The sequence below is a fragment of the Quercus suber genome, unplaced genomic scaffold (genome assembly GCF_002906115.3).
Source record: "Quercus suber isolate HL8 unplaced genomic scaffold, Cork oak 2.0 scaffold_66, whole genome shotgun sequence".
Lineage (NCBI taxonomy): Eukaryota > Viridiplantae > Streptophyta > Magnoliopsida > Fagales > Fagaceae > Quercus > Quercus suber.
The window spans coordinates 1,485,786-1,557,874 of record NW_027069531.1 but is presented as its reverse complement, the minus strand read 5'-3'; the positions used below and the strand labels follow the sequence as shown (position 1 = coordinate 1,557,874).

The 72,089-nt window shown below is 34.4% G+C and overlaps 4 protein-coding genes across 7 annotated transcripts; 1 reads left to right on the top strand and 3 right to left on the bottom strand.

Moving 5' to 3' along the window:
• Window positions 1-3,698: 3,698 nt before the first annotated feature.
• Window positions 3,699-12,012, top strand: LOC112016319 (uncharacterized). 2 transcript variants are annotated; one of them, XM_024048864.2, is made up of 8 exons: window positions 3,699-3,897; window positions 4,511-5,587; window positions 7,315-7,433; window positions 8,954-9,829; window positions 9,944-10,259; window positions 10,567-10,732; window positions 11,451-11,556; window positions 11,679-12,012. In XM_024048864.2, the coding sequence occupies exons 2-8, from the start codon at window positions 4,772-4,774 to the stop codon at window positions 11,794-11,796; spliced, it is 2,517 nt and encodes an 838-aa protein (XP_023904632.2). In that variant the 5' UTR covers window positions 3,699-3,897; window positions 4,511-4,771; the 3' UTR covers window positions 11,797-12,012. The 2 variants fall into 2 exon arrangements, with proteins under 2 accessions (XP_023904632.2, XP_065628990.1); XM_065772918.1 differs by lacking the exon at window positions 3,699-3,897 and adding an exon at window positions 4,039-4,419.
• Window positions 12,013-14,102: 2,090 nt separating this feature from the next.
• On the bottom strand, window positions 14,103-14,690 carry LOC112016352 (RING-H2 finger protein ATL57). Its single transcript, XM_024048904.2, has one exon. The coding sequence runs from the start codon at window positions 14,688-14,690 to the stop codon at window positions 14,103-14,105; it is 588 nt and encodes a 195-aa protein (XP_023904672.2).
• Window positions 14,691-30,996: 16,306 nt separating this feature from the next.
• On the bottom strand, window positions 30,997-50,193 carry LOC111985095 (transcriptional corepressor SEUSS). Of its 3 annotated transcripts, XM_065772917.1 has the most exons (11): window positions 49,971-50,193; window positions 49,809-49,854; window positions 47,645-48,701; window positions 47,430-47,549; window positions 46,820-46,877; window positions 45,587-45,801; window positions 45,432-45,500; window positions 44,028-44,125; window positions 39,390-39,483; window positions 32,878-32,947; window positions 30,997-32,316 (listed from the first exon to the last, which is right to left on the bottom strand). In XM_065772917.1, the coding sequence occupies exons 3-11, from the start codon at window positions 48,677-48,679 to the stop codon at window positions 31,379-31,381; spliced, it is 2,697 nt and encodes an 898-aa protein (XP_065628989.1). In that variant the 5' UTR covers window positions 48,680-48,701; window positions 49,809-49,854; window positions 49,971-50,193; the 3' UTR covers window positions 30,997-31,378. The 3 variants fall into 3 exon arrangements, with proteins under 3 accessions (XP_065628989.1, XP_065628988.1, XP_023872498.1); XM_065772916.1 differs by lacking the exon at window positions 49,809-49,854; XM_024016730.2 differs by lacking the exon at window positions 49,809-49,854 and having other exon boundaries at window positions 46,820-46,868.
• Window positions 50,194-66,886: 16,693 nt separating this feature from the next.
• Window positions 66,887-69,355, bottom strand: LOC111996582 (uncharacterized). Its single transcript, XM_065772935.1, has one exon. The coding sequence runs from the start codon at window positions 69,353-69,355 to the stop codon at window positions 66,887-66,889; it is 2,469 nt and encodes an 822-aa protein (XP_065629007.1).
• Between the last annotated feature and the right edge of the window lie 2,734 nt (window positions 69,356-72,089).

Below are 72,089 nucleotides of genomic sequence, written 5' to 3'. Positions count from 1 at the left end.
CCAAAATTGAAGGCTTAGACACTTCACCCCATGGCCTGACATTCTTCTTACACGCAAGAAGATATTCTTCTTGTATTTTGGCAAGGCCAAATGCTGCATTTAAATTCTGAGGATTCAACATCCTAATTGGTAATCTAATTTCATCCCTCAATTCACTCAAGAAACAGCTGAGTATGTGCTTCTCAGATAGTTCCTTAATTCGATTGGACAAAGCTTCAAACTGTCCTTTGTACGCAGATACAGATCCCACTTGTTTCAATTTGGTTAGAGTTTCCATAGGATCATCATAGGAAGAAGACCCAAACCTTACGTATAATGCTCTAACAAAAGCCTCCCAACTAGTGAAGAGACCCGCTTCCTCTGCATCTTGGAACCAAATCAGGGCCTCATCCTCCATATGATATGATGCTAATAATATCTTTTGGTTGATTGGGGTATTATACAAATGGAAAAATTGGTTGGCCTTGTACACCCAACCTGATGGATTCTCTCCCTTAAACCTCGGAAATTCCTGTCTCACAGCTTTAGGAATCATTGTAGAATCTTGTTGTTGATTGGCCACCATTGGAGGTGAGAAATATAGACATCGCCTAAGAAATTCCTTTTTTTTTTAGGTGGCAAAACAATGTAGAGAAGGGCAACAAGAGCAAAATATAAAATTAGTACTCTGTTTGTTTTGGTGAAAAAATTTTTACTTGAAAAACATTTTTCAAAAATTGATTTGTTTTCTTATGTTTGGTTTTGACTCAAAAAAATGATCCCAAAAACAATTTGTGTCATTTGGTTTGCATGGAGAATAAATAATATTTCCTGGACATGTGATGCTCATGTATGTGGTGGCAAAGGTGGTGACAATGTCAAAGGTGGTGTGGTGATAATAGAAGCGATAATGTTAGTGGTATGTTGGTGTAATGACAATTAAGGCAATGGTGAATGGTGGCATCAATGTTGATGAAGATTGTGGACAGTGGTAGAAATGACAAGTGATTGTAGCGGTGACAGGGTGAAGGTGGTGGTGTGGTGATAGAAGCAATGATTGTGGTAGTGGCAACAAAAAGGAATTGAAGATTTGAGGACACAAGGAAATGGTGAAAACCATTTTCTACCTTTTTTTTTAACCTTGTTAAATATTAAAAAAAAGCAAAAAAAAAAAAAAATTTAAATAGAGAAGATGGTAAAGAAAAAAAATTGAAGTATAAAAAAAAAAAATTGAAGAATGATATTTTATCATGAGGGCATATAGGTAATATCAAGAGCAAAGGAAATGGTTTTGGAGTTGTAAGTTGCATAATAGTAAATTTGGTTGGGGGCTTCTGCATTAAGAGAAGAGGCTGGTAAGACTTCAAGATTAAAAAATGCACTAATTAAACCAAGGGCGTGGGGGCAGAGAGAGAGAGAGAGAGAGAGAGAGAGAGAGGGTAGTTGAAAAGGGGTTGCAACCTTCAAGCCAACCAAAATTGTTTTCAGGTTGCTTTAGGATTAAGAGGCCTTTACCAAGGACTAAGTATAAAGTAGGCAAGTAGCAAAGTTGGTTCCAAAAAGGTTTGAATCACTCATTATTAATATTATGAGCTAATTTTCTATGCTATGTTGCAAGGAAACAATGATAAGGTTGAAGTCACTTTTAGACACGCCCATTAATTTTTGGATAACTTCTATTCCATACTTTAGATTTTTTTTTGAGAAGGATTCCATACTTTAGTTTAGATTGAATCATTAAGAATTATATATATATATATATATCTATAAAGAATCATTAAGATAATAAGATGTCCTTCGAGTCATAGAGTTCATCAGCTAAATGCACTGGTTAAAAGGATGGATTCAATGGTCACACCATTGTCATTTCCTCCAAAAGAACCATAATGTCTTTTCTTTCTTGCTGACTTCAAGGAAAATAATCCTAAATAAAAATTCCATCAGTTTTATTCCTTTTAGTTTTCTTTAATAAGTTGTAATTGTTGGATTATATAAACTGCTAACAACTTGAACAAAACTGATAATCATTAATTAAGCAATGAAAATGCAATGAAGGAAAATTAAGGTAATCTATCTTTTGTAACTTGGGTTTCTGACAGATGATCTTTTTTCCCTAGTCATGATTGAAACATGATAAGAAGATGCTAGTCAGATTTTCACATTCATTTTCTTCAAAAAAAAAAAGATTTTCACATTCATTGTTATCATGATGTAGGGGTTTTTGGCTTTTTGTTTTTGTTGTTGAATCCATACGCAATTGTAAGGTTGAATCTTGAACATATATACTTCTCTCTTTCACATATCAATATATATATATATATATATTTATATATCATGTCATGTCTATTTAACTAGAGTTCTTTGTGACTCACTTTTTGGTCTCCCCATAAGGAAAATTTGAGTTTAAATCTTTTTATCTCCCCATTTATTGGAACCCAAAAAATAGGGAAAAAAAACCATTTTAAATGGATGGTTACTTGAAAATTGAATTACATATCATTATGTTAACTAGTAAGGCTTATCTTTTTTCTTTTTTAAAAAAGTAAGATTTATCTTTTAATCTCAACTAATCATAATCCAAAATAAGAAAATTACTTTGGGAAAATGCTATGATACTAAATCTCTATTTAAAAATAATCTACTTTGCATTTACAAATAGGTTACATTTGGATTGGTTTTGACTTTTAATGAAAGGAAATAAAAAAGAAAAAAAGGAATTGAGTCTATGCTTGTTAATCCTTCCATTAGTATAACGGTAGGTATATATTTAAAAGTCTTTTTCAAAGTGCCCTATCTACTTATTATGTGATTGACATCAGACTACATTAATGCAAAAAGTTATTGGCATTTATATACCTAAATAACTTCGATTAAAAGTTAAAACAATTGACATAAATTATCCAATTTTTTACTTTTATTAAAAAAAAAAAAAACAATTGACATAAGGATCTCATAGGCATCCCTTTCCCAAAATCCATTTATAATTCATTGAAGTGGCAACTTATATTTGATTCATGAAAAATAATGTTGTATTTATTTAATTTATTTACATGTTTTAATCTTCAAATATCTATTATAATTACGAATATAAAAAGACCCATTAAAATATGTGAAACAAATAATTCTAATCATGTCAAGAAACTTCTAAGCATGTAAGGGACATAAAATAATCTACTCTCCTCTTTTTTAGGAGAATTTATTAACTTTCGAATTCCTTCTTTTCTTATTATCATTATCCAATTATATTTAAAAAAAAAACTGAAAAAAAAAACCATTGAATGACCATAGATTCGTGTTGTGTGTGTATATATATATATATATTTAGCATGCCAAAAAATGTGGAGTGTATTGTCGCCAAGCAATGGTGTCCACAAAGAGTCAAAAACTAGTATATAGGCAATACCGCAAAAGAAGGAGCCGAAATGATTAGGTACCCAAAAAAGAAAAAGAAAAAGAAATTCACGGTTGCAGTAAAACTTGTAAAAGTGTAAAAGAGACTATATTATAATAAGACAACGACGTCGTTTTGCAAGAGTGTAGACTTCTCCGCCACTTACCGTTCAATTCAAGATTTGAGAAAATCGCAGTGATGTGATTGTGACAGAAGACAGAGACATCCGCCACGTGTCACCGCTTCCCAGTTCAAATTTTTTGTTTTTTTTTTTTTTTTAAAAGACGTTAGCGTTACGGCAATAAATATTTATAGGAGGGAAGTAGAGCAAGTCTCCGAAACGGTGACGTGTCTTCATTTATTATTCGTAAATCACCGCTCTTCCCTCCTTCTCTCCCCCCTCTCTCTCTCTCTCTCTGACTTCCCCATTTTCTCTTTCTAGAACTCTCTCCCTCTCTCTGTAACTTGCTTCACAGCTAGGGTTTCGTTTCCTTTACTTCTAAACCAAAAGCCACAGAGCTTCACCGGTACGTTTTTTTCTTTGTTCCTTCCTTTCTTTAATTTTCAGAATCGATTCCATCACTTTAAACTCTGTGTGTTTCACGTTCTTCTTCTTTTTTTTTGTTTTGAAGGAGATTTGTTTTGTGTACGAGATTTTTGTTTTTTGCTTTTGTTTTGAGTTGATTTGATGAATGAGTTCTTGATGCAGATTTAGTATGTTGTTTCTGTTTGGTTGCCGGGAATGGTGAAAAAAATAGTAATGGAAAAAACGAGTTTGAATCTCATTTTGGGGATTCTAAAAATTGGAATGTCACAGTTGAGTAGGGTAAATAGTTGCGTCAGGCTTAATTTGGTGGAGGTTTTTCTGTCTGGGATTCCTATTTGTGGAAAATCTGATGCTGAAGATTTTGTTTTGTTTTATTTTATTATATTTTTCATTTTCTTGTCTACCAAACAGAGGCATTGAGGAATTGAATAGGTTTTTTGGTAGTAGTGCTTTTCAGGCATTGAAAATTAGGTAGCTGCTTGGTAAAATCTTTGTTTTTAAGGTAGTGACATTGGAAATTATTTGTGATTTTGACTTGACGTGTTAGTTGGGGTTAGAATATAGTAAAAATGACTGTTTCCTAATTGATGCAGAAAACTCACGGGCAGAGTTAATCACTCCTGCGATTCATGTTAGCGGGTCAGTTTGATGATTGTAATTCGTTGCCATCGTGTGGCTAAGATCCACAATGGTGATAGTAATTGTGGTGATGATGATGATGACCACGAGGATGATGCAGATGTGATGAGCTGATTATAGAAGGAATCATCTGATTGTAGTTCCTGTGTGTGAATGTGCCTATTTTGCATTTTTAAGTGAATGGGTTGAAAGATTTTTAGTTTTAGTTTAGACAAATGGCTATTGCTGGTCTGCACAATGTTTCTGTACTCGATTCCCCCTTCCTTAGGGACTCTCCTTCTCAGGTGTCAGGACGGCAAGCTGATGAAGCGAGGGTCAGAACACGGGCATCCTCGCTCCTGCAGATGTGGCGGGAGCTTGAGGATGAGCATGTGGTGAGTCGTACCCATCAAGAACGAATGGTCCAACAAAGGAGTGATGTTTTGATTTCTGACCTCTCAAGGGAGCAGATTTCTGATAGTGATGAACATAGCAGTGGTTGGGAGGACATGAGTGTGAGTGAGAGTGTGTGTGGAACATGGCCTCAAACTCAAATTGGCTCACAGAATGAACACGTTGATTCTGGAAATTTTAACTGTGAACATTCTTCTGATTTTGGGGAAATTGAAAGGGAGAGGGTGAGGCAGATTTTCCAGGAATGGATGAACAGTGGGGCGAGAGAACAAGCACCAAATGTTTCCCATATGAACAACAGCCCTAGGGCTGAGTGGCTTGGTGAAACTGAGCAGGAGAGGGTGAGGATCATAAGGGAGTGGGCACAAATGAATAGCCAGCAGAGAGTTGCTTCTGATGACAATAGAGAAGAACAATCTGCTGATATTGGTACTCAGATTGAACAGATTCGTGATCGATTGCTTGTTAACCAGAATGGAGGCCGAAATGAGCATATCCGGAGGGGCATTCGTCGATTATGTGGCAGACAGGCTCTGCTTGATATGCTGAAGAAGGCTGAGAGGGAAAGGCTAAGTGAGCTTCAAGGTTTGTTGGAGCATCGGGCTGTATCACAATTTGCTCATCGGAACCGCATTCAGGTTAATTGATGCAAAGCTTATATATATATATATATATTTATTTATTTTGCAATGTCTTGTTTTCTTTTCTCTATCTCTTCCTTGGTTCATCACTGTTCTCACTGATCCTATTTTTCTGTATAGACTTTGTTACCCATTGTTTTGTGAAATTGGTATATATGGGAGTTGGGACTTGAATAGTATCATACATAACTATTTTATGATGGGGAAATGTTCTTTTATCATGATATCAGAAAGCCCTTGGGCAGATGACCATGCTCTAGCATAAACGTATCACATATGGACTAGACAGCCTATAAGATGCTCCTGTGGGAGTGTCCACCTTGGCCGCAAAGATCAATTTGTGAATGCCTCTGAAAAATGAATGACTATGAGGGATATGGAAGTTTTCAATTTATTGAATTACTAGATTTCCATTCGTAATAAACTTCTGTTTAATTTAAATGTTTTGAGTTCATGTGTAAGTGTTGAGTACTTGAGTTCCACATTGAGAAAAACTGAATAGAGTAGTTATTTTATTGATATTAATAATTGGGCATAGATCCATTGGTTTAAGATTTTAGGACATAGTGGTTTCCTAATATGTATATCATGGGGCTCTTGGTGGCTTCCTAGGTGTTCTCTTGCCTAAAAAACTAGTATCATAGCTGATGGTTTTGCTTCCACTTGAATATGTGTTGTGCTCTTGATGTGACTGGTATGGCTTTGTTGATAGTGTGGGTGACTCTTGGGTGGGTGACTCTTGGAGTGAGCTGCATTTGTTGGCTCCGCATTTGGTGCAACTCTTGTATGTGTGATATTCTTGGATTTGTGAAGTAGTCACACTTGAGAGAGATGGATCAATATGATAGAGATTCACACATAATGGGGAGATTAGTTGTGCATGTTGTGTACATTAGTGTTGAGTCTCTCATTGAGGAAAAGTAAAGAAAGTGAGTAGTTGATATACATATTTGGCCATTGAGCCAAGCCCCTTACACATCAACACACACACACACACACACACACACACACACACACATATTTGGCCCCAAATCCCTTTGGCACAAGTTTTTGGGTTGGAGTGTGAACCAACATGATTATCAACAGGCTCTTGGTGGAACTCTTCCTCAACAATAAGTATTTTGATTCTTGCGCAATAGGAAGATCATGTTTTTAACTACCGCAGAGAATTATATAATTTTCTTACTGGATGCACATGTTTTGTTGCCATTAAAAACAGAGAAGGTTGCATGTTTGGATACTAATTCATGTTATGGATAGTTCTTTTTGATGTAAGAAATTTCATATGTCATGGGCATGCCAGAGTTGAGAGTATTATCTTTCTTTGACTAGTATTAATGTAACAAAAAAGTCTTTTTGAAATAAACTTTAAGCTAATATATTTTAGATTTAGCAGACACATAACATTATCTTAGTAATTAAGAGATTGCTAATAATTGCTATTTTTAGGTCGTTTGTTATTTGTTAGTTTTTCTAGTGCATTGACTTGATGTATCAATATATGGAATTATTTTTCTGAAATTTGAGAAGTTTATGCTTGGAAAAGGTTAGTTTGCTCTGAGGTTTGCTCATTATTATGGATTTGTGGTTTTTTTTTTGGTTCGGATTATTTGCTAGATTATAGTGCGCTTTTGTTATTTTTCCTTTGTGATGTTTGCAAATGAAGCATGGGATCATGATTGTGCACTTTGTTATAACATGACCATCTAATACATTTTTTGCAGTCATTACTTAGAGGCAGGTTTTTGCGAAATGACCGATTGGTTGATAATGAGCGACCTGCTTCCCTGGCAGAAAGTGAACTAGGTTTATTGAGGCAGAGACCTTCTGTATCTGGTTTGAGGTATTATTTCTTTCTATGATATTCATAACAAAAAGAGCTCTGTAATTTGTTTCCATGCAAAGCTTCTGGTCTAATTTCTCTAATATATTCTGTTATATCCTATTTTTTTTTTCCCCTAATACATGCTTTTATTATCAAGGGTTGCTTTAGAGAACATTTTGTATTAAGAACTTGTACTGTCAATAAAAATCAGATTAAAGTTTGCTGTTGATTCTCTTCTCTTCACATGTGAATCATATCTTCTTTGGAAACTTAGAAGATGAGATTAGATTGCTACATTAAAGGATGTGAAATTTTTATGCTGGTAATGGCTTCTGAAATTTGTTGATATTTTGGATGTAGAAAATAGATCTTCATGCTAACTAGACTGCTTCCTAATTTTTCCCTTGAGAGCCTGGCTAAAGCCCATCCATTCTCTTTTTTCTACAAACCTTGGAACAGAAACTATGGTAGCTTCTTTCCTAACTCTCTCTTAAAACCAAACATTGAGTGTATGATGCTTCACTGGTGTGGCGAAGTAAGGGCTTGACTGGCTGAGTGTTCCTTCTATTCTAATAATAAAATTGGTATTACGTACTACAAACATATCTTAGGGTTACATTATCTTATATTTTGAGTTTTATGTTGGAGATCATTGAGAAAATAGTCAGCATATTGCAGCTTGTGTGAAGTAAAGCTTTGAATTAGGTCTTGTCCCTTTTTGTAATATTTTAGCAACCTTTTTGCCAATATGAGCCTGAATGTGGTTGCCTAGGCAGGCACAATTTCACCAGGGTGTTGATATACAGCTGTTTCTGATAATTTTCTATTTGTATAAAGATACAATGAGTGGAAATATTATGTGAGGGATTATGTCAAGAGCTTTCATGTGTACTGTGAATTGATGGTTTCCTGTAGGGCTTGCATTCTTCCGCAGTGCAATTCATCTTTCTAGGTGAAAATTTTCTATCAAGAATAGATTCAAATTGTAGCTAAGCATTGGACTTCTGTCATGCTTTCACAATTGATAGCAAGATTCTCTTACCCGGACTCCATGTATTTAAGCATTAATCAATAGTTAAGAAACTCTTAAACGTCAAGCAGTAAAAAAGGAAAAAGAAAAAGAGATAGTTGGTAGGAACTAATCACCTAATATTGCTTAGGATTGAACTGGGGACCTTTAGTGCAAGACTAACATGGAATAAGGTTTCTTCATTGGTACATAATATATCATTCAGTTTCTGGATGCTACATGGATAATGTCAAGTGTTACTGGGGTCACTGTTCTAATACTAAATGTTTCTTGGTTTATGTCCTTTCCCATTTTGATTTTGGGCATTTTAAGTTCAGCTTTGATCTTATATTGAGTTATTGCATTAATTTATATCTTATGACTTTGGCCTTTTTTGGCTCATATTGTTTCTATTGGACTCTTGTCAAATTTTGCTCTTAATTTTTTTTGCCTATTATGTATGTGCAAGTAAAGGTGGTTATTTTCACTTTTTGGCAATAACACCATGGAACCCATTTCTTTAAAGCAGGGAAGGATTTTGCTCCAGATTGGACACTTCTGTATGGAGTCAAGTAAGCAGCAACCATTCCGATACCTCATCTAATTGTGACATTAATGTTAACAGCAATTATCAAACTCAAGCAAACAATGCACAGGGTGTCTTAGATCTTAGTGAACAATTTGATCCTAATAATGTGGTGAGTAATAGCGACAGGTTATTGGATGTTAGGACTGATTTAGAGGATGATGTTGTTGAAGATATTGGATGGCATAGATCTAGTGCTCATGAAGAAGAGTGGCAGGTACAGCTTTCAGAGAATGATGTGTTCATTGAAAGTAGGGATGGTACAGGGCAAAGCTTGAACAGAAGCTCACAGGAAATTGCTGCTAGTGAGTGGTCTGAAACTTTGCTCACTGAACCAGGAGAAAGTTACTTAATTCAAGAAGCTGGTGAAGAAATTACCAGACATTCTGAGCCAATTATTGAGGAAAGTTCTAATCCTGGCTTACCAGATCATGTCTATAACATGGATATAAATTGGGAAGAAGCTGCTGCTCAGGTAGAACAATGGCCAGAACAAGTTATGGAAACTGATCACAGAGACTCACAACAAGATAATATGGAATTTAGTGAATGGAGGGATGGCATTAGAGAAGATATGGATGAAAACCAGGTGGGAAGTACTTCTACCCACCGAGAGTTGGGGAATGAAGATATGGAACAGCCTCATCTGCAAGGAGCCCCAGAAGTTTGGGACGATGATAATGGTTTTCAAGAGGCTGTGCAGCATTGGTTGGATGGGCCTTCCGATCAGGAAGCTGATCCAGTTCAAGTAGTAGATACATATTATTTTCCTGAGGATGATAATGAGCACAATGTGGAAATCAGAGAACTCCTAAACAGGTATTAACTACATATCCAAGTGAAGTATATGAGATCTGCCACAGAAGGGCTTATGCACTAAGCCCTTTTAGATGATCAAGTTTTTTATTCATAGAGATTTTATTCATTTTGCAGGAGACGAGTATCTAATCTTCTTCACAGTGGTTTCCGTGAGAGTCTTGACCAATTGATACAATCATATCTGCAAAGACGGGAAAATAATGCTCCCACTGACTGGGAACTACCTGGAACATCACATTCTCGTGAATCAGAAGAACAAGATCTTGAGCGTCAGAGTGGAGATCAGAATGACAGTCAGAGGGATGCTGTTGAGAGTCCTTCACTTGCTCTACCTTCATCACTACCACCACCACCTTCTCAGCCACTCTATTATCCAGAGATACACCATGATAACTGGCCACAGCACGACATGCATCAGCGTCTGGGAATTGTGCGTTTGTCTCTTCATGATTATTCTTTGAACTTGATTCCTTTTTTAATCAATATGTTTAAAAGTGAAAAGTTGTTTAATGCACAAACCTCAGTTTTTGAAATTTTCATTTCTTTTGAAGCTTGAAGTTATTATTATTTTGTCATTCCTGTTAGTCACTAAAGTAATTGTCTAGCATGCACAAGTAAAGGGACACAGTATTTGGCTAATTATAGCAGCAAATTATCTACTATGGGTTGGAAACTGTTACCTTTATTCAATTTGTAGTTATAAGTTTAAACTGAATCATGTCTTGCACTTGGCACAGGAGTGGGACATCATAAATGATTTGCGGATTGACATGGCTAGGCTACAGCAGAGGATGAATAACATGCAGAGGATGCTGGAGGCCTGCATGGATATGCAACTTGAGTTGCAACGCTCAATAAGACAAGAAGTCTCCGCTGCCCTGAATCGTCCTTCTGATATTCTAGGTCTGTGTAGAATCCTTGATGGATTCTTTTTTTCTTCTTCTTCCTTTTTATCTTTTGTTCAATTCTCTTTTTTCTGTGCCCCATTTTCCTTCCCACTATTTCTTCACTTACTTCAAGTGGTGATATTTCATGTAAATTTTTCTACCTGCAATTTATCTCCTTGTATGTTTTACCTTGGTATTGAATTTCATTTTTGATGTCTCTTAGTTACCTTAAATATTCATGTGGATGATCATGTTATCTCCATTTATCTTCCTTTTCTTTTTGTTTAAAGATAGGGGTAGTCTCTATTGATGAAAAGATGAGAGAGAGCCACTTGAGATGGTTTGGTCATATGATATGACCAAACTAGAGAAGAGTGATTAATTGCACCAATGAGTTAGAGAAATTTGATTCAAGTTGAGTGAATGAAAAAAGGTAGGAAAAGACTTAAAATAATATTTAGTAGAAATAGTAAAACATGACATGTCAATCAAGTAGGTGACACACAGTATGATTTTGGATATGATAGAATGGCGAAATAGAATACATATGATTTACTCTAATTAGTCTGTTGAGAATCCATAACCAACCTCATAATTTTGGGACTAAGGTTGGGTGGTGACTGTTCTATCTTCCTTATCTTTGAATATTAGCTAAGTTTTTAGGAATTATTTAATGCCAGCAGCTGGTTGCAGCAGTTATCTTGACTGTATTTTGTGCCATGGGTTTGTCGCAGGAGCATGTAGGGACAGTTTGCTGAAAGATGAATCTAAATGGGATTATGTGAGGAAAGGAATCTGCTGTGTATGTTGTGAAAGCAATATTAATTCTTTACTGTACAGGTAATGGTAAATTTGTGTACCATTCTGGTGTGGAATTGAAGTATAGAATGGCAGGATAGCACTAAGTTTTGCTGCTAATATATCCAATCTTACAATTTTCTTTTAATATATCCTTGTTGCAGATGCGGGCACATGTGTACATGTACAAAATGTGCAAATGAATTGGTCCAAAGTAGAGGAAAATGCCCAATGTGTTGGGCACCAGTTGTTGAGATGATCCGTGCTTACTCCATTTTATGATGGGAAGAATAATTAAGAAAGGAAAGTTGGATTAACAAAATATATAATCTCCAGTTCAGTTCGTGTACCCGGACCATTCTGGGTACTTTTTCTTTTTGATAGAGAAAATTCTGTTTTCTGGGGTGGGTTGTTGCCATATATGTCGAGTGTATGTTTGAAACAATTGGCATCTTTGATTAATTTATTCTGACCTGAATAAATTTGTTGAGTGAAAAATTTTTCTACCATAGAATTTTATTCAAAGGTAAAAACTCCAGTTGATGGTGGACCAAATTACCAAATAGACAAAAAAAAAAAAAAATAGTGGCTACAGGAAGACGATTTTTCATTAAAGGTTAACTCCTATTCCTGTCTCTAAAAAGCTTAAAGAAAAAACAGGACGAACCAAGGCACTGTTTCACCTTTGGGAGTACTGCCTTTTGTGGTATTCAACTATTCATAATTCATAAAACAATTTACTTGTATTATTTAAAGTGTGTGCCCTAAGTAAAATCCTTATTTAAAAACACGGAAATTGTTTTATCAATTGTCACATGTAGGATAGAAGGAATTTTCTTCCAAAATGATCTGAAGTTAAACCTTGTTCGGAGCTTTTGTCGTGGAGCGGCATTAAATTGGTCATTGGTCAATCCTTGTTCAAAGAATCAAAGTCTATTGGGATCATTTGGTGCGTAAGTAACTCTAGTATCAAATTAACTTGAACCCAATCCAAACCAAGCTTTTAAAGTAAGTTGAGAACCTAACCCAGCCAATCAATCAACCCATCAGAAATGATCTAAGACATCGAAGTGGAGTGCGTTGGGTTTGTTTCGTTGGATTGGCGTGTTGGATTATTGCACAATCAACACGCATGGTTTGTCGTTCCTCTTGGTTATTTCCAAGACTTGCTAATCAAAGTAAAGTCGTGCACAATTGGTGCACTTATTAGTACATTGAATGAAGGCAGATTTCTTTCTCGGGATTGTTTGTCTCGTGATTCTATTTTTATTTTTTGAGAATCTCTCATGCTTTTATTTTGGTTGAAGCTTGCACTGATCAATTTGTATATTTTATATTTTTGCTAAATGGAAGAACTTGTATTTCCAACAAACAAGAAGTCAAGAATTAAGCAATACAAATACAGACAAAGAGAAAGCCCAAAACAAATGGTTAAAAAAAGAAAAAAAAAGGCAGACCAGTCTGATTTGAGACCTGTCAGAACACTCTCGGGCAGATCTGGCATTTATCTTAAAATTCTTATAGCTTCACTGGGACAGAGTACTGTATAAGAACATGTTTGGTAATGGTACCCCATTTGTAAAACAGTTCATTCAACTTAAAAAAGAAAAAAAGAAAAAAAAAGAAGTAAGTCCCACTAATCTATCACTTGTTTGGCCATTATTTCCTGAAAATCGTTTTCAGAGAAAACTGTTCTCATTAGTACCCTATTGTTGTTTTCTGGTCCTTTGGACCACGTTGAAAGCAAATCTGAATTTCAGCCTTGCTAGTCGCTTCTAAATCACTTTGCGTGCAAGATTGAAGCAACAGCACTTACTATCTTACATTCCTTTAGAAAGACGTAAATTAAAAAAAAAAAAAAAAAAATCCCCACTGTTATTTATTATTTATGCACTCATCCTTCTCATATAATAAGACCCAAGTAAGACTCATCACATGAGAAAGCCAGAAAGGTGATGCCACAAATTAGCAAATAGTGATATTGAAAATAGCACCATCTTAAAATGTTTTGAGTCTTTATCAGCCGAATTTGCAATTTACCATCTTGATCAACAAATTTAATGGTCAAGTTCATACATGTTCATACGTGACTTAGAGATCACCAAAAAAAAAAAAAAAAAAAAAAAAAATATATATATATATAATTATAATTTAGCTTCCAACTTAATTGGGATTACTATTACCCACAAAAATAAATAAATTTGAGCCTAACTAATGATTTAACCAAAACAAAAAATAAGAGAAAAATAATAAAATTGAAAGAGACAAAATTAAAGAAATATTTTCAAATAACTTCTAATTCTTTTCAACTTTTTATTTTTAGAGAAACAAACACACACATACAAGAAAAAGAGAGACAAATGAGTTTTAATATAAAGACACACACTATTACTCTACTCAAAAATTATGGTAATTTTTAAAGGAAGGTAAGACAAGTTATCCCCTCAAAAATCATGATAACTTTTAAGGGAATGTCACAAGCTATCTCCAAAGTAGTCTAAAAAAAATATAACCTTGACGTGAAAATAGGGTAAAAAAAAAAATTAATTAGGAATGACTATATTATTGATATACAAAGCTTACACGTCTCAAAAACTCAAAGTTCTTTGCAACATAGCTCGATCTGCTAAGTTCGAACAACTACTATTCCTCCTCACATTACATGACCCCACAACCACCATCACCTCAATACACACGTCATGGTGGTTCCCCACCGTTGATCTTCTTTCATCAGACCCACTCACACCCTGATCACACTTCTCCTCCTTCACACCCAAACCTTCCTCCCCTTCAAATAACCTGCTCGACCGGCAAACCGGGCAGGTCACGTGACCCGAAAGCCACGCGTCGACGCACTCGGGATGAAACACGTGCTTGCAAAAAGGTATCATCTTGACAGCCTCGTTTTCCTCGAACTCGCTCAGACAAATCGCACAATCTATCTGGTACTTCTCGTCCCCACGGTAAGAGTACACCGGCAATGCCCGAACGGTCTCGGGGTCCACTCCTACGCTCTGATTATTCGTCCTACTTGGAAGATCAGACGGCTGAGAAGAATTCCTCGCCCCCCAATGATCATCAGACGAGGAAAAATCGCCTGAGACGCGGCGTAGGTAGAAAGAGTAGAGCCCCATACACAAAAGCCCGACTATAAACACGGCCAAAGTGAAAGCCATAGAGCTATACAGTGGGTGATGAATAGGTGGCAATGTGGGTGGCGATGAGGATGACGTGGCGAGGTTTGATTGGTTGGGTAAGGATTCATAGTTTGGTAGTTGGAGTAGTTTTCGGTTCAGGGTTTTCATTGTTTAGAAGAAAGACTACTGAAAAAGAGTTGAAACTTGAAACTTCTGAAAGGAGTTAAAGACTGAGAGGCTTTGTTTAGAGGCAGGGAGACAGAAATGTAGGATTTATTTATATATGCGTTTCTGCGGGTTTAGGTTTTTATTTTTTTTATTTTTATAATGACGGTTTCAACTTTCGAGTGTGTTTTTGGGGGATTGAGCCCTTTATATCTTTATTTTATACAGGTCTGGTTTTGGATAAGGTGAGAGTGAGAGAGTTCGTGACCGAGCAGGAGAAGGTGACGTGGCAAGTGATATGGGGTCGGCTTTGGTGGGTCCCAACACAGTCAATGAAGCTTGTTGATTAACGTGTGAAGTTGGGTTGTTGTCCTTTTATTTATTTATTTATGTTGTGGACAAGGCCAATGTCTAGAAGTGCATGTGAACGGTGGTCTAAAGCAGTATTGAGTTTTGTATTAGGAAACTAATTACTTTTGCCGAAGATGACCAAGAAAAGTATTAACTCAACGTTAAAGAGCAATGTTATGGTTGTCATCCAAATTAGTAATACTTGTTTTACAAATTAAACACGTGTATTGGTGGTCCAATTAGCAGCTTTTACAGCTAATATTTCTAGTTTATTTTGGGTATTTTGTTTTATATAAAAAATTATAGAAATTGATAGACCTTAAATGTTAGCATGTGATAGATTTAACTAGATAACAATTATGGCCCATTGGGCTAATTTGTTTCTTTCAAATCAAAATCTTTACCTTATGCATTCAGCAAATCTTTTATCTTATGCTCTTAATCAATCAATCAAAATTTTATCTCACAAATGGACAAGATACCGATATTCTTTTGGAGGATGATGTCCAACATTCACAAGTTATATTGCTGTTTCTTAAAAAAAAAAAAAAAAAAAAAAAATAAAAAAAAAAAGAAAAAAAAAAAGAGTTATATTACCGGTACCTAGTGTTGGATATGTTTAAAACTTTTAAACCCTTTTCTTAGAAGCCCAAGTATGTGTTTAGCTAGCCCGAGCCCATGATGAAGCAAGTCAGCCAGCACATGGAGAATTAGCAGAAACAAATCCCTAATATCATCTATTCCCTTTCATAAAACCTCTGATTTGGGCAGCTCCGGTGTCAAGGGAATGAAATCCCTCAAATCACTCCTTTATTGGTAGAATTTCTTAAGTCCACCGTCCTCTTTCTTTCCTTATTCACTCTTGCAAAATTCGTTACTTTCAACATCCAAAAAATACTCGCCGCAATTAGGGAATTCTCTATGGAAAGTAAATTGCAAATGAAGCCAGCCAATTGTGTAAGTTTGGTTAATTTTTTATTAGCTCTTCTATACAACCAAAAAGGTCGCTCCTCTTTTCAAATGGGCGAGAAGCAGGAAAACAAAATTAGAGTTCATCAAATATACTATTTCCTATATTTTTCTTCACTCTTTATATTGGGTATCTAAGGACAAGTTCAAAGTTCTGTTTATGAGTGCACATTAATAGAACTGTCGTTGTTTCCTGGAGAGCGACTGCCTGAGCCATATGCATCGATGGAGTCATTCCAGTGGGGGCAAAATCGCTTCTTTAGGACAGCGGATTAAGTTCCGTGCCTCAGCTTAAATCGATAAGTTTATATCTCTCTACACTCTCATCTTATATCTCTAATCTGCTTTGTATTTGTTAATTAATTTGGGCAATTTTCAAACTTTATTTCCAACACCTAGTACCTACCGTATTGATATGATGTATGGTATTGATCACTAACCAATATTGATATTATCTTAAAACACTCGAAGTATCGAATTATATTGGTTATACTTGGGTTTTTCAACTGTTTTGGTCCTTACAAGAAAAATAATAAAAAGTATTATAAAGCATTAAGTTGAATTAATAATTTAATAACTTGGGAATATATAAGAGCCTAAAATTAACCGGTATGAAAATATTTCGTTTCTTTGACTAAACTGAAATGACTTTTGGTATGATATTCACTAACTTGCACACAACTTAGATGAAACGGTTCTTTGGAAACTCCGCTTTGGGTTAGGTTTGAACTTTAATTAAAGCTATTCCATTCATATTGTGTAGCACAATCGGTTTTGAGAATATGAAAAAATAATTCAAGTAGGTGAATTAATTTTTAATGAATTGAAAAAAAAGAAAGAAAGAAAAAAAAAGCAGTTGTCTACATCTGCTTTGTAAAATTTTGGAACTTAGTTATATGTGTGCGCATGAAAATTGTAATTTGCCCAACCTTATCTTATGCAATCAGGTTTTCCTACACAACGATTGGATATATATATAAAAAAGAAGCAAATCTTGAAGATACCTTGCATGCCTTCCCACCCATAAAACTAAACTATAGGTGTGTTTGGATACTACTTATTTTACTGAAAACTGAAAATTGAAAACAAAAAAAAAAAAAAAAAAAAAATTCCATGTTACTGTTCACGTTGAAAACACTGTTCATTTACCTTAATGCATTGTTCATGAGGCGCTGGTTTAAAAAAAAAAAAAAGGGCAAAACGCAAAACGTGGATGTGGGATCCAAACAATGTCCACAAAATTGGCTGCACAATTGCCAGATCTTAAATATTGAGAAAAAAAGGATATCCATGTAATTTAAATGTAATATTAGTTAAAAAAAAAAGTAATATTAGTATTATACCCGTACATTGCATATATGACTTAATTTACAATTATATGAATAATTCAAAACTATGTTAAAATTAGTAAACTTTAATAAAGTTACATGACAAAGAAAAAAATATTGATTTTACTTTGTGTAACACGTGCATATATTGAGTCAATTGGCGTAAGCACAATATATGTGATATTTAAATTTTACAATATTAAAATAATTTAAATTTTTTTAAAAAAAAATTACACCAAACCTTTTGTAATGTAACTTTATTTGAAGTAGAAGTCGTTTCTTTAAACTTAGGTAATAGAGTTTTACATATAAAGTAAATTATTGGTTATTTTGGTAATAAAATTTTAGTTGAAGTTTCTTAATCGTTAGAGAGGTTTGCGTAGAGTAAATTATTGCTAGTAGAGTGTAATATCATGTAAATTATCTTAATAAGAATGTAGACACTTGTTGCCAAAAGAAAATAATTGAAGAGGGTGAAAATTAGAGGTGACAGATTCATTTAGAGGGACTTGACGGTGCTGGATAGATTTGCTCATATTGGATGGATCCTATGTGAATGAACTAAGGTGGGTGGATCAAAGAGCCACGTGGCGCATAACTGGTCATTATATGGTCTCCAAGAAACCCTAAATGGAAACGACTTGCATCGCATGATAAACCCTAGTCTACAGAGTCCCAATATGAATAGAATTCCAACATTAGGAGGAACCTGGAATATACACATCAATGAAGATCTTCCTTATAAGGAAAAGACTTGTTATGCAAGTATGAGAGTTCGATTCTACACTACTATAAAAACCCAAAGACCCTCAGAAAACAGGTACGCACAATTCACCTTAGCTCTGGCACTCTAGAGTTGTAGAAAGGTTTTCTGATTTAACCTTTGGAGGGTCTTCGGCTGGTACCACATCGGTACTCTCTTAGGGTTTTCTCTTTGTGTTGGGCAGGGATTGTTTCGAGTGTACGAGAATTGTGTGGCTTATTGTTGCTTCTTCGGCATCATCAATAACTATTTTTTTTAATGTTAAATATTAGCATTGATACACTATAGTATAGATGCGGAAGCGAAAACATAAACTATAGAACACAAGAATACACGAGGGTTACGTGGTCCAGCCTAACGGCCTACATCAACAGAAGAAACTCTAAAGGGCTACATCTTTAATAGTTAATGAGATTGTAGACACTTGTCAAAAAAAAAAAAAATGATGTAACCATAATTTCCACTATCCAACTTTTATTATATACTATATGGCAAGTAATGAGTTATGGTATTACAATTTTTTTTCTTAAATAATTATAGCACTAGAAAGGAATAAAAAAAAAAAAAAATCCTTATTATGTTGGTTCTAGTGAAATTTATTTAAAAATATATGAACCTATCTTTGTTCTTTGTGCGATCTTGAAACTTCCAATTCAGATACTAGATTGAGCTAAAGAGGTTTAAAGCCTATGCTATGGTTGTCAAAATCGTGATTTGGATCGTAAGATCACACGATTTTACGATTTCATCTCACCAAAATGTTTAGGATTGCACTAGAATCGTAAAAATGGTAGGATCGTATGGGATCCTACTGATCCTACAAAAAACATAAATTTTTGTTTTATTTTTTGTTTTGTTTTGTTTTTTATTTTTATTTTTATTTTATGGGATAAATTTTTTGGTTTGATAAAGCATTAAGAGTTTTTATTTTTTTATGTTGGGGTGGTATGACTTTTTCTTTTATTTTTATAAAATTATGTTAATCTAAGCAAATGTTTTTTAGTTTCTAGTACACTTGTAATCAAAATGAAGGAATGCTTCATCATTTCTAAATAAAGAATTTGAAGTTGGTTTTGCTACCTTTTAAGCTATACCGTTGTTAAATTTGTTTGTTCAACATACTAATTTGTATTCTAATATTACTAACATATTTTTTATATATAATTTTATCAGTTATGCTTGTATTTGTATATTGATTGATTGATTTTTTTTTTTTAGCATGCTCTTTAATTGTTGTTGAGTGGTATAACTTAAATAATTGAGTGTGAAATTATATCTTGATGTCTTTTGCAACTCTATTATACAAATATATAATGTCTATATAGATGATGAAATGGAAGATGATAATTAAGAATTTAGGACGGTAGTTATAAGAACTTTAGAATGAAAAAAAATTAAACATTCACTTTACCTTAATATTTATCTTACTTTTGAATTTCATATTGTAGTTAACTAATTTCCATTTGCTAATTTATTTTAGATATCAAACTTGGAACTTAGAACTTGGAAAATATTTTCCATATGTTTTGATAAATATTTTGATATTTGTTTGCTAATTAAACATTTATTGAATTTTTTAGATACATTGGGTCAAAACTTAAATATATTTGTTTTGTTAGTATAGACTTAGCGATGTATGACATGCAAATTATATCATATGATGCAAATATTAGTTTTTTTATGAATGAATTTATATTTTACGTGATTATTTAACATTAAAAGCCATTATCAATGTGTTTTTTTCTTTAAATCTGAAAGTATGTAGGATCTTACGATTCACGATTTGATCCTACAATCTACGATCCCACCGACCTTCAACGATCCTACGTAGGATCTTACGATTTTGACAACCTTGGCCTGTGCTATATACCCAAGGGTTATGCCCTTTTGGATATATACCATTGTCAGTTTCTTTAAGACATTCTCATCTCTTTCAGTGTGTATGTGGGTTAAAAATACTTAGTATTCTCAAAAAAGATACTAGCTAGATTTAGCTCCTTTAATATTTATCATTTATCTAAAAAATAAAAGAAATTACTCCTTCCGACCTACTTTGTTTGTCCTCTATTCCATTTTGGGATATCCCAAAATATTGTTCTGTTTCTAAAAATAAAAGTTATTAATTTACTAATGTTCCTATTATGCCCCTATTAATTTACTAATTCAATTTTTTGATAAATTTATTTAAGGATAGTTTTGGAAACTTATACATTTTTTAAAGGTAGACAAGACAATAAATGATGTTCTCTTAAAAAGTTTAATTTTTCAAACAGGACAAACAAAGTGGGATGGAGGGAGTATGTTTCAATTTGATTCAAAGAACTGAAGAAATAAAAGACTATTATTTATTATACATTTTTATCTTTGGATGACCAAGAGTCATGACTGTCATCCAAATAGGACTTTTAATTTTTAATTTATTTTTTGTTGTAACAAATAATACATGCGGGTAATGGTAGTCCAATTAACACATATTATGGTTAATATATGTGTTGAGGACTCTTTTTTCGCCCCACATGACACTACTTCATTGGCAACCCATGCCACATTAGAATATTATTGATTTATTGGGTAAATCTCTTTAAAGGCCAAAATAAGCTCATATCTCATTCAACTACATGGATTAGGCTCACATGGGCTGTGAGATCCTTACTTCAAGAGGCAGATTCATGTATTGGGCTCACACAATGAATCAAAACTCACGGCCCATATTACCTTTCTCATATTCATGGAAAGTGGCTTTTTCAACAAAAAGCCATATTCACACAAAACGACAACAAAATCCAAGGTACGTCATCTCATCTTTGACTTATGATCCAAGCTCATGAGTTTCTTCGGGGAAACTTTGGGAGTCGTGGTTTGGAGGGCCAAGAGGTATGTTTAGTAAAACTCCAGTGGTTCAAAGTTGATAAAAGAAACATGTGACTTGGCATGTCTTCTTCAACTCCTTGAACTCTGATGAGTACATGTGTAGCAGATAACATATGGTAAGCATATCTTATCACATAGCACTTAAAATGATAAGACTCTCCATTGCTCTTTTCCTAAAACTTAACATTCATCGTATGATAAATACTTAATATCTCCAGCCATCTAAATATTGAGAAAATAGCTATTCATTCAATCCCTAGTTGTTGCTATACAAATTTAGAAATTTCATTATATCATTCTACATAAACTACATTACTACTTTCAGCTAAAATCCAACTCAAACACATGACTTAATCTGATTGGCTATCTTTAATCTCCAACTAGAGCAGAGTATTAAATACTCTTCTTGCTCACTAAGATTAAGTCACAACACAATGAGACCTTGACTAAATCTCTAAAACTTCATTAACTATCAACCAACCATTCTATTACTTACTAAAAACGTGTTGTAATGGAACCTTGGACCAAAAACACAAACACCCAAAAAGGAACCATTTCCAGTAGAACCCAAGCAGTGTGCTCAGCACTTGACACCTGGCTGGAACTGATATCATCAGCCTTTTAATGCTCAAATCCCATCAGCCTGACATCTGATCTCATTTGCTTCTGCCTAAGTAACAACTGTCTTATGACAGCTGTAACAACTGTCTTATGACAGCTGTGACAGCTGTCTCATGATAGTTGTCACAGTTTTTCCTAACAGCTGGGATAACATTTTCAGAACAGTTGTGAGAGCTGACCCAGTAGCCTGAGCATTACTAATTTTTTCTCATTTGGCTAAAACAAAACCAACTAAAGTAACTATCTTTTTCTTGCCAAAATATTTTCCTTTTCTACTACTCTTTCCCAGCAGCTCTTACCCAAAATAGCAAGAACATCTTAAACCTAAACATACCATTTTTGGCCAAATCTTAAGATGGATTTTTTGAAGATTCATTGCTAGTTGAGACAGATTTTGGCTGAGATTATTTGCTAAATACCCTTTTAAACTCAGCTCTAAGGGGAACTCTTCAGAACACCTTAAAGAGGGACACCAATGGAGGAGAACTCTTTCATAAACTTTCCTATTCTTTCTCCCTTTAATTATTTTCTTAAGCTCTTAATGAAGTACTGAGCTTCTGGTTTTTTAGTTCCCAAATTAAAAACTAAACTCGGCCCTTAACCCATAAATGCCCTTCATAAGCCCTCATACATCCTCCAGCAAAAAATTCCAGCAGTTTTGCTAAACACACTACAATATTATTACTCTCTTATACTCATTATCTCACTCTCATATTCTGAAAATACATATATTTTGCTGCTCATATCTCTAAACATCTCTTTCTTCATTTCTCTTACACAATCTCATACACACTTACTACACCATTACATATAACACACTACAACTCTTCTAAACTCCACTCTCATACCCTCTCACTTAGAAATTCTACTGTTTTGCTGCCCATAAACACATCTCCATACCCTTTTCTTAGAAAATCTTTCATCTTGGAAAGTAATCTCTACAACTTCTCCAGAGGTTATAATCTCATATTTTTACTATCTTTAGCCTCCATATCTCTCATACTTCCATATATCATACCTATTACGAATATTACATTTCACAAAACATCTATATCTTTTACTATCTCCACGCTTCTCAAGAGATATCACATACTCATACCAAAAGCCTTTCTCATGGANTCAAAGACTTGGGTTTTGTAGGAGGTATATGTACTTGGTGCAATGGTCAAGAGGAGAATAAGACAACATGGGAAAGGTTAAACAAAGCCGTTGCCACTATGGATTGGATTGAGCTTTTCTCAGCCACAGAGGTTGTGCATTTGGAGTGTGGATCCTCAGATCACCAAACCTATAATTATTTTTCCTAAAGGAATTCAAAAGAAATGACGGAAGCCATGGAGATTCAAAAAAATGTGGCTAGAAGATCCAGGGTGCAAAGAGATTGTTAATTTGGCTTCGGGTAGGTTTTTTTGGGGAAGCCTGATTGATCAAGTGGAAGGGAAAATTCAGAGTGTCAGGCAAAGCTTAATCGGTGGAGCTGGCTAAATTTTGGGAACATTACCCCGACATTGAAAGAGAAAAAAGAGCAACTTAGGAGGGCCTAGGAGATGGCAATCAGGGGTGGGTCGATGGATGGAGTTCGTCGATTGAAATCCAAGATTAATGGATTATTGATCAAAGAGGAAAATATGTGGAAACAAAGATCAAGGGCTTTGTGGTTGCATGAGGGAGATCAAAACACAAAATTTTTTCACAATCGTGCTTCACACAGATATAGGAGAAATCAGATTGAGGAGTTGATGTTGCGGGTGTGGTGTGCTCAAATGAAGAGGAGATTGCACATATACTAATCACCTACTACCAGGACTTATTCCATTTGGCCACTCCATCAAACATGGATCAAGTTGGTTTTGAACTCCATGTTAACAGGAGAATTTGTGAGGGCAAAGGTGGATGAAGCTTTGAAGCAAATGGAACCATTAAAAGCACCAGGACCAGATGGACTACCTCGTCTCTTCTTCCAAAAGTTCTGGCCAACTATTGGAGAGGATGTCTCACAAGCGGTCCTCACTTGTTTAAATACAGGTTCTATCCCATCTACTATAAATCGTACTTTTATCACTCTCATTCCAAAAGTTAAGAATCCATCTATAGTTTCAGATTTTTGACCTATTGCCCTTTGTAATATTATTTACAAATTTGTCTCTAAAGTTGTTGCAAACAAGTTCAAAAAAATTTTACCTAACATTATTTCTAAATCCCAAAGTGTGTTTCAATCAAATAAAACTATTTTAGATAATATCTTAGTGGCTTTTGAGATGTTACATCAAATGAAGACTTAGAAATCAAAAAAAGCAGACTTCATGACCCTTAAGCTAAACATGAGAAAGGCATACGACAGAGCGGAATGGAAGTTCTTGATTGAAGTTATGAGAAAGGTGAGTTTTTGTGAAATATGGATAGCTCTCATTTTTGAATGCATCAGCACAATCTGTTATTCTATTTTTGTAAATGGTGAGCCAAAAGGGGAAATTTTTCCTACAAGGGGATCCTCTCTTCCCATATCTCTTTCTTTTGTGCTCAAAAGGGTTGGATAGAATGCTTTAAAAGGCACTGAGACTAGATGGACTACCTCCTCTCTTCTTCCAAAAGTTCTAGCCAACTATTGGAGAGGATGTCTCACAAGCGGTCCTCACTTGTTTAAATACAGGTTCTACCCATCTACTATAAATCGTACTTTTATCACTCTCATTCCAAAAGTTAAGAATCCATCTATAGTTTCAGATTTTCAACCTATTGCTCTTTGTAATATTATTTACAAATTGGTCTCTAAAGTTGTTGCAGATAGGTTCAAAAAAGTTTTACCTAACATTATTTCTGAATCCCAAAGTGCGTTTCAATCAAATAAAGTTATTTTAGATAATATCTTAGTGGCTTTCGAGATGTAACATCAGATGAAGACTCAGAAATAAAAATTAAAAAAAAAAAAAAAAAAAAAAAAGCAAACTTCATGACCCTTAAGCTGGACATGAGGAAGGCATATGACAGAGTGGAATGAAAGTTCTTGATTGAAGTTATGAGAAAGATGAGTTTTTGTGAAACATAGATAGCTCTCATCTTTGAATGCATCAGCATAGTCTATTATTCTATTTTTGTAAATGGTGAGCCAAAAGGAGAAATTTTTCCTACAAGGGGAATTCGGCAAGGGGACCCACTCTCTCCATAGCTCTTTCTTTTGTGCTCGGAAGGGTTGAATAGAATGCTTTAAAAGGCAACAAGGGAGAAGTCTATAAGGGGTTATTCTTTATGTAAGAATGACCTCAGATTACTCACCTATTTTTTGCAGATGATAGTTTGCTATTTTGCCAAGCAAGAGTGGAAGATCTACAAGCCATTCAACACATCCTATCGGTGTATAAGCAAGCGTCGGGGCAACAAATAAATCAAGGCAAGACTACATTGTTTTTTAGCAAAGTTGTAGCTAAAGAGAAGAAAGAGGAAATTCTAAATTTCCTAGGAGTCCTGGAGATTAAGGAATATAAAAAATACCTCGATTTGCCAACAGTTGTGGGGAGAAAAAAAAAAAGGAGCCTAAACTACATCAAGGAAAGAGTGTGGAATAAATTAAAAGGATGGAAGGAAAAGCTTTTATCTCAAGTAGGACAAGAGGTGTTACTAAAAGCAGTGGTCTAGGCTATCCCAACTTTCACCATAAGTTGTTTCAAACTGCTAGTGGGACTATGTAATGATATTGAGATGCAAATACGAAAGTTTTGGTGAGGGGAGTGTGGTGGTCAAAGGAAAATTCACTGGAAAAATTGGGAAACATTATGCAAACCCAAGTCAGATGGAGGAATGGGGTTCAAAGATTTGGCTAAATTCAATGGAGCCATCTAGGGGAGGCCATTTGTGTTCGCGTGTCGGATTCGTGTCGTGTTAACTCTTGAGTATTTGACTGTATAGGTCAACACTAACCCGACATGTTTATTAAATAGGTCAAGATTTATCAACCCTAACACTACCTATTTATTAAATGGGTCAATCATGTCGACTTATTTATCAGATTTTATCAAAATGAAAAAATATATATTTATGAAAAAACAAACAAAAAAAAATATTTTTAATATAAAATTCAAAACTAGCGAGTAATTGCAACACAAATAAAGAATCAAAACTAAAGCATATCTAAATATCACAAATAATCAATCACAATATGTTAAAGAAAATAAACCACAACAACTAATGTACCTAGAGTTTGATGGGTATGTTAGGAAAATGTCATTTAATTAAATGGGTCAAATGAGTTTCATATGTTGAACACTAACCCAACCCATCTAATAAACGGGTCAATCGTGTCAACCCGAATATGACACGAACCCATTAAACCTCAACCCATAACATGCTAATTTTGTGTCATGTCGTGTTGGGTTCACGAGTTGTGTCCAATTTTGCCACCCCTAGAGCCATCCTAGTGCAAAATACTTCCTCTCAAGTTCGGTTTTTGATGCATAGAGCTCTAAGAGATCCTATGCTTGGCAAACCATCCTCAAAGCAAGATCGGTTGTTGAAAATAGGATGATGTGGAGAATTGGGATGGTAACAAAACCCGAGTATTTTATGATAACTAGTAAATTGCTCGTGTGATGCACGGATAATGTTAAATGTTTTATATAAATTTGTTTTAGGAAAATATTATGCATATATTATAGTAGATTTATTATAAAACTTTGTTAGTAATGAGTTCAACATAAAAAGTAATAATTATAAATTGCACACATATATCTATTATAATTATTTTGTTCAAGTAATGAGCAATAATTAAAACAACTTTGGAGTAATATTGTATAATAAAAGTTGATAAAAGCATATTAATTCATTCTATATTATTGATTTTTATTATGTGATGTAATAAAAAGCCTCGTTACGAAATCTTTTTTTCTTTTTTTGTTTCTTCAATGCTTTGTCATTGCGGTATGGTGACGCTTGTTATCATCATCAATTTCTCCATCTTCAACGTTCGAAGTTTAGTCCATCAATATTTGTTCAATTTTTGAGCTTTCATCACTTTTTCCTTTTGTTGCATCATTTATGTTAATCACTAACGAATTGGCACCGGGAGATTCTTGATTGGATCTTACAAAGTTCGGACTTTTTCACTAAGATTTTTCGTAGATATTTGCATTTATGTTAAATTTCAATGATGTGACAGTTTTTTGTAAATGTTTTTTTTTTTATTTTTTATTTTTTATTTTTTATTTTTGTTAATTTTGGAATAGTGCAGCAAAAAGAATTAATATAGCATATTGGATTATGTATATTTTTTTTCTTCCATACCTTTTTGTCATTTGAAGGTGTATCAAAAATCTTAGCAACTATGTAATTTTCAAAACCACCCTTTAGATTGAATTCATTCAAATGATGTAGGAAAATCCTTTTTTTTTTCCTATTTTTTTTTTCAAATCACGTGGGATTCCTTCTCCAATATCAATAGTTTTACAATAATTTAAATAAATTGTACCTCAATTTATTTTTCAGCAAGATCTCTTGTAGATTTATTTAGGATTTTCTTGACATCTCGTTCAAATATCACAAAATTTGTTTTGTCAGTTGCATCAAAAACTTCAATTTGAATCCTGTATCTGAAGTAGTTTGCAATTGTGTATATATATATATATATATTAGTTATAGTGAGATAAATATATTATAAATGTTTGGAGAGTATGTAGTTAATGTGAGTGCCTTTAACTTTGGGATAGAAAGATTTGTTTTTCTTTCGCATTTTGCACACCAAAATGATCCTACTTGTGGTTTGACATTCCTTTCACAAAGTACACACAAAATGTAATACCAACCTATTGTTGTATTAATGTTATTTATTATTGCAATACCCTAGCAGTTCGCATCTTGCAATGAACTTTGAAATTAATATGTATTATTTTTCTAATGTAAATAATATGATGTACCATTTTTTTTTTACGTAAACGATGAGTATAATTTGAAATGATTAACAAACCTGTCTCCTAGGATCTCATTCAATGCATTTTATCTTTACTATTGTCTTCATATTATTTAAAGATAAATCCTCTTATGAAAATTGTTTTGCATGTATTTTTTATATTTCTTGTATAGGATCAAGTTTTTTACCATTCCTATCATTGAATTTTTTTTATTTTTTTAAAGAAAATATTAATTTAATGGCATTTAGTGAAATAGTATAAATTTAGAAATATGCACTTGTCAATTATTTCAGCAATCTTAATGGTCTCAAGATTTATATATGTTTTTGTTGCACTAGTCGATGACAAAGAATTTGTCTGCTTAAATTGCATAGAACATTATTAATAGACAAAAGCATATTGAATTGAAATTGGGGGAAAATGGAGACATGATTTCATGAGAATGAGATTTTTTAGAAGTAGCATCTATACGTGGGGTAGAAAGAAGAGAGTTTGTAAGAGGATAAGAGTTTTTGCTTTGATTTACATGTGGGAAGGGTCAAACTTGGGTCATAATATGTAAGGTAATAACTAGGCTTGAGTTTTTCATAAGGTTTGGTCTACTTTTAAAAAGTATTCCATTTTGTAGTGAATAACTTTTGGTTTAATTGGTCTAATTGTTAAGAACAACCCATATTTTATATAATAATAAAAAGAAGTTACTATGATATATTGGGTAACAGTAAAAGAAACTTAATAAAAAAGGGTGAAAAATATTAAATTAATATATAATAGTAAAAATAAGTTACTATGATCTATGGATAACAATAAATAAATAAATAAATAAAAAACTTAATGAAAAGAGGTAAAAAAATGCTAAATGCTAATTGTCAAGAGCAACCCATATTTATATAATAATAGTAAAAAGAAGTTACTATGATATATTGGGCAACAGTAAAAAAAATAAAAAATTAAGAAAAAGAGGTGAAAATGCTAAATTTATATAATAGTAAAAATAAATTACTATGATTTATTGAGTAATAGTAAAAATAACTTAATGAAAACATATAAAAAATGCTAAATGCAACATTAGAGTGCCACGTGGCAGAACTTCGTGAACTCTCACATGAGCTTTCTGCTTTTATATGTATAATAATAATAATAATATTAATATTAATTAATTGATTGGATCCCCGGTTTGTTTCCATTGAAGGCAACAGCTCGAAATCAGGATATTGTGGATTATTCCACAGTTTCTAGCCTCATTGATTCTAAAATAGGAGATTGGAATAGGCAGCTGATGGATCATTTAATCTCACCTTTTGTTGCACAGAGAATAAAAGCTATACCATTGTGCAGGACAATGCAGAAGACTGCATAGTTTGGCCCCGAAGCAGGAATGGAGACTACTCGGTGAAGACAGGGTATCAGTTACTCGGTGAACTAGAGAACAGAGGAGCAACGTCGGGCTCAAGTCAGGCAACACAAAGGAGTTTTTGGAATGGTATTTGGAAGTTTAACATTCCAAATAAAATAAGAATTTTCTATTGGCAAGCATGCACCGATTCACTACCGACTTTGAAGAATTTGCACCGCAGGAAAGTATTAGACTCTCCTCTATGCAACTCCTGTGGTAAAGTCAGATGAAACAACGCTCCAGCTAGGGTCCTGATTTCAGCGAGCTACGTCCAGTTCCCCCCAGCAACCCGTTTCAGTCACGGACCTGATCTGTAGGATTGGACAAGAATGGAAAAATGTGGAGCTGTTCACGGTATTGGCATGGCTCATTTGGTGTAGGAGGAATAAATGCCACTTCAACGAGCCTAGCTTACCACCTGAGAAGCTTCTCGATGCTACCTCCAACTCACCGGCAGAGTTCCAGACCAAACGGACTGACAGACAAACGCAACATAAACCAGCTACTCCGAGATGGCAACCACCACCGAGGGACACCTACAAAATAAATTATGATGGTGCTGTCTTTACGGAGTTAGAAGAAGCTGGAATAGGAGTAGTGGTTAGGAATGAAATGGGCGAGGTGATGGCTTCCTTAGCTGAGAAGATCTTTATGCCATCGGGTGTGGGAGTTCTTGAAGCCATGGCAACTAGGAGGGCAATTATTTTTGCTATGGCGTTGGGTTTTCATCGATGTATTATTGAAGGAGATTCAAAGATTGTGTTTAAATCTTTAACAAGAGATTTTCCTGATTGCTCTAGTTTTGGTCATATAGTTAAAGATGGTAAGTCTATAATCGGTTCTCTACAAAACTGTCCTTTCTCTTATGTTAAGCGGCAACTGTCATTTCTCTCATGTTAGGCGGCAAAGTAATGCAGTTGCCCATGTCTTAGTTAGGAGGGGTAAGAAGCCCTCCCCTTTCTATGCGTGAATAAAATCTATTCCACCCGACATTTCTTTTTTAGTTCATTGATATAACTCCTTAATTTTATTATTAATAAAGTTCATAAGGTTCTTTTTCTCAAAAAGAAAAAAATTAATTTTTTTAGCAGGTGTTGTTTGGAACAAAACTTTGTCATTTCTTTTTATGTGTATAATTTCTTCTTTTTAGATTTTTAGGGGAAAAAAAAAAAGTTGCCGAGGAACTTTTTTTCTTGTACTGGTCAAGTTCAAGTAATACCCATACTTGACCTACCGAGCTTAGGTCTGGGGAAAAACCTGCACCACTCCCCTGATCCCCCTAACAGGGTAGGTAAAACCTGTCCCATTTAGATCAGGACAACCATAAGCTTATGGGTTTTGCCCATCCCTAGGCATACAATATACCACACAATAAAATTTCATTTTCGTAGGTAATCCTCCAATTGAATTGAGACCAAGAGAGGGATTGTGAGAACATTAGGTAGAATATAAAACATGATAGAAAATACATATATTGAGCATATTATATAAAATAAAATAAAATAAAATCTATACATCAGATATAGAGAGAATGAAAAAGGTTAGTTATAAAAGTCTTTCAAGTTTTATCTCTGCAAAGAGATTAACAAATAAAATTAGGATAAACTATGTATTTGGTTTCTATTCTTTACATCATACTTCAATTTAGTCCCTAATTTTTCAATTGTATCAATTTGGTTCATAAATTTTTATTGTTGTGTCAATTTAGTTTTTGCCGTTATCTCTTAGATGGAAATTGCTAACGTGACAATAAACTAATTTTTTATTCTGGTCGTTTGTCACGTCAACAATTTCTATCCAAAAGATAACAACAGAGATTAAATTGGCACAGCACTGAGAGGTTAGGGACTAAATTAAAATATGATATAAAGAATAGGAACCAAATACCTAATTTACTCATAAAATTAAAACCAATTATAAAATGGTGAACTCTGAGAAAGGTAATTACAAGGTATAAAAAGACAAACAAGTTAAGAACCAGATATCAAGATCAAGGTCACTGATTTTCATCAATAAAGCAAGATGGCCTTATATACAAATTTCTGCCAATCACTTTTTTTCCTAAATCCCAGTGGAGTAAAATTGAGGTTATAAAGAAAGGAGTAAACTTTTTGCACCAAAACTTAAGACAGTAAGAAAGTTCAGGCTTGTTCTCTCCTTGTCCCAGAGTTGATTAGCAGTAAGCTGCTGCAGTATCTTTTTATAGATTGTGTCTTTAGTACTGGATGTGAGAAACCTCTTGTACGTTTGCATGAGACCTCCAAATCCAAAATGATACGGTCGGGAGCAATCTTGGATTCATATGGCACAAGAACATATCAGTAGGCGCAAGCAACTTGCTTGATGAGCAAATCTAACCAGCGTCTCTAGGGATATTTCCAATCAAATTGGGGACCATTGAAACCATTTACTGCATTAAGAAACCCATTAGCCAATTCTTGTTGCTCAAGGTTCATGTTAGCATCCTGACGCATCAATGGCACGCCTACCCTTCCAGTCAAAGTGCCATAGTTATTCCCCATGGCAGTCCTCATTCCACTAGCGTTGTTAGAAAGACCAATGCTACCACTCTGGTTTCCAAATCTTCCACAAGGAAGACCTGAATTGTTCTTATTGACAATTCCATTCCCCACTAGGGAGTTGGTACTGGTGAGTGCACTGCTATGACAGTTCACATTGTTCATATTACTCCCCAAGGATCCAACAGAGACCAGGCTACTGTCTCCATTATACTGTGATGAATTCATTATTTCTTGTAGGATTTTCTCAATAGAGCTCTGGGATTCATTTAGGTTGGCTTCTGACTGAGATGAATGCTGTAACGGTATTTGCTTCGGTGAATTTGCTAAATTGATACGGTGGCTTGAAGTGGCCGATACTGTTAATGCATTATGAGAGGTTTGGGGGGGATTATAGGAAGAGGATAAAGTTGGAGATAAGAAGGGAGAAGAGGGATTGAGTTGGTCTGGAGGCATAGTGGTTGAGGACCCTGCAGATGGAATCTGACCAGGGGTCCCAGCATAAGGACTGCTTGGAGTGTTCATTTGATATTCATGCCGAGAGTTCATGGAGTTCTCATGGAGAAGCCCAACAACAGAGGTGGCAGAGGTCAAGGTGGATGTTGTGGACTGGGAATTGTTTACACTTGTAACACAATTATTTGAAGAAGGCTGCATGGCAGTTCCCTGTAATGATTGATCATTAATTTTCTCTTCCATAATTTGCTGCTGCTCATCAATTTGCTGAACTGAATTATGAGGCTTAGATAATGAGCTGGCCACACAAGGGAAGTTGGCTAAACTTTCTGGGGAAGAAACAATGGAGTTGATCAGCAATAAATAATTATATACCCATAGCAAGGCATACTAGGTTTGACTCAGTACTAAAGAACAAAGAGAAATTGATCAAGAAAAAGAATAAAAAACTAAATAAAGCAGTCAGACTATAAAAGAAACAATATATAATATTTTTATGAAATCGAATTACCAACTTAACCTTGACTAACATAGTCTGAATCTGCCCAAAATTGTTTATTCGCTTCTTCTGTGTTACTTACCCAAATTTTAGGGCATTGGAAAAACTACATATGACATTCAAAAGCTAAACCCTACCAGAAAAAAGAAGTGAGAAGCTATAAAACCCAATCTATTAGACAAAGAATAAACACTTTTGCATCATTTAAAATCATACACTTTACAAAGAGATAACACACTCCTAATTCATACTACCATTTGCAATAATTTGACGTCTTTAGGCTAACCAAATATGCTACTTCCCTCCTATGGATGGTTCTTAGTCAAAACAAGAAACATTAAACAGCAGTGATTACAAAAGAAGACTATAAAACCAAATGTATAAAGCTTACCTATGGGTCCCTTTCCTGTCTGTTGACTATAATCAATCAGATCCTTCATAACATTAACCACTTCCGCTATCTGTAACCCAGCCAGTAAACATTCAAATGAAGATAAAATCATCTACCAAATCAGTAAAAAATTCACAGAAATCACAGCTCAGTATGATTCATGTAACGTATTAACTTTGCAAATCTCATTATAAGAAGATCGGAACACCAGTACAATTCTCAGTGGGAAATAGATAGAAGACACAGAACTGTGTGTCTCTCTGCTCTAGCCATGTCTAGAAAATCTTCAGTTTGATCCTTTAGAGAGGCCCGGCTACCTCAAATTAGTCAGAAATATTGTTCCTGGTTGATTTTTATTTCTGTTTTGGATCGTTATGGGTGGATTTCGCAGTTTTTTTATTGAATCGAAGTTGTTTCAATTGATGGTGGAGGAAGGTGGGAATTTTTTCTCCCTAAAGATTTTTGAACGGGGAAAGTATTTCATGCAATCAGTTTTTATGGGTAGGAATGCAGCACGTTGGTTAATGCAAAGCTTGGAAAACACAGTGATTGGGGTTAACCCCAAACACTTCTTCACGCTCAAGGAAGGAGACACCGCATACACAGTGCAACAGGGTTCTAACTCGTTTGGGCAATATTTGTTAGTAACAGAGTTAAAAGTTGGCGGAATGAGAAGATCGATCATTATTCCTGCAGGCAAGGTACAACAAGGTTGGAGGGCATTTGGAATTGAATTAAGGAGAATGTTGGAACCTTCTCATTATGCGTTGGGTGCTCCTAAAGCTTTACCGTACAAGTCTAAGTTGGGTTCAGAGATTCACCCTTCTCGGTCTTTTGTTGAAATGGTAAAAGCGTCTATGCAAGTAAGGAAGCATGCACATCAGCCCTCCATTAGAGAGACAGAGAAGATTCAAGTAGTGGAGAACACAACGCCGCCTCTGAGAGATGAAGCTGGGATTCAGGTTATGGCTTTTGAAGTTCCGGCTGATAAAGTTATACCGGTTGCCGTGGCTGGTGTGGAGGGGAGCCACCGTGGTATTAATGGAGATGCTAAGTTTAAGGAGAAAATCCCGGAACAAAATAAATTCAAATTGAATAATTTGAATTTGAAAGAAGTTGATTCTGGTAGGCAGCATCAAATTAGGAGGTCTAGCTGGTTAAGGAAAGGTTTGATTGTGGAAGTAAATGAATTTGGTAAGAGGCGGGTGTCTTCGCAAAGTTATAGGGGTGATAAGCAACCTGTAAAGGGGGTGGCACATGAGGACATTCCTGCCCAGGTTGTTAGTAAGGGAATGGATAATGGGCCTGCTGAAGCCCATGCACTTTGGTTGGGTAATGTTAATAGTTCCTCAGGCCCACTGTTATCTAACGCTTTTATTTTTGAGGCTAGGGCTTGCTCCAAGCATTCCCAAAATGAACCCAGCCCAGGTATTACGGGCTTAATTGTTAAGGATGGTAAAATAGACTCAGACACCTCAGGCCAGAGCTCAATCTCAAACGGTGCGAGTGCTCAGGTGTTCCCAGCGAGCTCCAAGTTTGATTCTCTACCACCAAAGAGGACGGCGATGGCTCCGATGGCCACCTTGGGCTCGATTTTTTCCACATCGGCACCGGAAGTTCCTGGCGGGAGTGGGTCTAGTGTCCAGGTGAGTCCGAGCTGCCTTACCCAGTCCACCACCTTGCCGATATTGGCAGTGGAAGTGGCCCAATCTGCATGCGAGCTGGGTTCATCATCCTTAGCTCCGATATGTCCTTCATTGGAGCCAGTGGAGACGAAGGTGGTGTCTTCAGGGGACCCGCTAGAAAAACTGATGGAGAAGTCATCTCCGGCGGTGACAAAGGATGAGGATAATGACTTATTGGGTCCGGAGGTAAGGGCGACAGCTTCTGATTGTGAGGTGTTATTTAATTCCTCTCCCACTATCAGGGAACTAGTCAGTGATTTAGACAAATCATGGGGTAATTCCAAAGAGTGGATGCTACAATTGCGGGATGGTCGACAAATAGTGATTCCGCTATCTCTATATCGATCTCCAAAGAGTGTGTCGGATTGCTCAATCACTGATGTAGAGACTATAACAGGTATTGATTCTTTTATTAATGACGGTCAGATGGTTAGCTGGGCAGAGGATTGTGATGGGTTAGTTGATTCTTTGTCTATTGTTAATGAGGCAAAGGTAGAGGCAAAGGCAGAGGAGTTGTGGGATTTTGATGAGAGGTTGATGTCTAGGGAGTGTAGTGGTAAGCCTTTAGTTCTGGTACCTTTGGCCACAAAAGTTTCTTTGGAGTTGGAGTGTAGTTTTGAGCTGGGGGGTGGGTGTAAGGAGTCGGTTGATGGTAATAATTTATCACAATGGGTAACAAATCGGATTAAGACTTTTAGAAAATCAGTGGGCACTTCTTTGGAAGGTTTTAAGGAGCAGATTACGGGTTTGCTGCTAGCTATAGAGGCCAGGAAAAAGAATAAAAAGCTTATGGCAGTAGATGATCATATGAAGCCCAGCAAGTCGGGGCAGAAAGGTCAGTGGGAGTTGAAAAATTTATTGACCTCTATGAATGTTGAGATTGGTTCAACGAAATCAAGGAATGTAAGCAAGGAGCGGGTTGTGATGGTTCATCAATGAATTTGAAGATTATTTCTTGGAATGTTAGAGGGCTGAATGATAGGGATAAAAGGCTTCGGGTTCGTAATATGGTCAGGAGATGGGGGCCAGATGTTGTTTGTCTTCAAGAAACCAAAATGAAGCTGATAACTAGAACTGTGATTCGCAGTTTGTGGAGGGGTCAACATGTTGATTGGTCTTATCTAGGCTCTTGTGGAGCTTCTGGAGGGGTGCTACTGATGTGGGATACACGGGTTGTGAATAAACTGGAGGAAGCTATGGGGCGATTTTCGGTTTCTTGTAGATTTACAAGTGTGTCAGATCAGTTTGTCTAGGTGTTTACAGGCGTTTATGGTCCTAATTCTGTGAGAGACAGAAGGTTCTTATGGGAGAAATTATTTGGTTTGAACAGTTGGTGGAATGTTCCATGGTGTGTGGGTGGTGACTTTAATGTGGTAAGGTTTCCTTCCGAGCGTTCTAGTTCTACCTCTTTTACTGCTGCTATGTGGGAGTTTTCCAAATTTATTTCTGAGTAAGGCCTCATTGATATTCCGCTTAAAGGGGAGCTTTCACTTGGTCTAATACTTGTGAAGTTACTTCGAAGGCTAGGCTGGACAAATTCTTGTTTTCTGCAGATTGGGAGGATAAGTTTCCATCTTTCTCTCAACAACGCTTGCCTAGGCTGTTATCGGATCACTTCCCGATTGTTCTTGAGGGTGGTTCCTTTCGAAGTGGTAGGGGGCCGTTTAGATTTGAGAATATGTGGCTTAAAGATGAGGGTTTCGTGGAAAGGGTGCAATCTTGGTGGGAATCTTATAATGTCCAAGGAGCTCCGAGTTTTGTTTTGGTCAATAAATTGAAGTTCTTGAAAAATGATTTGAAGAAATGGAATGTAAAGGTTTTTGGAAATGTTGAAGATCGGGTGAGAAATTTGTGGCAAGAGCTTAGTAATTTAGAGATGATTGAGGATAGTCGAGCTTTATTAGGGGAGGAAAAGCTGGAGTTGGAGAGAGTTCGAGGTGAACTAGAAAAAGTTACTTTGATAGAGGAAATCTCTTGGAGGCAAAAGTCTAGAGTCCTTTGTATTAGAGAAGGAGACAGGAATACCAGATTCTTTCATCGTATAGCTAACTCTCACAGAAGATTTAATTCCATTGATAGGCTTATGGTGGATGGTGAATTGCCCTCATATCCGGAGGCTATAGCTGGTTGTATTTTTCATTTTTATAGGCAGCTATATGCTGAAACTATGGCTCATAGACCGTTATTAGATGATGTGGAGTTCTCTTGTATCTCGGAGGAAGATGCAATTTGGCTAGATAGGTCATTTGATGAGGAAGAGGAGTTTGGGGTGATTAGTGATTTTAAGGGTGATAAGGCTCTTGGCCCGGTTGGATTTTCTATGGCGTTCTTTCAGCCTTGCTGGTGTATTTTGAAGGCTGAAATTATGGCAGTGTTTCAAAATTTTCATACGGCTGTGTTTGAGAAGAGCCTTAATGCTTATTTCCTTGCTCTTATTCCCAAAAAGGTGGATGCTGTGGAGATTAGGAATTTCCGGCCTATTAGCTTAATTGGTGGGATTTATAATATTATTTCTAAGGTGTTGGCCAATCATCTTAGAAGGTTGGCAGATAGGCTTATTTCAGATTCTCAGAATGCATTTGTGAAAGGTAGACAGATATTGAACTCTTTTTTAACTGCTTCAGAATGTGTTGATAGTAGATTGAAGTCAGGTGTTCCAGGAGTGTTGTGTAAGTTGGATGTGGAGAAGGCACATGACCATGTGAGTTGGGGTTTTTTAATGTATATGCTTCAACGCTGTAGGTTATCAGAGAAATAGAGAAAATGGATAATGTGTTGCATCTCTACTGTTAAATTCTCCATTCTGATCAATGAAAGTCCTTCTGATTTTTTTTGGTAGTTCTAGGGGGATTCGGTAAGGGGACCCCTTATCTCCGTTGCTATTTGATATTGTTATGGAGGGTTTGAGTCATATATTGGATGTGGCTGCTACTACTAGTCAGTTCTTAGACTTCTCTGTAGGTAATACGGCTGGTAACTCGGTGATGGTGCCTCATCTTTTATTTGCTGATAACACTCTTATTTTTTGTGATGCTGATCCAACGCAAATAGCTAGTTTGAGAGCAATTCTGGCTAGATTTGAGGAGGTCTCAGGTTTAAGGATTAACTTGGTGAAATCAGAGTTGGTTCCTATAGGGATAGTGCACAATATGGATGTTCTGGTGGCGATGTTGGGTTGTAGGCAATCCTCTCTTCCATTAAGATATTTGAGGCTACCGTTAGAAGCTAAATTTAAGGAATTGTCAATTTGGAACCCTATTTTGGAAAAGATGGAAAGGAGATTAGTCGGGTGGAAGTGGTTGTATCTATCTAAGGGGGGTAAGGTAACTCTTATTAAAAGTACTCTTTCCTCCTTACCTACATACTTCCTTTCCCTTCTGCCTTTACCTGGGAATGTGGCAAATCGTATGGAGAAGTTACAACGAGATTTTCTGTGGAGTGGTATTAATGGTGATTCTAAATTACACTTAGTCAGTTGGGCTCAAGTTTGTAAGCCTCTGCAGGTTGGAGGGTTGGGTATTAGACGATTGAGGAGTTTTAATTCTGCCTTTTTAGGAAAATGGTTATGTAGGTATGGCATGGAGACCGATGCTCTATGGAGGAAGGTTATTAAGGTGAAATATGGGAATCATTGGGGTGGTTGGTGCACGAAAAAGGTGACCAATGCTTATGGTGTTAGGTTGTGGAGACATATTAGGAGTGGTTGGATGAGTTTTTCTAAACTACTTTTGTATGATGTGAGGGATGGTACTAGAGTGAAGTTTTGGAAGCATCTGTGGTGTGGAGATCGTACTCTTCAAGAGGCGTTTCCGAAACTTTATTGTATTAGTAGAACAAAGGATTCTTAAGTAGCAAAGGTGATGTGTTGGTCTGGTGGGAGGATTCATTGGGATGCTAAATTTCGTCGCCCTCCACAAGATTGGGAACAAGAATCCTTTGATCTATTTATGAATATGGTCTACTCTTCAACGGTACGGGGATTGGGTCCAGATAAGGTGTGTTGGAAGCCAGCAAGGAATAGAGGTTTTGAGGTTAGAGGATTTTATCTTTCTTTCTACCCTCCTACCATCTTATCCTTCCCTTGGAAGATGATTTGGAAATTGAAGGTTCCTCCAAGGGTAGCTTTCTTTTCATGGGTCTGCTTCCTTAGGTAAGATTTTAACAACAGATAACCTTCGCAAGCGACGTGTGCTAGTTCTTGATTGGTGCTATATGTGTAAGAAGTGTGGGAGGTCAGTGGATCATCTTCTTCTTCATTGCCCCATTGCTTGTGAGTTGTGGTCGTTGGTGTTTTGTTTGTTTGGAATTCATTGGGTTATGCCTCAGAAGGTTATTGAGTTGTTTGAATCTTGGCAGGGTAAGTTTGGTCGACATAGAAATATAGAGTTGTGGAGAATTGTGCCTCATTGCTTGGTATGGTGTATTTGGCAAAAAGGAATGCTAGAAGCTTTGAGAGATGTGAACGCTCTATGTTAGAGATTAAGTCTTCTTTTTTTTTTACACACGCTCCTCGATTGGAGTGTGGTCTTTTGTCATTTTTCTTGTTCTTTCCTTCCTGTTTTATTTGATCGTTGTAATCTTGGTTTTTGATTTAGGCTCCCATAGTACATTCCCAATGTACTCGGGTTGGCTATTTTTAGTTTTTTAATAAAATTTTCGTCACTTATCAAAAAAAAAAAAAAAAAAAACCAGTACAATTCTCAGTGAAAAGAAGCATAAAATAGTAGTTAATAAATTTTTAAGATTATTTGGAATCTGTGAGAAAGTCATTAATACAATGCTTAATGAAACATATCTATTTTCAATTAAAAATTAGCACTGCAATACCTGAAGGCATCGAACGTATCTTTTTGTATACCCTACATCATTGACTAAAGGCACCTCCAAGGTTTTTGCTAATTGACGAGCAGATGCAACAAACCTGAAATAAATATTAAAAAATATTTTAAAAATTACACTTATTGGATAATAAAAGTCAAAATCAATGTGATGACGTTCAAGATCAGTAGATCTCCACCACACATTCTTTACATGCCATTATAAAATATACAGTATATCAAGTAAAAAGGCTGTTCACATAATTATTTCTTACTAATAAATGAGTTAAATACATAAACCATAGCTGAACATGGACCTTAGTTGTATAAACTATAAAGCAAACCAGGATAACAAACATAGGTAGAAAGGGCATTCAACGCATCTAATGCCATTATTTCCTCTTTTTTAACCAGCAGAAGGTTGGTTAATTTCGCAAGACATCCATAAGTTAATCAAAAACTTAGGTCATGTTTGGTAACTGTTTTTTGTTTTCTATTTTCATTTTTTTGTTTTTAAGGAAAAAAGAAAAAACAATTTTTTTGTGTTTTCAAAATGAAAAACACATTTGGTCAGTTGAAAAGAAAAAAGAATTTTCTGTCATACCTTGTTATCTTCAAAAATCTATGGAAACAGTAGTAATTTTATGGCATGGGATTATATATGGAGACACTGGGACACAGATTCATATGAAACCAAAAAATAAAAATAAAAAATAAAAACCCATTTGACAATATCAATTAACATCACACCAACAGTTGACACTCAAAAAATTTGAGAGAAAAAAATACATTAGACATGAGAATTAAAGGGAAAAAAAAAATCTAGGAGTGGGAAAGAGAGTAAAAATAATAGGGCAAGATTTAGGTACGGTACTTAAATGTTGTTCCTTAGATTTCCCTCTTAAGATTCTGCTATATAGATTTTTTCTCATGGGATGAAAGTTTATTTTTTAGTTAAGTAGTCATATGGCTAAATCTTAAGAGGAGCACCTAAGGAACAACACCAAAGATACTGTACCTAAGTTTTATCCAAAATAATATTAGATACCAACAATTGACACTCAACAAATTTGAGAGAAAATAAATTTTAGGCGCAAAAATTTGGGAGAAGAAAAAATATTAGACACGATAATTAAAGGGAAAAAATTTTAGGCATGGGAATGAGAGTAAAAATAATATTAGATAAAAAAAATGGTTGTTAGGTGGCTCGAACCAGTGTGTTGGTTCATTAAAGTAGCTTGTAGTCATTGTTTTCTCCTTGTTTTTGTAAGCCTTAGAAGACTGAAAAATGAAAACAGCCGAAGCTCTGTTTTCAATTTCCTTTATAATATGGAAATTAGAAACAGTTTTTGTTTTTTGCCTAAAATAAGTTACCAAACAAATTTTTTGGCCTAGGAAACAAAAAATTGTTCTAAAAAACAGAAAATTAAGGAAAAAAACAGTTACCAAACATAGCCTTAGCTTTTGTTTCATTTGTAGGTGTAATTAGCACGCTGTTAAGAGATATGGCAGAAAGAAATAACACAAAAACAAGCTACAACACAAAGATCTCTATATACAATATGCTACTGATCATACTCAGACTCATATATACTTACAGATTTTTTTGTAAAAAACCAACATGTGATGCATATTCCTTCTTTTCCTATTTCCCCGTTCTAATACTAATATACAATTAATGAGTTGACATAAACCACAGCAGAACATGGAACTCAGTAATGTAAAGCAAACCAGGCTAACATGCATAGCCAGAAAGCTTTTAATACGTATACTACTGCCATCAATTGTAAGTGAAACCTTATGAGAAATTACTTTACATATATATCTTTACGAAGGGAGAAATGATTCAATCGCAAAATATAGAATTTAACTTGGGCAGGGAAAAGGGGGAGGGGAGGGGAGACACATGCCAGAGTCCTCAAACATCATACAGCAACAATCATTTCCACAACATGTCCCATAGAACTACTACCATGCAAAGAGAGAGAACTGCAATACCAATTGGGCTTCAGATCAACTAGAAAAGAGGGGGGGGAAATACGCACCATGCAAAGTTTTTTTGTTTTTGCACCAGAAAGCCATTGAGTATAGAATTTTTATTTTTTTTTTAATTCTTTTCTTTGTTTCTTTTTCTTTGATTGTAGATTAGAATTTCAATCTAAAACATTCCTAAACTCAATTCGTAAAATGCAATTAAAAGTTACCACGGCTTTTGAGTGAAGTTTGTGGTGTGCCTTTGTGTTAAAACCTCTTTCTCTATTCTTTGTGTGTGTGTGTGTGTGTTTGTTGTTTAAAAAAAAAAAAAAAAAAAAAAAATCTGAAACATGCAATTACTAAATGGAAATATTGATTAAACAAAAACTTTAATTAATATAAATATTAGTATTCTAACCCTAATAATATCCTCAATTATCCAATAGATGTTGCAATGTAAAAACTGAAAGACATGACCAATAAACAACCATAATTAAATCACTCCTTAGCAATTGAATTTTGTAATTTAATTTGAAGTTACCGAAGATTGTTATTTACTACAATGCAAAATATATGAAAACATAACGCTGATTTTTTTTCTTTTTCTTTTTCCTTTACTCTTTTCACATCCACATGTTTTTAATTTATCTTAACTCCTCTCGATCCTCATTGCTAAACTCACATATCTTCCTCTCTCACTCTCTCTCACATGGCAGCACTAAGTAACAGTGTCAAGTTTTTTTTTTTTTTCTTTTTTTGGCTTTCTCATCAAGGCCGCTGCTATTCTTTGCTCTTTCTCCACCACCACACCACCTTCTTTGCACACTAAACCACACACCATCAGGGACTCTGCTTTCTTCTCTTCTTCTTCTTCTTTCTTTTTTTTTTTTTTGGAAAAAAAAAAAATTGCTGAGAGGACTATGAAAAATACCAAAAAGAAGTTGAGAAATTTAAATGAACTTATATATATATATATATTACATATCATATTATTGTACCTGTTAGTTTAATGTCAAGGGGGTGTTTTTTTTTCAAATACAAATTGCAGAAAGGATTATGATGTGATTCAGATTTGTGTTTGTGTTTTCCATAGGGGAAACAATGGAGAGGTACAGAGACTAGTGTGCAGCCAACCCACCAAAACCGACCCAACCCAACCCGCTGAGTTGGGTCAGTTTTTAGGGGTTGATGGGTTGGGTTGGGTTACAAAAAATCTTTTGATAGCGGGTCGGGTTGGGTTTGGGTCATAAAATTTCAAACCCGCCAAACCCAACCCGACCCACCCATATATATATATATATATATAAATATATTATATAATTAATAATTTTTTAAAAATAACGAGCTTTTCCTATTCTATATAAAAGCTAAATTAGTTCACACAAACCCTAGTAAATTACTATTGTTGTTTAGTCATTAGTATTGTTTGCCTTCAAAGAGTTACATTGATACTAATCTTTGGGTTTTTTTAATATATTTATATTTATATTTTTTTCTACTCAATTTAATAATAATAATAATAAATAAATAAAATTTCCAACCCATGGGTTCAACCCAACCCAACCCAACCCGATCCATGTGGATTGGGTTGGACTTATGTGATGGGTTAGGTTGGGTTGAATTTTTTTTGACCCACCATGGTGGGTTGGGTCAAAAAAATCCCCTTAACTCAACCCACGTACACCCGTAACAGAGAGTTTGAAGGAGAGGAGTTTTGGGTTTTAATTTTGGGGGAAGAAGAGAATTTTGATTTTGGGGGAAGGAGATTGGTAGTGTTGAGATATGAAAAGAATTTTTTTATTTTATTGGGTTTTAGTTTTTAGTTTTTAGAAGAATTTTTTTTTTTGGGGGGGGGGGTGGGGGGGGAGAGAGTATTTTTTATTTTTTAAAAATTTGCTGATGTGGAAAAATGTAAGAGATGCCCTACCATAAGCATGTGCTATTTTTAATTGATGCCACAGTAATGTATTACAATGTAGGCAGAATTAAACAATTGTTCCTGGTTGGATTTTAATTTGTCATGACAGTTCTGATTTTCTCAGTAGCCCAAAAGCCAATTCTCCTTAGTTTGCTTCAATCAACATAACTAGGATATCAAGGTGGCAATGAAACTTTCAAACATGAACCATCTAATTCTAGTACATATAGAGGGGGGGAAAGTAAATAAATGACCATTAAAACTGGTCAAAAGGTAATGAAATTTTAAAATAAAATGAGATAATTCTTGCTTGAACCATTCCATGTAAAATATATGCAAACGTCCTAATTCCTTCCCATCTAGAGTTACACAAATTCAATTAAATCATCCACAAATTACACTCTTTGTGACGTTGATTCTACCAAGATTGGATGAATTAACTCCACAAGTTACCTATATTTCCAATCATTGACTGACTTCCATCCCTCCCTTATATAATGAAAGGAAAAAGAGGAGAAGGCTTTGCTGAGTTGCCTTGCGGTTTGAGTCATACGCCCTAAGTTTTGACAGTCCCACTTTATACGGCCATTATGTCACTCATTTATAGGTACACACATTTAAAATAAAGAAGTATACACTAAACCATATCAACAAATTATTTTTAGAGACAATTAGATTTCCTAAAGATAAGGTAGCAGAAAAATCAATTTCTCAAATTCAGAAAATAATTCAATTAATTGTAAAGGAGTAACTTACATATTACAATTAATTTGTAAATCTTGTGAAGATGAGTTGGTTGATGCATTTTCAGCAGATGCTTGGTATTTTTGAGCAGCAGCTCCAACCTGACTAAGCTGCAAAACATGAATTATGGTCAATTGTCCATGCCATGAGAAATACATTTCAAATTTCATAAAATTCCCTTCCACTGTGATACCTAGCACGGCCAGTGAACAAGAATGAACTGAAAACAATTACATCTATATCAACTAATTCATGAAAAAAAAAAAAAAAAAGGTGGGGGAGGGGACAGGATGTGAGTGATTTCCATCTTTCTGAAGAATGAAGCAAAGGCATAACAACTTCTTTAATTGGTCTTGATGCAGCACTATCAACTAGGTGTTGCACGCATCTCAAAAATCATAAAGAGAACTCGCCAATGGTTTTGAACCAAATGGCATCTCCTCTTCCCATAAACAAAGGTTGCAAGTTCAATCCTGTACAGGTGCATGACTTGTGTTACCCATCAGACAAAGATACAGCAAAAAAAATAGAGGGAACTCTACATATGTTTCTGGATTATTGATCCAAGAAAATATCACGAATGAAAAATTATTTTGCCATTCTTCTTGATGTAGGAGAGCCATATCCTTTGATGGAGACAACAAAAGCACCATCACAGTATCAAAACTGGTAAGGAGCCTCAAAGATATGATCATTTATTCGAGGATTCTTCACCTTATTAAATGCATAGCTTTTCTGATGGATGGGTACATAAACTTTAAGGTTGATCTTCTTGCAGTAAAAGGGGCCCATCTTTAAAAATTACACAGGTCAGTCTTCCATCCATTGCTCCTCCAGATTCTTGCCTCTTCAACCCTATGAGTCAATCACACTCCCTTGAATTTTAAAATTCATTCATTCATTCATTCCCTTCCTTCTCCTCTTCTTTTTTTTCTTTTTTTCTTTTTTTTTTTTTTTTTTTTTGTGAATAAAGTACAACTCAGTTCCTCCTCTCCTCTTCTTTTTTTTCTTTTTTTCTTTTTTTTTTTTTTTTTTTTTGTGAATAAAGTACAACTCAGTTCCTCCAGTTTTACTAGTGCTTCTAGTTTTGTCTCTATTTTTTAAATTGCAACAGTATTATCCTTAGACTTTCACACTTGTTGCAATTAAATATATGTGTGTATATATATATATGAAAAGAGTGTTGCAATTTAAAGTAGGGATGGAAAAGAAAAATTAATAAAAGTTGGAGAACCAAAAATCTACTTTAGCCTTTTTTATATCTGTTCTAACAATGAATAACTAATAATTATATGAATGCCTAGCCAACTGAATTTAATCAAATTCAATGAAGGCTACATCCAAGACTGTAGCTTGTTCCTTACTCAAAAAAATGATACCATTTGCACGATAAAATGAAAGCATTCAATGATTCACCTGGGGTATTAGTATCCTTCGAGGGATGAGCTCCTCATGATGTCGTGCACAAAACTGCCAGGAGAAAATCTAAAAAAAAATGGACAAAAGAAAATCCATAATTAATCCAGAAACCAAAGTTTCTAAAACATAGAGGCCATGTAATAACTCACAACCTTTAGATCCGGAGAGAAAATAAGACGAAGTTGCCCATCCCATACAACACGAAGTTGCTCAAAAACACTTTCTTGTATTGCTTTTGCATACTCAAGGACAATTTGACCAGATGTATTTTCATATTCATGGGGCATATCAACAAAAAGAAGCTCTTGTGAAGTACCGCTATCATACTTGATTTTGAATAGCCTGGGCAGAACCTCCACAGTTGTTTCTGAAATTTCAAATTAAACAATCTTTAAGAATGTTCTAAAATGTATGTTAAATATCTCTGACAAAGAAAATTAAGAGAGATGCAATCTTTAATCTACTCAACACTTAGAAAGTTTGTGTCCAATCAGATTGAAAACTTACTAAAGTTTTCTTTCTTTTTAGCAGGTGCAAATAAATTTGGAACTCTTCCTTCAAATATTTTTTGAAAAAAGTTGTGAATTGCCACTCGTCCCAAAAGCTTAAGTTAGGAAATGATGAATTTAATAACTTAAATCATTATTCTAACTTTCTCCCCACATGTGAGCCCAAAATGTAAGATTTTTAAATCCACACAATCTGGAAATTCCTCCACTTCAAATTCCTAAAGCCCTCGTCAAGACCCACATTGTGCTGCATTGCCCCCAAACCACATGGCATGACCAAGTTGGCTCTAATACCATGACAAATTACCACTTGTCTCAAAAACTTAAGCTATTAGGAGTTGTAAATTTAAAAACTTTCGAAAGAAAATGCTAACCAAAAAAATATTTTTAATTTTCCTTTTCTTCTTCACAACAGATCTCCTTAGACATGTTAATTGATAACCTCTTTTCGTAATTTACCTCCCTCACTTGGTACAAGCATACTCTCTTATTCGTTTCTTACAGTTAGTTTCTTATTTGAAATCATATTGCCATTTGAATCACATACCAGCTATTGTACGCCAGAATGCTCAATCTAAAGAAACTTCATGTTGCAAATTATTTATAAACTATCAATTCAGTGGTGGAGCCAAGAATTTTTGCTTGGGGGCCAAATTATGGTATTGATACACTAGACAAGATAAATTTAAAAAACATATAAATAAATAAGGATACATATAACATAGTGCACCATCTCTTGAGCTTGCTGGTAATGCTAAAAGTGTATCAATCTCTAAAAGAAATGGAGTATAACTCAGTCCATCCAAGAAGTTGGCATTTTCCAAATGCAAATAAATGGTAACAAAAGATTAAGAAAGTAGAAAAAGGATAGCATACCAAAACCACGACCAGGCTTGCAATTGCATATGTCACAGTGCCATACATCCTGCAAATTCTGTAATTAAGATTCCAATGCTTCTGAAGTTGACATGAAACCATAAATCCTATTGACTGATTTACTAATACTTATTAATATGTATATCATACCATGATTGTGCCGTGTGCTTCTTAAGGCAAGAAATTTGAACCACAAAAAAAAAAAAAAAAAATATGGTAAGGTCATGGTTCACATGAAAGTTGAACCACATTTTAGGACACTGTGTGCTCAAAGGGTATCAATACCCACAACAGGTTGAGCACCTTCACACCCCAAAATTATCCATTATTTATATATATTTTTTGTGAAAAATATGGCTGATAATATATGCCCATGACTTTTGACTCTTTTTTTTTTTTTTTTTTATAAGTGACTTTTGACTTTTTCACATATACTGCCTAAACCTCATCCCTCAAATTCCCACATCTCCCAGCTGGATCTAAAGATTGCCAATGCATGCGATGCTAAAGCACAAGAATCACACCTTTCACATCTGGTAAGCATGTAGCTATAAAAATCTCTCTGTCTCTATCAATTGTAAACCAAAAAGTTTTTGGTCTTGAAACATACCTGAGGGAAAACACCATTCGTTTGGTGGCTAGTTCCATACAATGAAACACACCACTTCTTCCTCGCATTTGGAGCAAAAAATTCAGCAACAAATTTCCGCCAGAATTCAATATTGTTATCCTGCATTAAGAACCAACCCACAACCAGATCAGTGAAACTCTAAACACTGACAAAAGAAGTATAAAAGAAATAATAAAGGAATAAAACAACATTACTTCAGGTCGGTGCTGCTGCTGATGCATGTATTGTGTCAAACGCCGAGCACACATTCCCGGTTCATATATAGGTCTCACAGCAGATCTAATGGGCAAGGTCTGCTGTTGAAACTGTTTGTGTAGATGGGGCTGTTGCTCAGGAACATTCTTCAAGAGTTGTTGGTTCTCTTGTTGCTGCAGCTGCATAATTCGCTGCTGCTGCAAAAAACTAATTTGTGCATTGACAGCTTGAGAAGACTGCCTGGACCTTTGATGGAAAGGATGTTGTTGCTGCTGCAAAAGCATCACTTGGTCAGAATGATGATGTTCTAATTTGATAGGTCGTATGCTTCTTCCCATCTGGTTCTGTTGGGGCTCTGGCTTTACTGTACCAACATTCTGCACAGACTGCAAATGTTGTTGAGGGCCAATCTGATCATTGAACATCTGTGGCTCCAACTTTACAGTGCGCACACCCCCCAACCCACCTTGAATCAACTGGAATTGCTGCTGCTGCTGTTGCTGTTGCAGTTGATGTGGCTGTGGTTGGCTGAACAAAACAGATGACTGTTGCATTGATCTATGCTGGAACTTCTGTGACTCAAATTTCTTAACTTGAGATTGCTGTTGATTTGGCAACATTGGATTCCTATAAGAGGTTGATATTTGAGAATTTTGAAATTTATTGGATGAACCAGAATTTGTCATGTTTGATGGCGCAAATATTGGAGGACTGAAACCAATGTCATTTGCTCCAGTTGAAAGAGAATCAGAGCCAGCAGTGGTATCACCACTTCCTCTTTGGAAAACACCCAAACCAGAGACGCTGGTGTTCAATCCCCCACTACCAAATGTTTGATTGAGAAAAGATGAAACATAAGGTGCATGTCCAACCAAATTCAAGTTACATTCACGTGGAGGTCCAACTGAAGAAAATGCTGCTTGTGGAGGCAATAGACCCCCTTGAGATCCCAAAATGGCAGATTTTGATCGAATTAGCGCAGGTGAAACAGACTGGGCACCATCAACTGATGTTGAAGATCCGGATGGATGCATTTTGCCAGCAGCAAAACTGTACCTATTCACCAAAATCACTCAATACAGCATCATTTACATATCCAATAATCTAATGAGCTTATGCAGATAGCTGAACACACATAACTTAAAATAATGGTCAACCTAGCAGGTAAATCTACTTTGTACTCAAACCTCAACACATCATACTTCTCACTTTTCAGCAACAGAACAAAAGGGAAAATGTATTTATTTTAATCATTTGAGCCAACTTGTGGAAGATAATGAATTAAGAATAGAAAAGAACAAATCTAAAAAACTAGCCCTTGTTATAAACATCTACTATAGCCATAGTTTTACAAAAATAACAATCTCTAGCAAGGAAGTGAAGCCAATATCCAATAGACTATTGTATTTTAATAAAACTAAGCCCCATACCTTCCAGCAAAACCCAAAACCAGAAGAAAAAAAAAAAAAAAAAAAAAATTGATGCCACACCACCAAAAGAATCATTTCAGAATCATAACCCTAAATGTTGCAAGTACTTCCCTCAAGGCGCCCCCCCCCCCCCCCAACACCCACCCAAAAGAAAAAAGAACTTATTTATCAAAAAAAAAAAAAAATCATAGAATTCATTGAACTCATTCCAATTCCAATTCCAATTACAAAATGAGGATTATATTGGAATCCCTACGTTTGGTTGCCACGAAAAATCTAAGAAAATAAAAATAAAATCATATTTAGAGATGCCAAAAATAAATTATATTAAAAAAAATAAAAATAAAAATAAAAAAATAAAAATAAAAACCTAGTACCACTACTCTACTGAGCCAAACACTAAGTTCAGTTGATAACCCACTTCTTAAAATTTTCAAAACCAAATAAAATAACAACAAAAAGTCAAAAGATTTTATTTCCATATCTTCTTTCTTAGCAACCAAACAGAAAACAAAACCCAACAACTATGAAGTAATATAGTATCTACCACCCCTAAAATTTGACTAAACCCATAAACAAAAACTATCTGCAACACACACACACACACACACACACACACCAATATATCACTGAAAATTCTGAAACCACAGCCCACACCAAAAATCAAATTCAATTAACCAAAAAAAAAAAAAAAATCAGAGTGCAAGACAAATAGAGAAGGAGAGAGTCTAACAGAAGTGAGTGAGAGTCTTTGATATTCCAAGGAGAATTCTATGATCCTAAACAAAACTCAAAACAAACCCACATCGTTAAAATACAAATACTATAAAAACACAAGCTATAAAGAACACAACATAGCAATAGTATATGATTTTTCTTGTTTTGTGTTCAATACCTGTCTCAATGTGAACACTTTGTTTTGTTTTTATAGTTTTTCTAAACGTTCCTCTTCATTGTAGAAGCGTCCGTACACACTTTTTTTTTTCTTTAGTTCTTCTGACTAAGAGTCTCTGAGGTTTCACTGTCTCTCTTTTTTACTTCAGCACTATGTGTGTATATATATGCACTCACTCACTCACTCACTGTCTGTGTTTGTGTTTGTGTTTTTGTTTGTCTGTGACTTTCTCTGTCTTTGTCTTTATGTTCTTGCGGACGTCAAAACTCTTTTAGATTGAATTCAATTTTTTTTTATAATTTATTTTACGTTACGTCCTTTTATTTATTTATAATTATTATTACATTACATATATCTCTGTCTTTTAAAAGAAAAAAGTCAAATGTAATGAGGGGCCCAATATGCTATGCTGTATTGCTATATGCATGTGCATCATTGTCTTTATGATGGATGGTTATAATTATAATAATTATTTTTCCATGATTATGACTCACGGGACACTATTCGACCACCCACTAATTAGCAAAACAACAATATGATTCTTTTCTGTCAAAAAAAAAAAAAAAACAATATGATTCTTTTTTTTATTATTAAGAAAAGTTTATGTGTGTCTTATTTGAGGATTGTACTTTGTATATATGTATGTATTTAATGGGAGTTATCCGAATCTAATAATATATTTTGGAGATGTGATTCCATATAAACATATACTATTCCATAATCGTAGATTTTCCACTACTCATTGGATTATTCTATAACTTATATACATATATATATATATGTATGTATCTCTCTTTTTAGGACAAGCTACGATTTTGTATTTGGTCTTTTCAATTATGTTCTTATGTTCAAATTGGCCCTTAAACTATTGATTATGTCAATTTAAACCTTAAAATTCTTTACAATTATTCTATTTTAGTTTACCCATCTTTTTACTAATTGAGTGATTAATTGATTACCGTTAAACTGTTTAGTAGATCAAGTGATATGATTTATTGTTAATTTTAACTAACAAAACTTTTAGGGTATCTGATTCCATATAAACATATACTATTCCATAATCGTAGATTTTCCACTATTCATTGGATTATTCTATAACTTATATACATATATATATATATATATGTATCTCTCTTTTTAGGACAAGCTACGATTTTGTATTTGGTCTTTTCAATTATGTTCTTATTTTCAAATTGGCCCTTAAACTATTGATTATGTCAATTTAAACCTTAAAATTCTTTACAATTATTCTATTTTAGTTTACCCATCTTTTTACTAATTGAGTGATTAACTGATTACCGTTAAACTGTTTAGTAGATCAAGTGATATGATTTATTGTTAATTTTAACTAACAAAACTTTTAGGGTATCTGTTAACAAAATCCTTAATAATACAATATCAACTACTTCCTTTTTAGAAATATAGTTATTTCCGTTAAAGTGTTTTTACAAATCAAGTGATATGATCTATTCTTAATTTTTTTTTTTTTTACTCTAACCTAATCTAAGTATATATATATATATATATATGTGTGTGTGTGTGTGTGTGTGTGTGTGTGTATGAAACTCCCTCCTAGAAACATGAACCCCGGCCCTTACCCCCCACACCCCACAAGCACTTATACTTATGGAATGACCACCGCATAGTAATTTCTGTTAAACTTTTTTAATAGATCAAGTGATATGATCTATTGTTAACTTTAATTTCTATTAATACAAGATCAAAGATTTCAAAATAGACATTATTTGTACATTTTGGTAGTTAACTTTAATGGCAAGTATCAGATTATCGGAATGAGTAAAACTAAAACGTCCTTAAAATTTTAAGGGAAAAAAATACAATTGATAGTTTAACCATTAAATTAAACTCAACCACATATTTTAACAACCAAACTAATAATTTAGAGGCAATCACATGTCAGATTTCAATATAGATATAAACCTATCACTCGAATCGATCATATTGAGTGAAAGGGTTTTGGACGTATTGTCAATTGACAAATTAATCGAATATAAGTTTTTTTTTATATGCTATTTAGTGGATCTAATTACAAATTTAATTAGAACATTGGATGTGATATAGATTTAGTTCATAGGTGATTTTTTAATCTCCTTGGTAGAAAGAAAGGAATGAGTCTTCCCTAAGAAATAAAAACCATCTCTTAATTTAGATTCAATTGTGTTTGTTTTTAGACCCCTTAAAAACACAATTGGATTAACCTAGTTAACAAGCCAAGTTATTACTTAGTCTAAATTCTAGATCTAGGTTAACACGATCATATATCATATCAATGTAAAATGCGGAATATAAAGAACACAAAGATATAATTATGCAAGAAAACCAAACTAGTAAAAAACCTGGGGAGGATTTAACCTAACTATCTTCAACGTAAAACTGAATACACTATGAAAGAATCGAAGTTTTACAATAGCGACTTAGACTACTAACATCCTATTACTACCTCATGTAGAAAACTTACTGACACGACCACGTGTAAGCTCTGAGACCACAGACTCCTTCTTTCTTGGATTCTCCAGCAAGTACAAGCACTCCCGCTTGTATATCTTTAAGCTCTTTAGTGCAGTAATTGAATGATCATCAAGCTCTCAATGAAATCTTCTTCTTGATAATCCTAAGCATGTGTGAAGGCAACCACCTCTTAGATCTCACAAGAGATTCACACACATAGCAAGCAAAGCAACCACAAAAACATGGCTAGGGTTTCCCTTTTATACTTAGGGCAAAACATAAAACCCTACACATCATATGTGCTTAGGGTTGAGTTGGAAATTCTGTAGAAAAAACATTCTGCTCGACTTTCGATCGGTCGAATCTAATTCTCTATTGATTGAGCCAGACCGAATTGCACAATGAATTCTGCAGCTGCTCGATTCTAACTTTACATAAAACACATACTTTGAGCAAGTCTAAAATAAGACTAAAAACCTGTTTTGATCATGGTTTGCCAACAATACAAATTAGAGTTCTAATACATTAGTTCCTAAGTACTTAGAACCTAACAAATTGATTACTTAAAAGTAGGATGTGTAAACTAGTACTTTTTGGAGGAGGGAATGGAAGGAAAAGAATAACCTTAGAATATTCCTTCCATTCCCTTGTTTGGAAGTTTTAATAGAGGGAATATAATGAAAAGATCATTCCCTTATTTGGTAGTTTAAGTGGGAAGGAATAGAATGGATAAAAATAAATACTCATTCCTCTCTTCTCCCTTAAAACCTCACATTTTCATTTCCTGGAATTGGAAGGAATATGAGAGAATGAAATTAGATGTAATGAAATTTTCATTAAAACTCCTAAAATACCTCTATATATTCAACATTTTATTTTAAAATAGGGATGTAATAGTAATTTTATTATAAATGATTCCATTCCATTCCTTCTAAAATTACTTCCAAATAAAATTACTTACATTTCATTCATTTCTATAATTCCATTCCATTATTTTAAATCATCCAAATAAGATTACTTAATACCACTTTATTCCTTTCCATTCATTATCTTTCCATTACTTAAATACATTTCGTTCCATTTTATTACTTTCTATTCCTTTATAGTTTACTCATTTCAGTCTATTTCATTACTTTATGAATTTCCAAAATAAGTGTAGAACACAAGTAGGGGGATCACAAATCATTATAAACCAACATGTAAATTGTATACACAAATAGCAAAGAAAAAATCACAAATTCCAATCTGCATTGCACGACGAGGAGCTTAAACTCAACTTTGTGCTCATATCAATGGTTGACAAGCATGGATGGAGCCATGGTTGGAGTCTATTTCATTACTTTATGAATTTCCAAAATAAGTGTAGAACACAAGTAGGGGGATCACAAATCATTATAAACCAACATGTAAATTGTATACACAAATAGCAAAGAAAAAATCACAAATTCCAATCTGCATTGCACGACGAGGAGCTTAAACTCAACTTTGTGCTCATATCAATGGTTGACAAGCATGGATGGAGCCATGGTTGGAGTCTATTTCATTACTTTATGAATTTCCAAAATAAGTGTAGAACACAAGTAGGGGGATCACAAATCATTATAAACCAACATGTAAATTGTATACACAAATAGCAAAGAAAAAATCACAAATTCCAATCTGCATTGCACGACGAGGAGCTTAAACTCAACTTTGTGCTCATATCAATGGTTGACAAGCATGGATGGAGCCATGGTTGGAGTCTATTTCATTACTTTATGAATTTCCAAAATAAGTGTAGAACACAAGTAGGGGGATCACAAATCATTATAAACCAACATGTAAATTGTATACACAAATAGCAAAGAAAAAATCACAAATTCCAATCTGCATTGCACGACGAGGAGCTTAAACTCTCCAACAACCCCCCAATATTTAAAAAATATATATTATTATATATATATATAGGTACTAATTTTAGCTATTTTATTTTATAAAATTACATTTTTGCTCCTTAACAATATCATTGATTTTTTTTAAGAGTATTTTTATAATCACAAATTTTTTTACAACATTTTTACAAATTGTTAAGATAACAAATTCTTATTAATTCGCATTTGGGCTCACCTCTTACATTTTTTTTTTAATTACCAATAATCACTCATCACATCAGCAATTTGTAAAAAAAATTGTAGCTCTAGCATTTTCCTCTTTTTTAAAGACCATTAAAAAAATTTATAGATCTAAAATCTAAAACAATATATATATATATATAAGCCCCAAAAAATTAGTCCAACAACAAAAATTACCAATAGTAAAACTAAAAATTAAGTCTAGTCAACCAATTTTACCCCAAACAAACAACCTAACACTTTAAATCCTAGTCATTGAACACAACCAGCAGCAAAGCCCCTCTAACTCTAAGTTTTGGCTCCATCTCTATTGACAAGGATGTCGATGGGGAATGAGAGGCGAATCCTTGATGATAACAACAATGTTTACCTACAATCTTCCCTTAGCCTAGTTGATTAAGATAAGGGTGGTTTGTGGCCTTTTTTGCTTAGTCAATTTCTCATACGTCAAAGATGTTCAAGGTGATATATAACTCAAAGCTTAAAAAAAATATAAAAAAAAAAAAAAAGAGATTCCCTCCCACTAAATCCTCCAATTATCAATTTTTTATTTAGATATGAGACATGTAGTATTTAAAAATCAAATAAATACCACAATTAAAATTTTGAGGAAATTGAAGCATGCAATAGGAGTGGGGTCCTTTCCTGAGTAGACTAGGCCTAAGGAGAGAGAGACAGACAGTTGGGAAACGCAATGAGAATCCTCCATATATGAGAATAAGATTGCAACTAATAAAAACAAAAAGTGTAACACACACACACACATTAAAGTCGGCTAGGTTGAGTTTACTCGAGTGAATTTTAGTAAACCCAACACTCGACCAAATATTAATTTTTTTTTAACACCTTAAGCTATGTACAAAGTTTGATTACAAACTATGTACTTTATAGGTGAAATTACAACGTTAGTCCCTCAAGTTTATCTTATATGCGCAATTGGTCCCTCAAGTTTAAAGCGAGTATAATTGATCACTCAAGTTTTAAAATTGACTCGTATTTTACTAACTGTTATTAGTGGTGTTACTTGCATGACTAACAGAATAACAATTTGTCATTTTTTTAATGATTTGACATTTTTTTATTAAAAACTTACGGTACAAGCTCACCGCCCATTCAATACTCTCCTGTTTTCTCCATTTTTTAAATTGATGAAGGACACGTGTAAGTGAAGCAATCCATTACTCTCTCTCTCTCTCTCCATCTCTCTTTATCGCTCAACTCTATATAGAACTCCAGAACTGAGAATTAATGGCTTGTTTGGATGTTTAAAAAAGGAGGGGGAGTAGAGTAGAGGGAGGGAGAGTAATCTAATTACCTTGTTTGGAAGTTTTTTAAGGAATGAGGGGGAGGGTTTTGGAGGGGTTTCAACTCCCTCTAGCCCCCCATTTTTAATTCCCCCAAATTGGAGAGATTTGGAGGGAGAGTAGAGTACATAAACTATTGACCAAGTAAATTACCTAATTTACCCTTATTATATTAACAAAATTACACAAGGGGAATGGCTAATTACTTCCTTCCCTCTTACTAATTTTAAAAACATTCAAACAAGATGGAGGGGAATCATTTTCCTCTACTCTCCTCCCCACTACTCCCCTCCCCTCTACTCTCCTCCCTCTCTAAACTTCCAAACAAGCCATAAAGGTGTTTCTCTTTGTCATTAAATTGTGTCTTGCTCCTTCCTTCATCTTCTATACAAAGATAAATTCACTTTTGTTTGAATATTATATTCAGTTTTTTGGGCTTCTAGGCATTAGTACTTACAATGGAACCCCTTCATCTGTAAGAATTTTTCTTTTCTTTTTTAGGCGAGTTTAAGCCAAGCTTTTGTATTTTCTTGAAACCCAAAACAACTATAGATAGACTAGGATTTACTAGCTTTGGCGTTCTTGTGGAACCATTTATGATTGAGTGGTGGAGGGTTTAGGTTCAATTTCCTTTCCCTGATCCAATGTCCTAATTTCGCCCTTTCTCCTCTGGCAAGCACGGATCTTCTCAAGTAAGGTCTAATCTTGAAGCGTCTGATGCTCAGCTTTGAAGAAAGATAGACGGAGAAAGTAATGGAGATAGTGGACTATTTCAAATTGCCATAATACTGGACTTTTACAGAGAGGAAGACAGAGAGATAGTAAGTTGCTTTGTGGGTTCTTTTTTAGCCTTTGGATTGCTTCACTTGCACGTGTCCTTCATCTATTTAAAAAAATGTTACATTATAATAAAAGAAATGCTACCTCATTAAAAAAATTCTAAGTCATTGTTCTATTAACCATATAAGTAACACCACTAACAGTAGATAGTAAAAGGATTAATACAACTCAGTTTTAAAACTTGAGTGACTAATTATGCTCACATCAAACTTGAGGGACCAATTGCGCACACAGGGTAAATTTGAAGGACCAACATTGTAGTTTCGCCTCCTTTATAACTAATGGCTACAACTCTACTCAATATCTTTTTATTGAATGTGAATTTTAACAAATCTACCATTGGATACATTTTCTTCTCATCCTCCAAGCTTGCAAAATTTAAAAGTAAAAAATAAAAAACTAATAGTTATGTCATCAATCGAATGTTTAAATTTCAAGTTTCTGTAGTTTAAAATTATACTTTAAAAACAAGTTTATGGATTGAATAGTAAAGAACATCTGATTGGTACAAAATTTGACATACATATTAAGAACATAAAAAACATGCAATCTAATGATTAAAATTTCAAAATATGTAACCATGTTAATATTTTTAGTGAGAGTAATAGCCAAACTTTGTCCTTAAGCTATTAGGTAATGGAATATTTAATCATTTAATCTAATACACCCTCTTCACTTGTGGGATTCAACATGTGAGGATTTTTTTTTTTTTTTTTTTAATTATGGAAGATAAATTGGAGATTAGGGTTTAACCCAAAAGCTCATGCTTTGATACCATTTTTCCTAAAGGCCTAAATTGCTAAGAAATAGTGAATTTGATAATTCAATTTAACATTTTTCCTTCATGTGCTAGCCTAAATTGTCCCTAGCCTAACATGTGGAAATTTTCTAAATTGTAGGTAAAGTGGAAATAGGGTTTAAATCCACAACCTCATGCTCTAATACCATTGTAAATTATATATTGTTTCAAAAGTTTAAGTTTTTAGAAAATACTGAATTTAATTATGTAATCTAACACCTCTAGTTGGGTCAGTTGATGAGGGATATTTTTGAGAACTTTTACACAAGGTGCAAGTTAATAAAATTCTCTCCATCCTTAACAAAAAAAAATATTTCATGTTCTTTGTTTATGGCTTTCTCTCGTCTATTATCAAAACTAGTGTGTAACCTCGTGCATATGTACAAGTATAATTAAAAACAATCACAATTACAGGATTTAAATTATACATTTTATTTTAAAAAAATGTTCAAATTATACATGGTATTAGATTACACATTTTTTAAACCATACATTTCTAAAATATGTAATGATTTCTCAAATAATTGGTCACGTGCACAACTAGAAAGTACTAGATTGACAAACAAAAAATAAATAAATAAATCAATTCATCACTTGCCCAAATTGAAGAAAAATAAACCCCAACTTTTGCCCTTGGTCATATCCTAATCACCTTACAGTCAAAAACCTTGCCACAGGGCCAGCTGAATGGTGGAGCAAGAGATGTAGTCGCCTAAGGCCCTAAGTAAAAAAAAAAAAAAAAAAAAGGCCTCCAAATTTTAACAAATAGGGTTTTTTTATAATCAATAAATAAAATAATATTTTTTTACCAGATGAAAAAAAAATAGAGAAAAATGCAACGTCCACAATATTTTTCACAACACTTTTACAACTAATGCTAAGTAGCAGGTTGTTACAGCCTATTATTGATGGCAAAAAAATAATTATAGTGATATTTTCAAATAGAAAACAAAAAGCAACTTAAAACCTAAGATTTGTTGTAAAAAAAATATTGTGAATATTGCACTTCTAAAAAAAAAGAGAATAATAATAAGAGTTTAGTTAGCAAACTTTTACTAGTTCTCATCTAAGTCTACCACTAANAAAATAGAGAAAAATGCAACGTCCACAATATTTTTCACAACACTTTTACAACTAATGCTAAGTAGCAGGTTGTTACAGCCTATTATTGATGGCAAAAAAATAATTATAGTGATATTTTCAAATAGAAAACAAAAAGCAACTTAAAACCTAAGATTTGTTGTAAAAAAAATATTGTGAATATTGCACTTCTAAAAAAAAGAGAATAATAATAAGAGTTTAGTTAGCAAACTTTTACTAGTTCTCATCTAAGTCTACCACTAACGCTACTTTTTTACTTACCATTATCAATCTACCACATCAACAAGTATGAAAATTTTTGTCAAATTTTTTCTGTCTATAAAATTTCTAAAAAAAGAAAAATTCTACATAGTTCATGTTAATTAGTAGTAACTTTACATTTAAAACAAGATAATCAATTTTCGCCTTAGGCCTTGAAATGCATCAAGCCACCACTGCCTTGCCAAGATTCAAACTCCATCCTTTCAAAACCCAAATCCACACACTCAACCCAATGCTCCAAGTGCTATCCCAAGGTGGATCCATGGCAATTAAAAGAAGGAGGTTGAAAATTGAAGAGAGAAATAGAGGAGTTTGAAATCAAAGACGAGGCACAAGAGATAACTAAGTTCACATATAACTTAAGAGAGAAGAGCGTCGTTGGTGAGGGGAGAACTTATGACTGAATATGCTGTTAGGAAATTTAGACCCACAATTGTTACTTATTATGTGTGTTAACCAATATTAAGCCAAGCAATAAATTACACCAATTATGAATAGCGTTAGATTGATGTGAATAAGATCGATATTGTGCCAACAAGATAAACAGTAATGGGAACAACTGTTCCAAAGTAAAAATCATTGGGGGAGAAGCCTTCCCATTGAAGCAAATTCACCATGATAAGAGTAGTTTTACAGTCAAGAAAAAACTTTTTCCTAGACTCTACCAATTTGTAGGCAATTTACAAAGAAAACCTTTCACTGCACCAAAACATCTACACTCTTCAATCATATGAATTGCCTTAATAGATGATGTACTCGTGATCATGATACAATTTCAAGAACCTCTCGAGGGCTTTTTTTCAATAGCAAGCCTGTGATAGGCACTAAGGCTTTAGCTTTTTCACCAAATGATTTTTAGATCTACTTGAAATTCTTTGATATGATGAAATTGAGAGAAACTTGGTTACACAACCCTAACCACACAAACCAAGCTTTCTCTCCTCCAAAAAACCTTCCTAGGGAAGAATTGTAGTGTCCCTTTTATATCCTAACAAGTAGGGATCGAATCAAGCTTCAAATAGACAAGTTATTGTACATTTTGTATTACTGATTTTTGTTAATTTGCATAGTCTCGCCCTATCAAGGTGGAGTAGAGGTTGCTCGATCAATCGAGATGGAGTTAAGGAAGTAGAAACTTCACCTTCAATGTTCGACCAATCATATGGAATTGAGGTTCGAGTCGAGCTTGCTATCAACTGCTATCGAGCTACAAGTATCAAGTCAGTAAAACTTCACTTTTCTTGAGCAGTTTTTGTGTTTTCTACTTAATCTTCAAATTACAGCTACTCTAAAGACACAACACAATTCACAACTTGACACACAATTTAAACAGAATTTGCTACCACTAAAACTTATAGGCCTGACACATGCAAGTGATGATCTTAGAGGTGGTTAGTTATGGAGATTTTGGCCATAGAAGGATAAGAAAGAGAGAAGAGAGAAAAGAAATGAGATAGAAAGTGAGAGAGAATAAATGAACATGAGAGAGAGAGAGAGAGAGAGAGAGAGAGAGAGAGAGAGAGACTTTTGCATGAGTTTATATAAGTTTTGTGAATTGGGGTTTATTTTTTCTAATCTATATATCTATATATATATATATATATATATAGGTGAAACTGAGAAAAGTTCAAATTAAAATTCCAAATTAAAGTTCCAATTTTGTGCCATGTGTCCTAAATTATTTATTCTTAAAGAGTTTTATTTCTTAATTTTAGAATCAAAATGTGGGACTACATCATAAATATTCATTCAAGTGAGTTATTAAGTACAAAAACTAAAGAGTCTAGAATAAATGAATCTTTAAAAAATAAAAGTGCTTCACAATAATTTTTTTTTAAAGTATGGATACTTTACATTTTATACGTAATAATATCCTTACAAATTTTTTTAAAGAGTTAACAAAAAATAAAAATGACTATTAATAGTATTTAAATTATATATATATGAATTATATTATGCATCTTATTGTATATTTTAAGTGTTTTCATGTATATGCATGTGGTTACAAGCTAGTTAAAGTAATCGATAAATGATGTTTTTCTTGTTAGCTTCTTGTGTGATTACATGGAGTGTTTTGTTGTCAATTTGTTACTTCCTTCCGGGAGTGTAACAAATGATTTGATGCCATATAATATCCACCTAGATATGCCTTAATAATGCTTTTTTAAAAAAAAAAATATATATATATATATATATATATATTTAGCATTATTGAGATAGGTAGAAAAAAAAAATAGCGTATTTAGTGATAAATGGAGTATATCCTAACCTTTTTTAAACATTTTTTTTTAACAATAAACATTCGCCAAAGGTGCCTATAAATCGCCATTATTTTTTTGAATGAAAAATAATAGAGATAAGCCAACCTAAATAACCATTGAAAAAGAATTAAAAAAGTGTAGCTCAATTTGATAGTATGGCCTTGTGGTATGGGACTGTGGGTGGCCATTTGTGACCATTGAGCCCATTAGCATATTAACTCCAGCGACTCGCTGGACTGATGGGACGTGTCTGGGAGTTGAATCCCGCTCAACCTTTACCTAACCTAAAATTAAATAAATAACCTACCATTCCTCCTTTGATTGTTCTAAATACAAGACCAAACCACTACTTAGATTACAGTTTATGATTGGTGTGCAATAAAATGTCAATAGAGGTTATTGGGGAAAGTAATATATTACAAATCATAATATGCAACAAGTTGTAAAAAAATTCTGAAATTTAATGAGTTTATAGCATTGTTTTTCATTTTTGGTGGACTATAAGAGCATCCAAAATGGCATTTTTTTTATACCACATCTGTTGTGAATATTCTAATAAACATTTTAATGGACCATTTAATGATATAGGTTCTCTTAATTCCTTCTTAATATAAGCTAAAATGTCTCATCCAGAAGTGCCATACTTGGAGATACTCTAAATATATATATATATATATATAAAAGAAAGAAAAATATTATTTTAAAATTGATAAAGTTTGGCTACAAGCTTGTTTGTAGTCAATGGTTACAATAATATAATTCTATTCAATAACTTTTAATTGGATATAAATTTTAACAAATATATCATTTGGATTATATTTTTTTTTTATTCTCCATACTTGCAAAATTTTCAAAAAATTAAAAATTAATAGATATGTCATTAATCAAATGTTTAAATTTAAAATTTAAAATTTTTGTAGTATAAAATTATGTATAAAAAATAAGTTTAGTAAAAAATATTTAATTAAAAATATAAAAATAATGTAATCTAACAACTAAAATTTTAAAATATAAAGCTATATTAATTTATTTTAGTGGACGTTGTGGAATATTAAACTGACGGAAGCATTTTACAAGGGTAAACGACAAGTTCAAACTTCATATTCCCTTTTGTTTTCTTTCGGTAGTTAAGTAAGATATAAAATTCCCAGCAGCCACTGAGGCAGACATAAAATTGGAAGATTCCACTGTTCACATAGCACGTGGTCTCCTGTGGGGGACCATGTTTGGGATTTTTTTTTAAAATAACTACAAAATCCAAACAATATTATTAGTTAGGCAAAGTTTCAAACATATTACATTTCTAACAATTCGACTTCAGAGGAGTCGATTTCTGGGTTATAAAATCGAGAACAGTGAACTCAAGTTTCCTTTTTAACCGCAAATGAGGTGGCTGAAAGCTTGGCCACGTAGACCATAAATCGACTTCAGAAAAGTTGTCTTATAAGCGAAGAAAACGACTCTAGTGGAGTCGTTTTCTTCGCAAATAAAACGACTCCAGTGGGGTCATTTTATTTGCGAAGAAAACGACTCCACTGGAGTCGTTTTTTATAAGCCCAAATCGTTTTTCAGTTCCACGCGTCCCTCATCGCGTGCTACAAGAAAAACTGAAGTTCAAAAACAAAAAAACTCAAAACACTCAGTCTCTCTCACACTCTCACTCTCTCTCACACTCTCGGTCTCTCTCTCAGTCATCTCGCTCCGACATCGTCGGTGTCCCTCTTGCTTCGTCGCCGTCGCTACAAGAAAAACTGAAGTTCAAAAACAAAAAAAACTCAAAACACTCAGTCTCTCTCACACTCGCTCTCAGTCTCTCTCACACTCTCACTCTCTCTCACACTCTTGGTCTCTCTCTCAGTCATCTCGCTCCGTCGCCGTCGGTGTCCCTCTCGCTCCGTCGCCGTCGCTGCCTCTCGCTCCCGTCGCTCCGATTACCTCACAAAAAGTAAGGACTCTCTTTTTTCTGGGGTTATTGGTAATGCATGCATTGATTGTAACACCAGACCAGTTTGTTTGTGCATTTTCTTTTCCTCTATTGTAAAAACTGAGATCAGTTTTTTTTTTTTTTTTTTTTGTTTAATAGGAACAAAGGCAAGGTGCATTTTATTTTCATGCTTATTTTTTATGATTTTCCGTTTTGTTCTTCATATATTGCTGATTCACCTTAATTGAGTTGATTTGTATTTATGATAGATAGCCTATCAAGGTCGTGCTTGCTGTCAATATGCATGTATACTCAACTATGAAAAAACCAAGTTGTTTGTGTTGATTATCAACTTTTAGCACCTTTATTTATTAAGTGGTTGAAAGTAAATGGGACTGTGAATTTCATGTTTCTTTCTTGATAATGTTCTGTTTAACTTCATGTTTTCACAATTGTATTAAAAATGTTCTTCATGATCTCCTTGGATTTATTAATACATTTTTCTTAATCTGTCAATTGTGATCATAGTATGCTAAAGATGTTGCTTGTACATTTTAAATCTTTAATTGCCTCATATGCCATTCTTCTTACTGAAAGGATTTTCGTAGCACCATATTCATGGGCAAAGTAGCTCATCAATAATTATTTCTTGCTTTGAGTGGTTAAGAATTGAAAATAACTTTTAATGGGTCAGTTTCTATCCTTTTTTTTTTTTGTTTGATTTTCTTTAATGGGTCAGTTTCAATTTTTGTTTTAGTTTCTGTTTGGTTAGTGAGAAAGTGTGAGGAAAATGTGAAGTGTAGGAGAATTATGGGTTTCATAAGTTTTGTCATTAGGTTCAGTTGTGTGGACCATTTTAGTTGCAAAACATGTTATCAGTAAGTCATTAACTGTATGGGAGCATGGTGTTACTGCTTTGTGTTCTGTGTCTTTGGCTGAATTGGAGTTGCATTTGTTGTTTATTTTGAGTGATAAGAGTGTGTGATTTCTAAATTGAAGCTACATTGGTGGATAAGGTTGTCAATTTCATATGTTTTTCTTTTGGACTGGGTTTTTTGTATTTTGTAAGAGGACTTGATCGTTTTTTCTTTCTTAACTTTTTGCTCTAAACTGGAATTTACCACATAGAGGAGAATTTGATATCTTGAAGTATCAATTTGACACACACACACACACAAAACAGTTAAGAGTGATGTGATATGAGTCTTGCAGTTAAAGGCTTACGGCTTATTTCACTTTACCTGCTTCTTAATCTCAAGGAGAGGTATTTTCTTATTGCTTTAAAGATTACTATTTTGTTGCCTCTAACTTTATGTGTGAATGAAGGGAAATTGAGGGACCATTTTGTCACCATATTTTGTTGCCAATTGCTACACTAAAGATTGTGAGCGAATTCAAATCTTTTAATAAAACCTTATGTGTTGGCAAAACCTACTTTTTAAGTAGGGGGGGGGGGGGGGGTTTGATAATATGGTTTATAATAACTGAAACGAAACAAAGTTTATAATAACTGAAAGAGTGATATATTTATATTTATATATAAATAGATATGGTATGTACGTACATGCATGTGTATACAAAACACGAGCACATACATACATATACATACCCAAATTTGTCAAATAGGAAAAAGGGACGGTGCTGACTGACGCTGGAATGAGCTGCCACACAAAAACAGAAATAAAACAAAGAAAGTTTTATAAGGAAGTCGCTATCGATCTATCGATTTTGTGTTCTGGAAAAAAAAATTTATGGTTGGCTTTGGTTTGGGTGTTAGGTAGGTGAGAGAGGGTATTGAATCTTGGACCAATGGTTGGATGCCGTGTGGCATATTCCAATAGTATCTGAATCTTGTACGTGTTTGATGATGATGATGTACAGCCTTTTTAAGTTCTAACTTCTTCAGTTACAGTTTTAATGAGAAAAGTATTAACTTATTACGTACACACACACACTTTGTCTCAATTGTCACTGAAAGATGTAGATGCAGAAGAACAATGAAGTCTTTTTTTTTTTTTTCTTTTTTTGATAGGAATGGTTTGTGTTTTGGTTAAGCAGTAGAATTAACATGGTCTTATATGTAGTGTTTTTAGGAACTATCCCCACTTCCTAAAAAAGAGTCAAAAATTTATCTTTCACTAACCCTGCAGTTACATAGTTACCTACTTTTTTGAAAAAACTCTTCCTCTAACTACTAAAACACAACCCCACTACCTTAAAATTAAGAAACGTTTTAAAGTTTTAACCCACCTCTTTGGCCAAAAAAAAAAAACTCTAAATTTAGACTTTTTATAATTATTTCTGATAAGTTACTGCAAGTTTATCCATTACCAATTGGCAAAATTTATCCATCAACTTCTAATCTCATTAACCCAAAAAAAAAAAAAAAAACATATACACCATGGCCATCAAAATTTTCATATGTAAAAGTTTCAAATTTATTACATACCCCATTTGTGGATAGATTTGAGTTTTTATTTTTTGAGAGAGAGGTGTGACGGTGGTAAGATTGAATACCTGGTTGGTTGTATGTTTTGAATTATACGTGGGTTTTTTTTTTTTTTTTTTTTTGGAATTATTTTTTGAGGGGAACGGTGGGTTATTGGAACTTTTCAATCCTATTTTATAGGCAATGTTTTTGCAAGAGTTAAAAGATACATCCACCCAAAGGAAAAAATACATCCACCCAAAGGAAAGACTTTCAATTTCTAACAGTTTGTCAAAGTAACACCCGCTCGCTGAAATCTCCCGCCATAGCTGTTGTATCACTATATTCACCAAAACCCCTTCTACCAGTGGTGAAAACATTGCCCACAATCAAATCGTTGAGACAAAATGACAAATTTAGTTCCTCAACATAATTTTAAGTCTCTCTTTCACACAAAATAGGAAAAACAAGTTCATTAGATATAGAATACTTCGATTACAAGTTCATTCAATGATAAAAAAATAATAACTGTCTGCATACAACATAGTGGTAATAATTGTCCGCATACAACATAGTAGTAATAATTGTCCGCATACAACGTAGTAGTAAGTTCAAATACACAACAAAGAGAACCTCAATTTACATCTAGAATGCCAGTCCAAAAGCGAGTATTTGCATGCCTGACAAAAATTCAAATATTGTCGTTAGATACCAAAAGCCAAAACATATACACTAATCTATGCAACTTGGCTAATTGATACAATCATGGCATTTTATATAAAAGCATCCCTAGAGTACCTGTTATGTTTTGTCTTAATTTGTAATAGTTAGTGAGTTTCTTGCTCTGTTGATACCTATTTCCTAATTTTTGTGGTATAAATATGCTCAGCAATCAATGTACTACATTGCAATGCCTTCTGCTCTGAACAATATGAATTTATGGCACTTTTGGCCATTCATGCAGTTCTATACAACAAATTTGGCATGGATCATGGAAGATACTAATTTGTGTTTGAAAGTACAATGAAGAACTGAATTTTTTTGTTATTTTTATTTTGGGTTCTTTCTTTTGGTGGTGGGTGAAATAGGTTGAAGTGGATTAGATATGAAAGAAATTTTAGAAATTCTACTAGTAGCCCTAAAATCATTGGTTTTATACATGCAAGATTGGTTTTAATATCTAGCCATTTTCTAATTTAAATATGCTGAAATCAAGGCAACAACATTTAATTGATGTCCATAATGGCATTTTATATGAAAGCATCACTTACCTAGTTTGGATCATTACCGCTTGTCGAAGCCCCACGGAAAAGCGGACATCTTCTACGGTTATGCCCATGTTGATGACACAGTCCACAGCTCTGCTTTTGTTGAATCTCCCTCAAGTCAGAATTTGGCCTTCGAGTTCCCGGTTCTCGCTAAACCCCATCCATCTCATTCCGTATCCTAAATGCCACAGGTCGACCTTTGCCCCGCAACAGGTTTGGGTCAGGCACCCACTTTGGACCGTCCACATCCCTCCACAATGTATCTAACAGTGGCACCACAAATGGATGTGAGTAGGTGCGAATGGCATTCTCCAAACTATAACATGGGTCAATATATGTAGTCGCATCTTGCCCCAAGTGCTGAAGAGCTTTAATTGCATGAGAACAATGGATCTTTTGATTTTGCCACTTTCCACAACGACATGTTCTGGCTATTAGGTTTACTTCATGACTATGGTGTCCCCCTCTAGAGCTATTGATGTTGTATGCAGTAATTACTTGATATATACCATTCTGATTATTATACGCTGCTATTTGGTGTGAAATAGATTTTTGCAGGTTTTTTCCATAGATTTCTAAGGCATATTTACTCCATACCTTGGCAATTGAGAGATCATGAGTAATTTCTTTATGTCGATCATGGAAATACGCAACAAGTTTGCTGTGTGTGAATTCAACCATTGCAGCAATGGGTAGGCCACGGGCACCTTTAAGTACTCCATTGAAGCACTCCGAGACATTGGTTGTCATAGACCCATAACGGTATCCACCATCATATAGCTGGGTCCACATTTGTAAATCCTCTTTCATTAGATATGTGTATGGCATGATGGATGAGTCGGGCTCACTTTCCTGCCGCTCGGTTCTCCATTTCTTCCTAAGGGCCTCGATCTCGGCTTCCTTGATAGGTTGCATGTACAACTCAAATTTAGCTTCCTGAGTAGCATACCCCGCTTGCAAGGCCAATGACTTTAAAGTGGCATCCTGAAAATGTGTGTTGAAGTTGCTAGCAACATGTCGAAGGCAATATCTGTGAACTACTCGTACTCGTCCATCATCATCTCTAGGCCAGTTTGCAATTGCATTTTGAATACCCTTATGTCGGTCAGAAATTATGCATATGTCCTTATCTGCTATCACATCCCCCAGTGCATTCCTGAGGCATTCTAAAAACCACCTCCAACTAGGCCCTGACTCTTTGTCCACAACGGCAAAGGCGAGAGGCAAAACCTTGTTGTTGGCATCGGTGGCCATTGCAATCAACAACACCCCTCGATATTTACCATACAAATGGGTCCCATCAATACTGATCACTGGCTTACAATGTCTAAATCCTTCAATGCATGGAGCGAAAGCCCAAAATACATAGCGCAATATTGTATCACCGAACTCGTCCCTAGGTATGGTGTGATACCAGAACCGGGTGCCAGGTTCTTGATCCAAGTATGCCAACAATAACTTTCTCAACCTTTGGTAAGACTCTTCCCAATCCCCAAATATCTTTGCAATAGCTCGTTGTTTCGCATCCCATATCTTATAGTAAGAAAGCTTATGCCCATAATACTTCCCTTTAATGAAATCTCTGAGGTGATAAATTGTTGCCGTGTGTTTTTCTTGCAACAATGGAACAAATTCTGCTGCAAGAAAATTACAGTTCATCATTCTACCATCAAGGGCTGTGGCAAGGGGTGTACAACTGTGAGGACCCCTATAAGATGTGACCATCCATAGACCATGTTCAGGCTTCTCGACTGCCCCAACGTACCATATGCATGACTCATCGACGCATTTCACAGACAGTCTACTTTTGGTCGACCTACTAGTGATAATGTTTCTGTTATGCTTTGCGGCGTAAATTGTTAATGCACGCTTCACCGCCTCTTTATTCGCAAAAATCAACCCTTTCGCAAAATTCATGTCCGCATTCCAAGAAGAACCAAATGCATGCTGAACAACTTCAGGATCAACCATATTTTCCCAAGTATTTTCATAAAATGATGAGGCAGGAGGTTCATAAACAGGGGTCGTATTTGTAACATGTTGAACTCTGACATTAGCGTCCGCATCATCTTCATCACATTCAGCCATATCATCAACATCAGGAATTGGAGAAATTTCATGATCATCAACACCCCTGTCAAAGTCACCATTATCAATCCTCTCTTCGTACTCATCTCTATCGTCAGGATCTTCCCCAAAATAGTCTTCATCTTCATCTTCAACTACTGGAACTGTAGAGGATTCACCTCGATGTGTATAAAATTGATCTTCATATCTATTTCCAAGTTCGCTCTCAATTGTTACTGGTGTCTCTTGAAAAGGGGGTGTATAGCCTCCCAATGTGGTGCATTGATCATCTAGGACTGCAACTTGTAGAGATGTAGTTGTTTGTACAATTTCTTCCTCTACGCCGACTTCCGCACGCGGCTCCAAAGTGACGTACAACTCAAAATCTGCTGTTTGTTCCCATTTCTGCATCTTACTAAACATGAATTTCACATGTTTGTCCTCTGTTATCTCCATATATCTGTAATTAATGCATTGATTGAGGACTTCATATGGAGAACGGAAAGTAATATGTATGTCATGCAAAGCAGGGTTCACTTGCAACTCTTCCATAATTTTTACTTTCAGCTCATTCAGGGTCTTTAGCTTATGGCGTATCATCATATAGTAGCACTGCATACCCGGACCTTGAAATGAGGATCCGTCATAAGGGTTGGTATTGGTAAGGGGTCTACCGTAGTATATATTTATAAGGATCATTGTCAACCTATAGATCATCAAGTGCAATTGTGTTAGTTACAAATTCATAACGCTCAATCAACATTAATCACAAAACTTTGCGTATGAAATGCCAACAATACTAACCTCAACCAAATTTGCATATACTCACCTTTAGTAATCTTACAAAAATAGTCATTACCAAATTCATATTCTTTAAAAATTTCAAATCATTCTAGGGGCATGACTTTCAAAACCCATTCAAATAAGTTATGATGAACAAAAATATTATATACCAACCAGTTATCCATTGAAATCTTTGTTACAAATACTATCTTAGGTATCAACTCATAATCCATTTCATATCCATGATAAAGACCTAAAACTACTAAATATACCTAACAATTGATCACAATATTTACTACTAAATATTCCCAATACATCACAATAGTAATTTTAAAAAAAAAAACTTAGCATATTATCACAATATTTATACTAACAACCAAAACAAATATTCCCATATGTTGTAATAACATAATTAATCACAATATTTTGTACTAAATATTCCCAATAATCACAATATTAATTTTTTTTATAAAAAACTTAGCAAATAATTTAATCACAATATTTACACTAACAAAAACAAATTCCCAATATGTTGTAATATCACAATATTTAGTTCTAAATATTCCCCATAATCATCATAATATAATGTGTGTATATAATGTATTCATGATCTTAAAGTATATAATGTGTTTTTGTTAGTGTAAATGTGTGTATATAATGTGTGTATATAATGTATTCATGATCTTAAAGTATTCATGATTTTATAAATGTGTGTATATAATGTGTCCAAAAAAAACTAGCAAATAACAAAAAAAAATTACAATATATTAACAATTTAATCACAATATCACTAACAAATAACAAAAACAAAACTTTTCCTTAATATGTTTTAAAAATTTTCTTCAAAAAAAAAAAAAAACTAGCAAATCACATTACCTGAGATGATGAGTGTTGTGTGAGTGCAAGTGAGGGAGAGCAGGAAAGTGGTTACTCCAGAGGAGCTGTTGTTTGTTTTATGAAGAGGTGTTTTATTAAGAAGAGCTGATATGTTCAAAAAGTGCTGAAGGTGTGAACCGGGTAAGAAGGAAAAAGGTCCCCAGTTAGGACCCATGGCAACACGTGGAGGGGATGGGACCATTCTTAGAAATCGAGTCCAGAGGAGACGATTTCCAGTTGTGCACGTGACCTCTGCCATGGATGAGACTGGGATGAGACATCTGAAAAGGCGATACAGGATGTACAAAAATCGACTCCAGAGGAGACGATTTCTATGCTGAGAAACCAACTCCAGAGGAGACGATTTCTATAAATAGAAATATAGAAATCGTCTCCTCTGGAGTCGATTTCTGGCCTACGTGTCCACTTTCCTCCACCTCAGCTGCTGGCGAAACAGAGAATATGCACAGGGAAATCGACTCTGAAGTACTCGAATTGTTAAAAATGAAATTAGTTTGAAAATTTGCCTAACTAATGATGTTGTTTGGGATTGATGGTTAATTTCTTAAAAATCCCCCATGTTTGTATTGAAACATTGCTAATCAAAAAAAAAAAAAAAGATTGTTGTGAAAAAGGTACTAGGAAGGCCCAATATGCATTTACGGGTTAGGGGAACTAGGGAAGACATGGCCCCCCTACAATTTTTAGAAAATGGTTTTAGTATATATATTTAAAAGTTTAGATAAAAAAAAAATTATATTTGACCCCCAAATAGAAAATTAATTAATTCAAATTGAAAACTAACCCTAGAAATCTAAAATATAAAATAATCACTTAACTTATATGTATTTAGTATTTACTATTATAGTTTGCTTGTTTGATGTTTGAGAGCCAAAGTTTATAATTTGAGACTTTAAGTTTTAAGTGATGTACTTTATTTTCACCTAAATAATTGCATGAGTGCTCATTATATTTTGTACGTGTTTGATTGTCTTAATTTTTACTTGACAACAGTTGGTAATTTTTTGATTTTGTACATTGAAAGCGAATGTTACAAACTTATGGGTAGAATTCATCCTTAAAAACTAGCTTGCAAGGGGAGGGTGTGTAAGAACTTATAAACACATGGTTAAACTTACAGTTAATCCATGTGGTACACTAGGATCATAACATATCATCACGCTTCGCAGCTGATGTCCACGATGGCTCACTCTAGCGACAATGACCTGATGAGAACCCTTTCTCTTTTGGTGGCTTCACTCACCTATCAGTAATTTTAATCAAGCTTCTAAGTCGCCCTTTTCGAGATCTGACCACAAAGCCCCAACTTATGTTATCACATATTCAATGAGCTACGCCTGATTAATTGAAATGGTAGTTGACTCTGATACCAAATATTACAAACTCATGGGTAGAACTTACCCTTGAAAACCGGCTTGCAAAGGGAAGGTACCCAAGAGTTTTTAAACACATAATAAAGTTTACACTTAATCCATGTGGAACGCTAGGATCATAATAGGGAAATCACTGCAACATTTATTAAAGAATCAATCATAAATGATTACTGCGCTTAAAATAATGTTGAATTCCATTTTGATATATTACAAATTAGGGCTGCCCATGCCAC

What these genes read in the sequence shown, in the direction of transcription:
- LOC112016319 (XM_024048864.2), top strand. Translation starts at nt 4,772, where the DNA reads ATGGCTATTGCTGGTCTGCACAATGTTTCTGTACTCGATTCCCCCTTC. An exon ending in CTCATCGGAACCGCATTCAG is followed by an intron (nt 5,588 to 7,314) that starts GTTAATTGATGC and finishes CATTTTTTGCAG; the next exon opens with TCATTACTTAGAGGCAGGTT. An exon ending in ATCAGAGAACTCCTAAACAG is followed by an intron (nt 9,830 to 9,943) that starts GTATTAACTACA and finishes TTCATTTTGCAG; the next exon opens with GAGACGAGTATCTAATCTTC.
- LOC111996582 (XM_065772935.1), bottom strand. Translation starts at nt 69,355, where the DNA reads ATGGAAGAGTTGCAAGTGAACCCTGCTTTGCATGACATACATATTACT.
- LOC112016352 (XM_024048904.2), bottom strand. Translation starts at nt 14,690, where the DNA reads ATGGCTTTCACTTTGGCCGTGTTTATAGTCGGGCTTTTGTGTATGGGG.
- LOC111985095 (XM_065772917.1), bottom strand. Translation starts at nt 48,679, where the DNA reads ATGCATCCATCCGGATCTTCAACATCAGTTGATGGTGCCCAGTCTGTT. An exon ending in CGAATGGTGTTTTCCCTCAG is followed by an intron (nt 46,878 to 47,429) that starts GTATGTTTCAAG and finishes TCTTAATTACAG; the next exon opens with AATTTGCAGGATGTATGGCA. An exon ending in TTTTCTCTCCGGATCTAAAG is followed by an intron (nt 45,501 to 45,586) that starts GTTGTGAGTTAT and finishes ATTTTTTTTTAG; the next exon opens with ATTTTCTCCTGGCAGTTTTG.